Source organism: Oncorhynchus nerka, linkage group LG10 (genome assembly GCF_034236695.1).
Source record: "Oncorhynchus nerka isolate Pitt River linkage group LG10, Oner_Uvic_2.0, whole genome shotgun sequence".
Classification (NCBI taxonomy): Eukaryota; Metazoa; Chordata; class Actinopteri; order Salmoniformes; family Salmonidae; genus Oncorhynchus; species Oncorhynchus nerka.
The window spans coordinates 99,716,209-99,788,297 of record NC_088405.1 but is presented as its reverse complement, the minus strand read 5'-3'; the positions used below and the strand labels follow the sequence as shown (position 1 = coordinate 99,788,297).

General features: G+C 48.8%; 1 protein-coding gene across 1 annotated transcript; it reads left to right on the top strand.

The window, feature by feature from the left end:
* The first annotated feature begins 20,916 nt into the window (after positions 1 to 20,916).
* LOC135573740 (serine/threonine-protein kinase DCLK1-like) lies at positions 20,917 to 69,072 on the top strand. Its single transcript, XM_065023427.1, has 2 exons — positions 20,917 to 21,481; positions 68,693 to 69,072. The coding sequence occupies exons 1-2, from the start codon at positions 21,121 to 21,123 to the stop codon at positions 69,070 to 69,072; spliced, it is 741 nt and encodes a 246-aa protein (XP_064879499.1). The 5' UTR covers positions 20,917 to 21,120.
* The last annotated feature ends 3,017 nt before the right edge of the window (positions 69,073 to 72,089 follow it).

Below are 72,089 nucleotides of genomic sequence, written 5' to 3'. Positions count from 1 at the left end.
TTAAGGCTAGGTTACAGGTTAGGGGTTAAGGACAATAGGATTTTGAATGGGACTGAATAAAACCCCACCTTATCTCAGCTCACTGGTCACCATAGCAACACCCACCCATAACACGCACTCCAGCAGGTATACTTCACTGGTCACCATAGCAACACCCACCCATAACACGCACTCCAGCAGGTATACTTCACTGGTCACCATAGCAACACCCACCCGTAGCACGCGCTCCAGCAGGTGTACTTCACTGGTCACCCCCAAAGCCAGTTCCTCCTTCGGCTACCTTTCCTTCCAGTTCTCTGCTGCCAATGACTGGAATGAACTGCAAAAATCACTGAAGCTGGAGACTCACATCTCCATCAGCTGTCAGAGCAGCTCACAGATCACTGTACCATATCACTGGCAATCAAACTAGCAAAGCGTCAGTATAGAGACAAAGTAGAGTCACAATTCAACGGCTCAGACACAAGAGGTATGTGGCAGGGTCTACAGTCAATCACGGATTACAAAAAGAAAACCAGCCCAGTCAGGGACCAGGATGTCTTGCTCACAGGCAGACTAAATAACTTTTTTTTGCCCGCTTTGAGGACAATACAGTGCCACTGACACGGCCCGCAACCAAAACATGCGGACTCTCCTTCACTGCAGCCGACGTGAGGAAAACATTTAAACGTGTTAACCCTCGCAAGGCTGCAGGCCCAGACGCCATCCACAGCCGCGCCCTCAGAGCATGCGCAGACCAGCTGGCTGGTGTGTTTACGGACATATTCAATCAATCCCTATACCAGTCTGCTGTTCCCACATGCTTCAAGAGGGCCACATTGTTCCTGTTCCCAAGAAAGGTAAGGTAACTGAGCTAAACGACTACCACCCCGTAGCACTCACTTCCGTCATCATGAAGTACTTTGAGAGACTAGTCAAGGACCATATCACCTCCACCCTACCTGACACCCTAAACCCACTCCAATTTGCTTACCGCCCCAATAGGTCCACAGACGACGCAATCTCAACCACACTGCACACTGCCCTAACCCATCTGGACAAGAGGAATAACTACGTGAGAATGCTGTTCATCGACGACAGCTCAGCATTTAACACCATAGTACCCTCCAAACTCGTCACCAAGCTCGAGACCCTGGGTCTTGACCCCGCCCTGTGCAACTGGGTACTAGACTTTCTGACCGGCCGCCCCCCAGGTGGTGAGGGTAGGCAACAACAGGGAGGAGGTGAGGGCCCTCGGAGTGTGGTGTCAGGAAAATAACCTCACACTCAACGTCAACAAAACAAAGGAGATGATTGTGGACTTCAGGAAACAGCAGAGGGAACAACCCCCTATCCACATTGATGGGACAGTAGTGGAGAGGGTAGTAAGTTTTATGTTCCTCGGCGTACACATCACAGACAAACTGAAATGGTCCACCCACACAGACAGCATCGTGAAGAAGGCGCAGCAGCGCCTCTTCAACCTCAGGAGGCTGAAGAAATTCGGCTTGTCACCAAAAGCACTCACAAACTTCTACAGATGCACAATCGAGAGCATCCTGGCGGGCTGTATCACCGCCTGGTACGGCAACTGCTCCGCCCTCAACCGTAAGGCTCTCCAGAGGGTAGTGAGGTCTGCACAACGCATCACCGGGGGCAAACTACCTGCCCTCCAGGACACCTACACCACCCGATGTTACAGAAAGGCCATAAAGATCATCAAGGACATCAACCACCCGAGCCACTGCCTGTTCACCCCGCTATCATCCAGAAGGCGAGGTCAGTACAGGTGCATCAAAGCTGGGACCGAGAGACTGAAAAACAGCTTCTATCTCAAGGTCATCAGACTGTTAAACAGCCACCACTAACATTGAGTGGCTGCTGCCAACACACTGATTCAACTCCAGCCACTTTAATGATGGGAATTGATGGAAATTGATGTAAAATATATCACTATCCACTTTAAACAATGCTACTTAATTAATATAATGTTTACATACCCTACATTATTCATCTCATATGTATATGTATATACTGTACTCTATATCATCTACTGCATCTTTATGTAATACATGTATCACTAGCCACTTTAAACTATGACACTTTGTTTACATACTCATCTCATATGTATATACTGCACTCAATACCATCTACTGCATCTTGCCTATGCCGCTCTGTACCATCACTCATTCATATATCTTTATGTACATATTCTTTATCCCTTTACACTTGTGTGTATAAGGTAGTAGTTTTGGAATTGTTAGGTTAGATTACTCGTTGGTTATTACTGCATTGTCGGAACTAGAAGCACAAGCATTTCGCTACACTCGCATTAACATCTGCTAACCATGTGTATGTGACAAATACATTTGATTTTGACCTGTATATAGCCCATCTGTCAATATCCCATCCAACTACCTCATCCCCATACTGTTATTGATTTATTATTTTTTGCTTTTTTCTCTACTTGCACATTCATCTTCTGCACATCGATCACTCCAGTGTTTAATTGCTATATTGTAATTATTTCACCACTACGGCCTATTTATTAACACACCTACATAACATTCCAATAACACACCTGGATAACATTCCAATAACACACCTGCATAACATTCCAATAACACACCTGCATAACATTCCAATAACACACCTGCATAACATTCCAATAACACACCTGTATAACATTCCAATAACACACCTGCATAACATTCCAATAACATACCTGCATAACATTCCAATAACACACCTGCATAACATTCCAATAACACACCTGCATAACATTCCAATAACACACCTGCATAACATTCCAATAACACACCTGCATAACATTCCAATAACACACCTGCATAACATTCCAATAACACACCTGCATAACATTCCAATAACACACCTGCATAACATTCCAATAACACACCTGGATAACATTCCAATAACACACCTGCATAACATTCCAATAACACACCTGCATAACATTCCAATAACACACCTGGATAACATTCCAATAACACACCTGCATAACATTCCAATAACACACCTGCATAACATTCCAATAACACACCTGCATAACATTCCAATAACACACCTGGATAACATTCCAATAACACACCTGCATAACATTCCAATAACACACCTGCATAACATTCCAATAACACACCTGGATAACATTCCAATAACACACCTGCATAACATTCCAATAGCACACCTGCATAACATTGCAATAACACACCTACATAACATTCCAATAACACACCTGGATAACATTCCAATAACACACCTGCATAACATTCCATTAGCACACCTGGATAACATTCCAATAACACACCTGCATAACATTCCAATAACACACCTGCATAACATTCCAATAACACACCTAACATTCCAACATTAACCCAATAACACACCTGGATAACATTCCAATAACACACCTGCATAACATTCCAATAACACACCTGCATAACATTCCAATAACACACCTGCATAACATTCCAATAACACACCTGCATAACATTCACACCTGGATAACATTCCAATAACACACCTGCATAACATTCCAATAACACACCTACATAACATTCCAATAACACACCTGCATAACATTCCAATAACACACCTGCATAACATTCCAATAACACACCTGCATAACATTCCAATAACACACCTGGATAACATTCCAATAACACACCTGCATAACATTCCAATAACACACCTGCATAACATTCCAATAACACACCTGCATAACATTCCAATAACACACCTGCATAACATTCCAATAACACACCTGCATAACATTCCAATAACACACCTGCATAACATTCCAATAACACACCTGCATAACATTCCATTAACCATCCAATAACCATCACAAAGCCCTGACCTCAACCTTATAAAATATTTGTGGGCAGAGCTGAAAAAGCGCGTGCGTGCAAGGAGGCCAACAGACCTGACTCGTTACACCAGCTCTGTCAGGAGGAATGGGCCAAAATTCACCCAACTTATTGTGGGAAGTTTATGGAAGGCTGCCGAGACGTTTGACCCAAGTTAAATAATTTAATGTCAATTCTACAAAATACTAATTGAGTGTATGTAAACTTCTGACCCACTGGAAATGTGATGTTAGACATAAAAGCTTAAATAAATCATTCTCTCTACTATTATTCTGACATTTCAAATAAAGTGGTGATCCTAACTGACCAAAGACAGGTCGTTTTTACACTGATTAAATGTCAGGAATTGTGGAAAAACTGAGTTTAAATGTATTTCACTAAGATGTATGTAAACTTCCGACTTCAACTGTATTTACCTGAACACTGCAGACCATCAGCAGTTACGTTGATTAAAAACGAAACGTTCATAAAATCTTAAAATTATTACAATGATGTCAATTTTGTTTGTTAATGAATTAATTAATCCATTAATCGATCCATCCGTTCGTTCCCTCTCTCTATTTTCTGAAGTTCAGAGGGAAGCACACAGAAGAGGAGCCAAATTGGAGTGGAGGAAGAGGAGATGAAAGTGGAGGAAGAGGAGGAAAATAAGGAAGAGGAAGAAAGTGAAGAGGAGGAAGATGGATAAGGAAAAGGAGGATTAAGAGAAAGGAAGGGTAGGAAGAAGAGGGGGAAAAGAGGGAAGAGAAAAAAGAGAGAGAGGAAGAGAAGAAGAAAGAGGGGGATGAAGAGGAGAGGAGAGGAGAGGAGAGGAGAGGAGAGGAGAGGAGAGGAGAGGAGAGGAGAGGAGAGGAGAGGAGAGGAGAAGAGAAGAGAGGTATGGAGGAGTGGGGAGGTGAGGAGAGGAGAAGAGAGTTGAGGTATGGAGGAGTGGGGAGGGGAGGGAAGGAAGGGAGAGCTGAGGTATGGAGGAGAGGAGAGGAGAGGAGAGGTATGGAGGAGAGGAGAGGAGAGGAGAGAAGAGAAGAGAGGAGGAGAGAAGGGAGGAGAGGAGAGGAGAGGAGAGGAGAGGAGAGGAGAGGAGAGGAGAGGAGAGGAGAGGAGAGGAGAGGAGAGGAGAGGGGGAGGAGAGGTAGGAGAGAGAAGGGAGAGGAGAGGAGGAGGGAGAGGAGAGGAGAGGAGAGGAGAGGAGAGGAGAGGAGAGGAGAGGAGAGGAGAGGAGAGGAGAGGAGAGGAGAGTGGGGGAAGGGAGGGGAGGAGAGCTGAGGTATGGAGGAGTGGGAAAGGGGAGGAGAGGAGAGGAGAGGAGAGGAGAGGAGAGGAGAGGAGAGGAGAGGAGAGGAGAGGAGAGGAGAGGAGAGGAGAGGAGAGGAGAGGAGAGGAGAGGAGAGGAGAGGAGAGTGGGGAAGGGAGGGGAGGAGAGCTGAGGTATGGAGGAGTGGGAAAGGGGAGGAAAGGAGAAGAGAGTTGAGGTATTTTTTGTCCTCAAATGAAACTGGTATAGTTTTCAATTGATCAAATCAAATCAAATGTATTTATATAGCCCTTCGTACATCAGCTGATATCTCAAAGTGCTGTACAGAAACCCAGCCTAAAACCACAAACAGCAATTTAAGGATTTATGCCAATCCTTTTCAGATATGTTGTGTCTTTAATATAGAAGAACAAGTTCCCTGTGTTTTATCTCTTCCACTTGCCGTAATGCTGCAATCAGTTGGTTGTAGCTTTGGATCAAACATATTTTTGATAGATGCATATGTGAAATTCACTCATCCATTTCTATTCATAATATCATTAATAAATATAATACAGATTTAGATTATTTCCCCCCCCATTAATCAGTATATATTTTTTAGTTTAACCATAACATTTGTTGTAATATTTGTTCTATCATTTCTGGAGGATAAAACTGAAATTGTAACCAGGTTTGTTTAAGACGATACTTTAAAACTGGTTAGGGACCCTTTTTTCTTAATTTCTGCCTGTTACTCAGAAACCAGGAATGAATCCATATAATTGGTAGCATTGGATAGAAAACACCTTTACGTTTCTAAAAATGTTAACATAATATCTGAACTATAAAATAATTAATATGACGAAAATCCAAAGAAAAAACAGACATTTTTTTTGTTTGAAGTCCCAGGCTCTTATAATGGGTTCTATGTAATTCCGACTCCCAGATTGCAATTCCACTATCTTCCACTAGATGTCAACAGTCTTTAACTTGTTGACGCTACCCATCCCGGTAGTGGGATAATTATCATCAGCAACTGCTGAACAGCATAGCGCCACAGTCAAATAATATTACTAAAAAATATTCATATTCATGAAATCACAAGTGCAATATAGGAAAACACAGCTTAGCCTTTTGTTAATCCACCTGTCGCCTCAGATTTTGAAATTATGCTTCACATCGAAAGCAATCCAAGCGTTTGTGTAAGTTCATCCATAGCATAGCATTATGTACACTAAGTAGCTAGGTCACGAAAATCAGAAAAGCAATCAAAAAAATAGTTTACCTTTGATGATCTTCGGATGTTTTCACTCATGAGACTCCCAGTTACACAACAACTGTTCCTTTTGTTCCATAAAGATTATTTTTATACCCAAAATACCGACGTTTGTTTGTCGCGTTATGTTCAGAAATCCACAGGAAAGAGCGGTCACGACAACGCAGACGTATATTCCAAATAATATCTATAATGTCCTGTGACGACCCTCCCACTCTGTCTGCCGTATTCTCTCTGTTATTTCCTTATTAGGATGCTGGTGGGCGGAGTTGGGAGGGTCGTCAGCTACATGGGAAACACCTGGGCCCGGTGTCTCCCAGGATAAATACACCACTTCCCCATTCATGGAGGAGACTCTCTCCATGCAGACACCCTCTGTAGATTGTGTTGTGGTTCTTGATGGCCGTTTGTTTGTTTGTTTGTTTGCTTTGGCACCTTTCATCACCCTGCATTATCACATTCACGCATGCAAAACACTCACTTACACTACTGATTACTGATTACACACACCATTGTATATTATATTTATTTGCTTTAGGTAATAAATATATATCTTTCTACTCATTATCTCCACGTTGTCTCCCTTTGTTACGGGCTTTGAGCCGGTTCGTGACAAGTGGGGGCTCGTCCGGGATATTTGAACTATTGGTTTGGGAGACCGTGGAGGTACGTGTTTGGTTTGCATATTTTGTTTGAGTTTGATAGGCCCAGTATTGGTTGCCTTTTGTTGTTTGGTTTGTGTGCTGTGTTGGAGAGACTATAATGGTTAGTTTCCAGGCCCTGCCTAGCCTGAACTCTTGTTCTACTTTCTGTTGGGACATCAGTCTGAGGTGAGTAATCTGCTGTGTACCTCGGTGGGAGATTTGGGTAGGGTAGTGAAACTTGCTACCCGGAGCTATAGCCTTTTTCCCCTGATAGGTTTAGCGACGTGTTTCAATTTTTGGAATATGTTGGGCATGGTTAATGTTTGTTATTTTTGGGTGGTGTCTGTGGACTGAGCAGTTGTCTCGGGGGCACATCCGTGGCTTGGTGGAATTTTTCCAGCATGCTGGGGAGTTCTATTTCCTTGCCAGCGGGCTACAGTGCGTAAATTCCCACCGCAAATCTGCACGAAGACTAGGGTTGAGTTATTGTAGGTTTTGGGGAAGCTCCGTATCCATCTCTCTTCTGTGGTACTCAGGGTGATTGTAATTCTCGGGTTGTGGTCTGGTGTGCTCAGCAGAAGGGAAGAGCCAGAATTTTTTTTTTTGTGTGATTATGGCGTCTTATGTAGATAAGTTCATTCGCTCTCCATCAGAGGAATTGTTAGATTTAGGTACTAAAGAACAGCTGTTGAAGGTCGCGGAACACTACAAGGTTGAGATTAGTGATAAACGTCTAAAGAATTCTATTAGGTTGATATTGAAGGCCAATCTGATGGAGAGTGGTATTCTAGAAGTTACCACTGGGCCAGCCTCTGCTGAGGATTTGTCGTCTCCCCATAACGTTACAATGGCCATTCCATCGGTTAGTCCTAGTAGCCTTCTTTTTGAACAGCAGAAAGAACTGCTTTTGTTACAGCTGGAGCATGATCGTGAGAAGCTAAAGCATGATCGTGAGAAGCTAGAGCATGATCGTGTAAAATATGAAAAGGAATTGGCATTTAAACAAGATATGGAGCGTGCTAAAATCAAGTTGCAACAAGAACGTATAGATTTGGTTAGGGAAGGAAAGATCTCAGGGGAGAGTTTGTTTTGGGAAGGTGACCCAGATTTACCTAGGGGTAGTTCCGCTTTTGGTCGTGCCCCAGAGACATTTGATATTGTTGGGAACTTACGGTTATTGCCTCGGTTTAATGAAAGGGACCCCGAGACATTCTTTTCGTTGTTTGAGCGGGTTGCTGACGCTAGAGTTGGCCTGATTCTGACCGCACTTTAATGTTGCAGTGTGTGCTGACTGGTAAAGCGCAGGAAGCATATTCAGCTCTTAGTGTACACGATAGTGCCAGTTATGATAAAGTTAAAACAGCTGTGCTACAGATTTATGAATTGGTCCCTGAGGCTTACCGCCAACGATTTAGAACTTTAAAAAGGGATGATAACCAGACTCATGTTGAGTTTGCGACAGTTGTCTTTACAGTTTAATCGCTGGTGTTCCGCCTCTGCAGTTGTGACTTTCCAAGGGCTGTGTGATCTGATTATGTTAGAGCAATTTAAGGACACAATTCCTGATCGTATTGCCACGTATATTAATGAACAGAAAGTAAAGAATGTTGCTGAAGCTGCAGTTTTGGCAGACGAGTATGTGTTGACTCACAAAAGTGTCTTTGCAGAACCCCGTATTCGGAAAGAGTGGGGGCGTTCGGATAGATTTGGGCTTCGCTCACCGAGATACTTTGGTTCTCGGGCAGAGTTCTATTCAACTAGGGTTGAACCTAACTCCCATGGTAAAGCTGACTTTGGGCAGGAGTGTCACTACTGTCAAGGTTCAGGGCATTGGAAAAACGAATGTCCACTTCTCAGGTCAAAGGGTGCTTACGCTAAATCTAAGCCTACTGCATTAGCTGCACCTGTTCCACATCAGTTCATTCATAACTCATTTCCTCAGGCCCAGGAGAATGTGAAAGTCCATATTGATCCAGACTATTTACCTTTCATTACAGAAGGTTTTGTGTCTATGTTAGGAAGTAAAGACCTAGTGCCAGTGAAGATCCTGAGAGACACAGGTGCCTCTGAATCATTTGTGTTGGAGTCTGTGTTACCCTTTTCTGCTGAGACTGATTCGGGGAATAGTGTTCTAATTAGGGGAATAGGTTTGAACACTCTGTCAGTTCCATTGCATAAACTGATGTTGGATTGTGGGCTGGTGAAGGGTGAAGTTGTTGTGGGTGTGCGTCCTTCGTTGCCTATTGAGGGTATCGATGTTATCCTTGGGAATAACTTGGCTGGTGAGCGTGTATGGCCTGTCGTGTCTCCATCTCTAGTGGTTTCCACTAAGCCGTCATTTGTTGGGATTCCTGATGAGAGTGTACAGAGTTTCCCAGAGGTGTTCTCTGCGTGTGCAGTGACACGTTCTATGAGCCGTGGCGAACTGGTCACTGCGCCGACTAATGATAATAATACAAAGTATGTCACTGTTTTCCCTGTTATCCCGTTATCTGTAACCCGCTCAGATCTAATCAATGCGCAACGGGATGACCCCACGTTGGAAGAGTTGCGTGATCAAATTGTGCCTATAGAACAGTTGGGAGATGTCGCCCATGGCTATTTTCTCCAAGAGGATGTCCTGATGAGAAAGTGGGTGTCTCATGATAGTGTTTTTCTGGGGAGGCAATTAGTCAGGTTGTTGTACCAGTTAAGCTTCGTAAGTTGGTGTTGGAAACTTCTCACAGCGACGTGGCTGGACATATGGGGGTGAGGAAAACCTACAATCGCATATTAAGACATTTCTTTTGGCCTAGATTAAAGAGGGATGTTTCTGATTTTATCAAAACTTGTCACACCTGTCAATTAACTGGTAAGCCTAATCAAGCTATTAAACCAGTACCATTGTTTCCTATTCCTGTACTCAGCCAACCTTTTGAGTATCTGATTATTGACTGTGTGGGTCCTCTGCCTCGTTCTAAAAAGGGTAGTAGTTACCTGTTCACTGTGATGTGTCAGACCACTAGGTTTCCTGCTGCCTATCCTCTCCGATCTATCACGACTAAATCGGTGTTAAAAGCTTTGACTCAGTTTCTCTCATTGTTTGGAATCCCTAAGGTCATTCAGAGTGATCAAGGATCTAATTTTACCTCTAATCTGTTTGGTCAGGTTCTTCAACAGCTCCATATTAAACACAATTTGTCTAGCGCCTATCACGCGCAAAGTCAAGGAGCACTGGAACGTTTCCATCAAACACTAAAGTCTTTGTTGAGAGCTTATTGTACTGAGATGGATAAGGATTGGGAGGAGGGGTTGCCTTGGTTACTGTTAGCTGCTAGGGAAGTTTCACAGGAGAGCACAGGTTTCAGTCCAAATGACCTTGTGTTTGGACATAGGGTGCGTGGACTTTTATCTGTTCTCCAGGATGACTGGAAGTCTCCCGAGCCTCCTCAGTCCCTGTTATCGTATGTGTGTGATTTCCGGCGACGGCTGTATGCCGCTTGTGGAATGGCTAAAGAGAAGTTATCATCTTCACAGGAGAGGATGAAGGGCATATTTGATCGCCGAACTGAGCCTCGTCACTTTAGTCCAGGTGACCAGGTTCTTGCTCTGCTGCCAATTGTTGGTTCTCCTTTTCAAGCCAAGTTTCAAGGTCCATATACAGTGGTGCGCCAGTGCACTGAGCAAAATGATCTAGTTGCCACTCCAGAACGGAGGAAAGCACACCAGCTGTGCCATGTAAATCTGTTAAAACCCTATTATGCACGTTCCTCTGAGACTGAACAGTGGGATTCTACAGAGGACGGTAAACCTGTTCTTTTGGCTGATACCGTTGTTTCCTTGGGTTCTTGTCGTGCTAGATCTGTGCATGAGGAGGAAGATGTTCCTGGTCCTGACAATTGTATATTGCAGGGTAGATTGAAAAATTCAGAAACACTGGAAATTTTAGACAGTCTTCTCACTCACCTACCTGTTGATGGGCGGAAAGAGATAGTTGGTCTGATTCAGAGATTTCCAGGTTTGTTTTCTGATACACCTACACGTACAAACTTAATAGAACATGATATTGACATTGGAGGTGCTGACCCCATTCGTCAACGCTTCTATAGAGTTTCTTCAGAGAAACTACGTTGTCTGGATGCTGAGGTCAAGTACATGCTGGAGAGTAAGATAGCAGAGCCTTCTTTCTCCAGTTGGGCTTCTCCCTGTATCTTGGTCAGTAAACCGGATGGAACAAACCGTTTTTGTACGGACTACCGTAAGGTAACCAGTGTCACAAAACCAGATTCATTTCCTCTTCCTCGGATGGAGGACTGTGTTGATCAAGTCGGTGCAGCTAAGTTTGTGAGCAAATTTGACCTGTTAAAAGGCTATTGGCAGGTGCCACTGACGAGTAGGGCACGTGAAATCTCTGCCTTTATTACACCCTTTGGTCTGTACTCGTATTCAGTTATGAGTTTCGGTCTGCGCAATGCACCTGCCACTTTTCAGCGACTTATGAACAGGGTTGTCGCCGGTCTGACCGGGTGCGCTGTTTATTTGGAACTTAGAGACTGGTATTTTGTTCCGGGGTCCTTGTTGGTCCCCGGTTTTATGGGGGGGATGTGACGACCCTCCCACTCTGTCTGCCGTATTCTCTCTGTTATTTCCTTATTAGGATGCTGGTGGGCGGAGTTGGGAGGGTCGTCAGCTACATGGGAAACACCTGGGCCCGGTGTCTCCCAGGATAAATACACCACTTCCCCATTCATGGAGGAGACTCTCTCCATGCAGACACCCTCTGTAGATTGTGTTGTGGTTCTTGATGGCCGTTTGTTTGTTTGTTTGTTTGCTTTGGCACCTTTCATCACCCTGCATTATCACATTCACGCATGCAAAACACTCACTTACACTACTGATTACTGATTACACACACCATTGTATATTATATTTATTTGCTTTAGGTAATAAATATATATCTTTCTACTCATTATCTCCACGTTGTCTCCCTTTGTTACGGGCTTTGAGCCGGTTCGTGACAGTCCACAGAAACATGTCAAACATTTTTTATAATCAATACTCAGGTTGTTTTTAAAATATATATTCGATAATATATCAACCGAGTGTGTAGCTTTCTCAATAGTACCGAGAGGAACAATGGCTGCTTTACTCTGTAGCGCACAACTCACTCTGAGTACCCCCACCTATCCACTGACGCAATGTGATCTTTCACGCTCATTTTTTCAAAATAAAAGCTTGAAACTATGTCTATAGACTGTTGACACCATGGGGAAGCCATAGAAAAAGGAATCTGGTTGATATCCCTTTAAATGGAGGATAGGCATGCATAGGAACAGAGAGGTTTATGAGGGTATGGGTCAGGGTTTGGGTCAGGGCTTGGGTCAGGGTAAGGGTCTAGGTAGGGGTCTAGGTAGGGGTCTAGGTATGAGTCAGGGTTTGGGTTAGGGTAAGGGTCTAGGTAGGGGTCAGGGTAAGGGTCTAGGTAGGGGTCAGGGTAAGGGTCTAGGTAGGGGTCAGGGTTTGGGTCAGGGTAAGGGTCTAGGTAGGGGTCAGGGCTTGGGTCAGGGTAAGGGTCTAGATGGGGGTCAGGGTTTGGGTCAGGGTAAGGGTCTAGATGGGGGTCAGGGTTTGGGTCAGGGTAAGGGTCTAGGTGGGGGTCAGGGCTTGGGTCAGGGTTTGGGTCAGGGTAAGGGTCTAGGTAGGGGTCAGGGCTTGGGTCAGGGTAAGGGTCTAGGTAGGGGTCAGGGTTTGGGTCAGGGTTTGGGTCAGGGTAAGGGTCTAGGTAGGGGTCAGGGATTGGGTCAGGGTAAGGGTCTAGGTAGGGGTCAGGGTTTGGGTCGGGGCTTGGGTCAGGGTAAGGGTCTAGGTAGGGGTCAGGGTCAGGGTTTGGGTCAGGGTAAGGGTCTAGGTAGGGGTCAGGGTTTGGGTCGGGGCTTGGGTCAGGGTAAGGGTCTAGGTAGGGGTCAGGGTAAGGGTCTAGGTAGGGGTCAGGGTTTGGGTCAGGGCTTGGGTCAGGGTAAGGGTCTAGGTAGAGGTCAGGGTTTGGGTCAGGGCTTGGGTCAGGGTAAGGGTCTAGGTAGGGGTCAGGGTTTGGGTCGGGGCTTGGGTCAGGGTAAGGGTCTAGGTAGGGGTCAGGGTCAGGGTCTAGGTAGGGGTCAGGGTAAGGGCCAGGGTCTAGGTATGGGTCTAGGTAGGGGTATAGGTAGGGGTCAGGGTTTGGGTCAGGGTTTGGGTCAGGGTCTAGGTCTAGGTAGGGGTCAGGGTAAGGGCCAGGGTCTAGGTAGGGGTCTAGGTTGGGGTCAGGGAAGGGCCAGGGTCTAGGTAGGGGTCTAGGTAGGGGTCAGGGTTTGGGTCTAGGTAGGGGTCTAGGTAGGGGTCTAGGTAGGGGTCAGGGTAGGGGTCTAGGTAGGGGTCAGGGTATAGGTCAGGGTTTGGGTCAGGGTAAGGGTCTAGGTATGGGTCTAGGTAGGGTTCTAGGTATGGGTCTAGGTATGGGTCTAGGTAGGGGTCAGGGTTTGGGTCAGGGTATGGGTCTAGGTATGGGTCAGGGATTGGGTCAGGGTATGGGTCTAGGTATGAGTCAGGGTTTGGGTCAGGGCAAGGGTCTAGGTATGGGTCTAGGTATGGGTCTAAGTATGGGTTTAGGTAGGGGTCAGGGTTTGGGTCTAGGTATGGGTCTAGGTATGGGTCTAGGTATGGTCTAGGTCAGGGCATGGGTGTAGGTATGGGTCAGGGTATGGGTTGGGGTATGGGTCTAGGTATGGGTCAGGGTATAGGTCTAGGTATGGGTCTAGGTAGGGGTCAGGGATTGGGTCAGGGTATGGGTCAGGGTATGGGTCAGGGTATGGGTCTAGGTAGGGGTCAGGGATTGGGTCAGGGTATGGTTCATGGCTTTGGTCAGGGTATGGGTCTAGGTATAGATCAGGATATGGGTCAGGGTATTGGTCTAGGTTTGAGTAGGGGTATGGATCTAGGTATGGGTCAGGGTATGGGTCTAGGTATGGGTCTAGGTAGGGGTCAGGGTATGCGTCTACGTATAGGTATAGGTCAGGGAATGGGTCAGGGTATGGGTCGGGGTATGGGTCAGTGTATGGGTCAAGTTATGGGTCAGGGAATGGGTCAGGGTATGGGTCAGGGTATGGGTCAGGGTATGGGTCAAGTTATGGGTCAGGGCATGGGTCTAGGTATGGGTCAGGCTATGGGTCAGGGTATGGTTCATGGCTTTGGTCAGGGTATGGGTCTAGGTATAGATCAGGATATGGGTCAGGATATTGGTCTAGGTTTGAGTAGGGGTATGGATCTAGGTATGGGTCAGGGTATGGGTCAGGGTATGGGTATAGATATAGGTCAGGGAATGGGTCATGGTATGGGTCAGGCTATGGGTCAGGGTATGGGTCAGGCTATGGGTCAGGGTATGGGTCAGGGTATGGTTCATGGTTTTGGTCAGGGTATGGGTCTAGGTATAGATCAGGATATGGGTCAGGGTATGGGTCTAGGTTTGAGTAGGGGATCTTGGTATGGTTCTAGGTAAGGGTCTAGGTAGGGGTCAGGGTATAGGTCAGGGTATGGTTCTAGGTAAGGGTCTAGGTACGGGCTACAGTAGAACAGGTTGAGAGCTTCAATTTCCTTGGTGTCCACATCACCAACAAACTAACATGGTCCAAACACACTAAGACAGTGGTGAAGAGGGCACGACAAAACCTCAGGAGACTGAAAAGATTTGGCATGGGTCCTCAGATCCTCAAAAGGTTCTACAGCTGCACCATCGAGAGCATCCTGACTGGTTGCATCACTGCCTGGTACGGCAACTGCTCAGCCTCCGACCGCAAGGCACTACAGAGGGTAGTGCGTACGGCCCAGTACATCACTGGGGCCAAGCTTCCCGCCATCTAGGACCTCTGTATCAGGTGGTGTCAGAGGAAGGCCCTGAAAATGGTCAAAGACTCCAGACACCCAGGTCATAGACTGTTCTCTCTGCTACCACACGGCAAGCGGTACGGAGTGCCAAGTCTGGGTCCAAAGGCCTTCTTAACAGCTTCTACCCCCCAGGCCATAACACTCCTGAACAGCTAATCAAAGGGCTACCCAGACCAGAGAGAGAGACAATGAGAGAGAGAGAGAGAGAGAGAGAGAGAGAGGGATAGAGAGAGAGAGAGAGAGAGAGAGAGAGACAGAGAGAGAGACAGAGAGAGAGACTTAAGATGGGATGGTCAGAACAGCAACAGAAAGAGAGAGGACTTATGATGGGATGGTTAAAACAGCAACAGAAAGAGAGAGGAGTTAAGATGGGATGGTTAGAACAGCAACAGAAAGAGAGCGGAGTTAAGAAGGGATGGTTAGAACAGCAACAGAAACAAAGACAGATAGAGGAGTTAAGATGAGATGGTTAGAACAGCAACAGAAAGAGAGCGGAGTTAAGAAGGGATGGTTAGAACAGCAACAGAAACAAAGAGAGATAGAGGAGTTAAGAAGGGATGGTTAGAACAGCAACAGAAAGAAAGAGGAGTTAAGACGGGATGGTTAGAACAGCAACAGAAAGAGAGAGAGGATTTAAGCATAATAGCCTTGTAACAGCCTATCATTGACTGTGTGTAGGCTCTAATTTACTGTCAGATTGCCCCCCCTACGTCCTCCATCTCTCTCTCCATTTCTCCTCCCTCTCCTCAATCTCTCCTCCATCTCTCTCTCCATCTCTCTCTCCATCTCTCCTCCATCTATCTCTCCATCTCTCCTCCATCTCTCTCTCCATCTCTCCTCCATCTCTCTCTCCATCTCTCTCTCCATCTCTCCTCCATCTCTCTCTCCATCTCTCCTTCATCTCTCCTCCATCTCTCCTTCATCTCTCCTCCATCTCTCCTCCATCTCTCCTCCATCTCTCCTCCATCTCTCTCTCCATTTCTCCTCCATCTCTCCTCCATCTCTCCTCCATCTCTCCTCCATCTCTCTCTCCATTTCTCCTCCATCTCTCCTCCATCTCTCCTCCATCTCTCCTCCATCTCTCCTCCATCTCTCCTTCATCTCTCCTCCATCTCTCCTCCATCTCTCCTCCATCTCTCCTCCATCTCTCTCTCCATTTCTCTCTCCATTTCTCCTCCATCTCTCCTCCATCTCTCTCTCCATTTCTCCTCCATCTCTCCTCCATCTCTCCTCCATCTCTCTCTCCATTTCTCCTCCATCTCTCCTCCATCTCTCCTCCATCTCTGCTCCATCTCTCTCTCCATTTCTCCTCCATCTCTCCTCCATCTCTCTCTCCATTTCTCCTCCATCTCTCCTCCATCTCTCTCTCCAATTCTCTCCATCTCTGCTCCATCGCTCTCTCCATTTCTCCTCCATCTCTCCTCCATCTCTCCTCCATCTCTCCTCCATCTCTCTCTCCATTTCTCCTCCATCTCTCCTCCATCTCTCTCTCCATTTCTCCTCCATCTCTGCTCCATCGCTCTCTCCATTTCTCCTCCATCTCTCCTCCATCTCTCTCTCCATCTCTCTCTCCATCTCTCCTCCATCGCTCTCTCCATTTCTCCTCCATCTCTCCTCCATCTCTCTCTCCATCTCTCTCTCCATCTCTCCTCCATCTCTCCTCCATCTCTCCTCCATCTCTGCTCCATCTCTCCTCCATCTCTCTCTCCATTTCTCCTCCATCTCTCCTCCATCTCTCCTCCATCTCTCCTCCATCTCTCTCTCCATTTCTCCTCCATCTCTCCTCCATCTCTCTCTCCATTTCTCTCTCCATCTCTCCTCCATCTCTCCTCCATCTCTCCTCCATCTCTCTCTCCATTTCTCCTCCATCTCTCCTCCATCTCTCCTCCATCTCTCCTCCATTTCTCCTCCATCTCTCCTTCATCTCTCCTCCATCTCTCCTCCATCTCTCCTCCATCTCTCCTCCATCTCTCTCTCCATTTCTCTCTCCATTTCTCCTCCATCTCTCCTCCATCTCTCTCTCCATTTCTCCTCCATCTCTCCTCCATCTCTCTCTCCATTTCTCCTCCATCTCTCCTCCATCTCTCCTCCATCTCTCCTCCATCTCTGCTCCATCTCTCTCTCCATTTCTCCTCCATCTCTCCTCCATCTCTCTCTCCATTTCTCCTCCATCTCTCCTCCATCTCTCTCTCCATTTCTCCTCCATCTCTCCTCCATCTCTCTCTCCATTTCTCCTCCATCTCTGCTCCATCGCTCTCTCCATTTCTCCTCCATCTCTCCTCCATCTCTCTCTCCATTTCTCCTCCATCTCTCCTCCATCTCTCTCTCCATTTCTCCTCCATCTCTCTCTCCATCTCTCTCTCAATTTCTCCTCCATCTCTCCTCCATCTCTATCTCCATCTCTCTCTCCATCTCTCCTCCATCTCTATCTCCATCTCTCTCTCCATTTCTCCTCCATCTATCTCTCCATCTCTCCTCCATTTCTCCTCCATCTCTCCCCATCTCTCCTCCATCTCTCCTCCATCTCTCTCTCCATCTCTCCTACATTTCTCCTCCATCTCTCCTCCATCTCCCTCTCCATCTCTCCATTTCATCTCCATCTCTCTCTCCATCTCTCTCTCCATCTCTCCTCCATTTCTCATCCATCTCTCCTCCATCTCTCTCTCCATCTCTCCTCCATCTCTCTCTCCATCTCTCTCTCCGTCTCTCCTCCATCTCTCTCCATCTCTCCTCCATCTCTCCTCCATCTCTCCTCCATCTCTCTCTCCATCTCTCTCTCCATCTCTCCTCCATCTCTCTCCTTTCACTGCTTCACTGCAGCTGGGATTGAGGCAGGTCATAGTCAAATATTTAAAACAGCCCACCTCTGTCCCACCACACACACCTCCTTCCCAACACACACACCTCCTTCCCAACACACACTCCTCCTTCCCAACACACACACTCCTCCTTCACACCACACACACACACTCCTCCTTCCCAACACACACACACACTCCTCCTTCCCAACACACACACACACACACCTCCTTCCCAACACACACACTCCTCCTTCCCAACACACACACACCTCCTTCCCAACACACACACTCCTCCTTCCCAACACACACACTCCTCCTTCCCAACACACACACACCTCCTTCCCAACACACACACTCCTCCTTCCCAACACACACACTCCTCCTTCCCAACACACACACACCTCCTTCCCAACACACACACTCCTCCTTCCCAACTCACACACACCTCCTTCCCAACACACACACCTCCTTCCCAACACACACTCCTCCTTCCCAACTCACATACACCTCCTTCCCAACACACACTCCTCCTTCCCAACTCACACACTCCTCCTTCCCAACTCACACACACCTCCTTCCCAACACACACTCCTCCTTCCCAACTCACACACACCTCCTTCCCAACTCACACACACCTCCTTCCCAACACACACACCTCCTTCCCAACACACACACACCTCCTTCCCAACACACACACTCCTCCTTCCCAACACACACACCTCCTTCCCAACACACTCCTCCTTCCCAACACACACACCTCCTTCCCAACACACACACTCAATCAAATGTATTTATAAAGCCCTTTTTACATCAGCAGATCTAATCGAATCAAATTGTATTTGTCACAAGCCCTTAAACAACGATGCACTTTTCAGAAAATTGAGTTAAGAAAATATTTACTAAATAAACTAAAGTTAATAAAAGAAAATAGAAATTGTAACACAATAAAATAACAATAAGGAGGCAATATACTGGAGGTACCAGTACTGAGTCAATGTACAGGAGGCTAAATACAGAGGGTACAGGTACTGAGTCAATGTACAGGAGGCTAAATACAGGAGGTACAGGTACTGAGTCAATCTACAGAAGGCTCCTGATGTACGGGAGGCTATATACAGAGGGTACAGGTACTGAGTCAATGTACAGGAGGCTAAATACAGGAGGTACAGGTACTGAGTCAATCTACAGAAGGCTCCTGATGTACGGGAGGCTATATACAGAGGGTACAGGTATTGAGTCAATGTACAGGAGGCTAAATACAGAGGGTACAGGTACTGAGTCAATGTACAGGAGGCTAAATACAGAGGGTACAGGTACTGAGTCAATGTACAGGAGGCTAAATACAGGAGGTACAGGTACTGAGTCAATCTACAGAAGGCTCCTGATGTACGGGAGGCTATATACAGAGGGTACAGGTACTGAGTCAATGTACAGGAGGCTAAATACAGGAGGTACAGGTACTGAGTCAATCTACAGAAGGCTCCTGATGTACGGGAGGCTATATACAGAGGGTACAGGTACTGAGTCAATGTACAGGAGGCTAAATACAGAGGGTACAGGTACTGAGTCAATGTACAGGAGGCTAAATACAGAGGGTACAGGTACTGAGTCAATGTACAGGAGGCTAAATACAGAGGGTACAGGTACTGAGTCAATGTACAGGAGGCTAAATACAGAGGGTACAGGTACTGAGTCAATGTACAGGAGGCTAAATACAGAGGGTACAGGTACTGAGTCAATGTACAGGAGGCTAAATACAGAGGGTACAGGTACTGAGTCAATGTACAGGAGGCTAAATACAGAGGGTACAGGTACTGAGTCAATGTACAGGAGGCTAAATACAGAGGGTACAGGTACTGAGTCAATGTACAGGAGGCTAAATACAGAGGGTACAGGTACTGAGTCAATGTACAGGAGGCTCCCGATGTACAGGAGGCTATATACAGAGGGTACAGGTACTAAGTCAATGTACAGGAGGCTAAATACAGGAGGTACGGTACACATTCCTCCCCATCCTGCTCCAGACGTCTTTTATTGATAATGACGGAGTTAAAGCTCGAGGCTGGGGGGGGGGCATGATGCGCATGAGGGGGTTGAGCGGGTGCGGGCCATTAGCACGAGCCCGAGGTGTGCCCAGCCTCCACGCACGCACGCACTCTCTCTCTCTCTCTCACGCCCATGCACAATCAATCTCACTGGTAGTGATGGTGGTGGAGGGGAGAAGGAAAAACAAAAGTGCTGGTCTGCGCTGTTCTGTGGTAGCTGCGGTGTCTGATAACCGTCAGGAAAGAGGCAACGGTCCCGAGTCTACACTTTACTGGCTACTGTTTACTGAAACCCATTCTTCTGTTTCCTGGGGAAATACACGCAGCAAGACTGGAGGCGACAGAATCCTTAGTGAATCACGTAGGTAAGCAAACTATGAAAAACAATCATTTATTGCATCGATATAAGCAACACAAAAAAAAACACATCGCTTCTATCCATTTCGCTCTCATTTTCTATGCAGCTGTTATTTTTTAATGTAACCTTTATTAAACTAGGCAAGTCATTTAACAGCAAATTTGTAATTACAATGTCGGCCTACCGGGGGAAGTGCCTTGTTCAGGGGAAGAACAACAGATGTTAATCTTGTCAGCTCGGGGATTCGACCCAGCAACGTTTCGGGTTACTGGCCCACCGCTACCTGCCGCCATTATTAGAAGTGTGTCATTCACAAATCCGTCACTGTGGTAGAAAATCATTGTTGATTCGTTGATATGACTCTTAATGTTGATCAGTTTGTTCGAAACAGTTGAAAGTGGTCTCCGTGCACTTATTGGACAATGTGAAATCTCTACGTTGTCAATTGGACCCAATAACACAATCAAACATTTTAGATGTAATATTAATCTTGTTTATCATTCATATTTTTTTCTCTCAGTTTTTTGTATATGTTTTTGAATTGTAATCGATGAGCTTCGTAAACAATTGGATAGGTAGTGATTGTGTTCAAGCGGAGACTCCCTGCGGTATCTCTGCTCTGGTCTCTGTGCGCAGCATTTACATATTTATAAAGCAACAGAAAGCACATGGCTATCGGACTAAGACCAGTCACTAATTCCCTGCTTCCCTTGCAACCCCATGACATACCATGCCTAGCCAAGCCTACTATACATAATCTGTCATTAGCAAGTTATTTTGAGACCGCGGACACTAGTCCTGGCTAACAGAGATAGACCGCGGCTTTCTGGTCAATTGAAACTAAAATGCGTGTTGTTTGGACACAATTTTTACACATTTTATCCGGAATATCTCTCTGATTATCACGGGACATGTTTGTTTAGTTGGTTACATTTTTCGTCCTAATTATCAATTTCTTTATTTAGATAGTGTAGCTGTGCTCGTGACCTTCAGCAGTGAGATGGAGCTGGAGCATTTCGACGAGCGGGATAAATCGCAACGGAACAGCCGAAGAGGGGGCAGGCTGAACGGGGTGACCAGCCCGACACACAGCGCCCACTGCAGCCTCTACCGTTCCCGGACACTCAAGAACCTCAGCTCAGAGAAGAAGGCCAAGAAGGTCCGCTTCTACCGCAACGGGGACCGCTACTTTAACGGGATAGTGTACGCCATCTCAGTGGAGCGGTTCCGGTCGTTTGACGCGCTGCTGGCGGACCTAACCCGCACGCTGTCTGATAATGTGAATCTGCCGCAGGGCGTCAGGACCATTTACTCCGCGGACGGAACCAAAAAGATCACCAGCACCGATCAACTGTTGGAGGGTAATATTATGCTTTAATTACTTTGGAAAACTGTCTCTCTCTGTGTCTCTCTCTCTCTGTCTCTCTCTCTGCCTCTCTCTCTCTCTCTCTCTCTCTCTCTCTCTCTCTCTCTCTCTCTCTCTCTCTCTCTCTCTCTCTCTCTCTCTCTCTCTCTCTCTCTCTCTCTCTCTCTCTCTCTCTCTGTCTCGCTCTCTCTCTCTGTCTCGCTCTCTCTCTCTCTCTCTCTCGCTCTCTCTCTCTGTCTCGCTCTCTCTCTCTCTGTCTGTCTCTCTCTCTCTCTCTCTCTCTCTCTCTCTCTCTCTCTCTCTCTCTCTCTCTCTCTCTCTCTCTCTCTCTGTCTCGCTCTCTCTCTCTCTGTCTCTCTCTCTCTCTCTCTGTCTCGCTCTCTCTCTCTCTCTCTGTCTCTCTCTCTCTCTCTCTGTCTCGCTCGCTCTCTCTCTCTGTCTCTCTCTCTCTCTCTCTCTCGCTCTCTCTGTCTCTCTCTCTCTCTCTCTTGCTCTCTCTCTGTCTCGCTCTCTCTCATTGGATCTGGGTAGAGTATGGTTGATGATAAATTAGTGCCTATACACTGAGTGAACAAAACATTAAGAACACCTTTCTATTATTGAGTTGGGTTCCACAGGGATACTGGTCCATGTTGACTCTCCTAACACTTCCTACAGTTGTGTCAAGTTGGCTGGATGTTCTTTGGGTGGTGGACCATTCTTGATACACACAGGAAACTGTTGAGTGTGGAAAAACCCAGCAGCGTTGCTGTTCTTGACACAAACCACCATACCCCGTTCAAAGGCGCTTAAATATTTCATCTTGTCCATTCACCCTCTGAATGGAGCACATACACAATCCATGTCTCAATTGTCTCAAGGCTTAAATGTCCTTCTTTCACCTGTCTCCTCCTCTTCATCTTTCACCTGTCTCCTCCTCTTCATCTTTAACCTGTCTCCTCCCCTTCATCTTTCACCTGTCTCCTCCTCTTCATCTTTCACCTGTCTCCTCCTCTTCATCTTTCACCTGTCTCCTCCTCTTCATCTTTCACCTGTCTCCTCCTCTTCATCTTTCACCTGTCTCCTCCCCTTCATCTTTCACCTGTCTCCTCCTCTTCATCTTTCACCTGTCTCCTCCTCTTCATCTTTCACCTGTCTCCTCCCCTTCATCTTTCACCTGTCTCCTCCTCTTCATCTTTCACCTGTCTCCTCCTCTTCATCTTTCACCTGTCTCCTCCCCTTCATCTTTCACCTGTCTCCTCCTCTTCATCTTTCACCTGTCTCCTCCCCTTCATCTTTCACCTGTCTCCTCCTCTTTATCTTTCACCTCTCTCCTCCCCTTCATCTTTCACCTGTCTCCTCCCCTTCATCTTTCACCTGTCTCCTCCTCTTCATCTTTCACCTGTCTCCTCCCCTTCATCTTTCACCTGTCTCCTCCCCTTCATCTTTCACCTGTCTCCTCCTCTTCATCTTTCACCTGTCTCCACCCCTTCATCTTTCACCTCTCTCCTCCCCTTCATCTTTAACCTGTCTCCTCCCCTTCATCTACACTGATTGAAGTGGATTTAACAGGTGACATCAATAAGGGATCATATCTTTCACCTGGATTCACCTGGTCAGTCAGTCTATGTCATGGAAAGAGCAGGTGTTCTTAATGTTTTGTACACTCAGTGTAGACGGGTTGGTTGTTTAGCAACAAAACGGATGGGTTGGTTGTTTAGCAACAAAACGGATGGGTTGGTTGTTTAGCAACAAAACAGATGGGTTGGTTGTTTAGCAACAAAACGGATGGGTTGGTTGTTTAGCAACAAAACGGATGGGTTGGGTTGGTTTGCATTTAGATTGATACAATTCAGATACCTAGAAGATAGTCTAGGTATAAAATGACACTAATCCAACGCTTAAATGCATAGAGGAGGTGACTAGACTAGGGCCGTATCCACATTGTTATAGAGGTGACTAGACTAGGGCCGTATCCACATTGTTATAGAGGTGACTAGACTAGGGCCGTATCCACATTGTCATAGAGGAGGTGACTAGACTAGGGCCGTATCCACATTGTTATAGAGGAGACTAGACTAGGGCAGTATCCACATTGTTATAGAGGTGACTAGACTAGGGCCGTATCCACATTGTTATAGAGGTGACTAGACTAGGACCGTATCCACATTGTCATAGAGGTGGTGACTAGACTAGGGTCGTATCCACATTGTTATAGAGGAGGTGACTAGACTAGGGCCGTATCCACATTGTTATAGAGGAGACTAGACTAGGGCCGTATCCACATTGTTATAGAGGTGACTAGACTAGGGCCATATCCACATTGTTATAGAGGAGGTGACTAGACTAGGGCCGTATCCACATTGTTATAGAGGTGACTAGACTAGGGCCGTATCCACATTGTTATAGAGGAGGTGACTAGACTAGGGCCGTATCCACATTGTCATAGAGGTGACTAGACTAGGGCCGTATCCACATTGTTATAGAGGAGGTGACTAGACTAGGGCCGTATCCACATTGTCATAGAGGTGACTAGACTAGGGCCGTATCCACATTGTTATAGAGGAGGTGACTAGACTAGGGCCATATCCACATTGTTATAGAGGTGACTAGACTAGGGCCGTATCCACATTGTTATAGAGGTGACTAGACTAGGGCCGTATCCACATTGTTATAGAGGAGGTGACTAGACTAGGGCCATATCCACATTGTTATAGGGGAGGTGACTAGACTAGGGCCATATCCACATTGTTATAGAGGTGACTAGACTAGGGCCGTATCCACATTGTTATAGAGGTGACTAGACTAGGGCCGTATCCACATTGTCATAGAGGTGACTAGACTAGGGCCGTATCCACATTGTCATAGAGGTGACTAGACTAGGGCCGTATCCACATTGTCATAGAGGTGACTAGACTAGGGCCGTATCCACATTGTCATAGAGGTGACTAGACTAGGGCCGTATCCACATTGTCATAGAGGTGACTAGACTAGGGCCGTATCCACATTGTTATAGAGGAGGTGACTAGACTAGGGCCGTATCCACATTGTCATAGAGGTGACTAGACTAGGGCCGTATCCACATTGTCATAGACGTGACTAGACTAGGGCCGTATCCACATTGTTATAGAGGAGGTGACTAGACTAGGGCCGTATCCACATTGTCATAGAGGTGACTAGACTAGGGCCGTATCCACATTGTTATAGAGGAGGTGACTAGACTAGGGCCGTATCCACATTGTCATAGAGGTGACTAGACTAGGGCCGTATCCACATTGTCATAGAGGTGACTAGACTAGGGCCGTATCCACATTGTCATAGAGGTGACTAGACTAGGGCCGTATCCACATTGTTATAGAGGAGGTGACTAGACTAGGGCCGTATCCACATTGTTATAGAGGTGACTAGACTAGGGCCTTATCCACATTGTCATAGAGGTGACTAGACTAGGGCCGTATCCACATTGTCATAGAGGTGACTAGACTAGGGCCGTATCCACATTGTTATAGAGGAGGTGACTAGACTAGGGCCGTATCCACATTGTTATAGAGGTGACTAGACTAGGGCCGTATCCACATTGTTATAGAGGAGGTGACTAGACTAGGGCCGTATCCACATTGTTATAGAGGTGAGTAGACTAGGGCCATATCCACATTGTTATAGAGGAGGTGACTAGACTAGGGCCGTGTCCACATTGTCATAGAGGAGGTGACTAGACTAGGGCCGTGTCCACATTGTTATAGAGGTGACTAGACTAGGGCCGTGTCCACATTGTTATAGAGGTGACTAGACTAGGGCCGTATCCACATTGTCATAGAGGAGGTGACTAGACTAGGGCCGTATCCACATTATTATAGAGGAGGTGACTAGACTAGGGCCGTATCCACATTGTCATAGAGGTGACTAGACTAGGGCCGTATCCACATTGTTATAGAGGTGACTAGACTAGGGCCATATCCACATTGTTATAGAGGTGACTAGACTAGGGCCGTATCCACATTGTTATAGAGGAGGTGACTAGACTAGGGCCGTATCCACATTGTTATAGAGGAGGTGACTAGACTAGGGCCGTATCCACATTGTCATAGAGGTGACTAGACTAGGGCCGTATCCACATTGTTATAGAGGGGGTGACTAGACTAGGGCCGTATCCACATTGTTATAGAGGTGACTAGACTAGGGCCGTATCCACATTGTTATAGAGGAGGTGACTAGACTAGGGCCGTATCCACATTGTCATAGAGGTGACTAGACTAGGGCCGTATCCACATTGTCATAGAGGTGACTAGACTAGGGCCGTATCCACATTGTTATAGAGGAGGTGACTAGACTAGGGCCGTATCCACATTGTTATAGAGGGGGTGACTAGACTAGGGCCGTATCCATATTGTCATAGAGGTGACTAGACTAGGGCCGTATCCACATTGTTATAGAGGAGGTGACTAGACTAGGGCCGTATCCACATTGTTATAGAGGTGACTAGACTAGGGCCGTATCCACATTGTTATAGAGGAGGTGACTAGACTAGGGCCTTATCCACATTTTTATAGAGGTGACTAGACTAGGGCCGTATCCACATTGTTATAGAGGAGGTGACTAGACTAGGAGGTGATCCACATTGTCAGAGGTGACTAGACTAGGGCCGTATCCACATTGTTATAGAGGATGTGACTAGACTAGGGCCGTATCCACATTGTCATAGAGGTGACTAGACTAGGGCCGTATCCACATTGTTATAGAGGAGGTGACTAGACTAGGGCCGTATCCACATTGTTATAGAGGTGACTAGACTAGGGCCGTATCCACATTGTTATAGAGGTGACTAGACTAGGGCCGTATCCACATTGTTATAGAGGAGGTGACTAGACTAGGGCCATATCCACATTGTTATAGGGGAGGTGACTAGACTAGGGCCATATCCACATTGTTATAGAGGTGACTAGACTAGGGCCGTATCCACATTGTTATAGAGGTGACTAGACTAGGGCCGTATCCACATTGTCATAGAGGTGACTAGACTAGGGCCGTATCCACATTGTCATAGAGGTGACTAGACTAGGGCCGTATCCACATTGTCATAGAGGTGACTAGACTAGGGCCGTATCCACATTGTCATAGAGGTGACTAGACTAGGGCCGTATCCACATTGTCATAGAGGTGACTAGACTAGGGCCGTATCCACATTGTTATAGAGGAGGTGACTAGACTAGGGCCGTATCCACATTGTCATAGAGGTGACTAGACTAGGGCCGTATCCACATTGTCATAGACGTGACTAGACTAGGGCCGTATCCACATTGTTATAGAGGAGGTGACTAGACTAGGGCCGTATCCACATTGTCATAGAGGTGACTAGACTAGGGCCGTATCCACATTGTTATAGAGGAGGTGACTAGACTAGGGCCGTATCCACATTGTCATAGAGGTGACTAGACTAGGGCCGTATCCACATTGTCATAGAGGTGACTAGACTAGGGCCGTATCCACATTGTCATAGAGGTGACTAGACTAGGGCCGTATCCACATTGTTATAGAGGAGGTGACTAGACTAGGGCCGTATCCACATTGTTATAGAGGTGACTAGACTAGGGCCTTATCCACATTGTCATAGAGGTGACTAGACTAGGGCCGTATCCACATTGTCATAGAGGTGACTAGACTAGGGCCGTATCCACATTGTTATAGAGGAGGTGACTAGACTAGGGCCGTATCCACATTGTTATAGAGGTGACTAGACTAGGGCCGTATCCACATTGTTATAGAGGAGGTGACTAGACTAGGGCCGTGTCCACATTGTCATAGAGGAGGTGACTAGACTAGGGCCGTGTCCACATTGTTATAGAGGTGACTAGACTAGGGCCGTATCCACATTGTCATAGAGGAGGTGACTAGACTAGGGCCGTATCCACATTATTATAGAGGAGGTGACTAGACTAGGGCCGTATCCACATTGTCATAGAGGTGACTAGACTAGGGCCGTATCCACATTGTTATAGAGGTGACTAGACTAGGGCCATATCCACATTGTTATAGAGGTGACTAGACTAGGGCCGTATCCACATTGTTATAGAGGAGGTGACTAGACTAGGGCCGTATCCACATTGTTATAGAGGAGGTGACTAGACTAGGGCCGTATCCACATTGTCATAGAGGTGACTAGACTAGGGCCGTATCCACATTGTTATAGAGGGGGTGACTAGACTAGGGCCGTATCCACATTGTTATAGAGGTGACTAGACTAGGGCCGTATCCACATTGTTATAGAGGAGGTGACTAGACTAGGGCCGTATCCACATTGTTATAGAGGGGGTGACTAGACTAGGGCCGTATCCACATTGTCATAGAGGTGACTAGACTAGGGCCGTATCCACATTGTTATAGAGGAGGTGACTAGACTAGGGCCGTATCCACATTGTTATAGAGGGGGTGACTAGACTAGGGCCGTATCCATATTGTCATAGAGGTGAATAGACTAGGGCCGTATCCACATTGTTATAGAGGAGGTGACTAGACTAGGGCCGTATCCACATTGTTATAGAGGTGACTAGACTAGGGCCGTATCCACATTGTTATAGAGGAGGTGACTAGACTAGGGCCGTATCCACATTGTTATAGAGGTGACTAGACTAGGGCCGTATCCACATTGTTATAGAGGAGGTGACTAGACTAGGGCCGTATCCACATTGTTATAGAGGTGGTGACTAGACTAAGGCCGTATCCACATTGTTATAGAGGTGACTAGACTAGGGCCGTATCCACATTGTTATAGAGGGGGTGACTAGACTAGGGCCGTATCCACATTGTTATAGAGGAGGTGACTAGACTAGGGCCGTATCCACATTGTTATAGAGGTGAGTAGACTAGGGCCATATCCACATTGTTATAGAGGAGGTGACTAGACTAGGGCCGTGTCCACATTGTTATAGAGGTGACTAGACTAGGGCCGTGTCCACATTGTTATAGAGGTGACTAGACTAGGGCCGTATCCACATTGTCATAGAGGAGGTGACTAGACTAGGGCCTTATCCACATTGTTATAGAGGAGGTGACTAGACTAGGGCCGTATCCACATTGTTATAGAGGAGGTGACTAGACTAGGGCCGTATCCACATTATTATAGAGGAGGTGACTAGACTAGGGCCGTATCCACATTGTCATAGAGGTGACTAGACTAGGGCCGTATCCACATTGTTATAGAGGTGACTAGACTAGGGCCATATCCACATTGTTATAGAGGTGACTAGACTAGGGCCATATCCACATTGTTATAGAGGAGGTGACTAGACTAGGGCCGTATCCACATTGTTATAGAGGAGGTGACTAGACTAGGGCCGTATCCATATTGTCATAGAGGTGACTAGACTAGGGCCGTATCCACATTGTTATAGAGGAGGTGACTAGACTAGGGCCGTATCCACATTGTTATAGAGGTGACTAGACTAGGGCCGTATCCACATTGTTATAGAGGTGACTAGACTAGGGCCGTATCCACATTGTTATAGAGGTGACTAGACTAGGGCCATATCCACATTGTTATAGAGGTGACTAGACTAGGGCCATATCCACATTGTTATAGAGGAGGTGACTAGACTAGGGCCGTATCCACATTGTTATAGAGGAGGTGACTAGACTAGGGCCGTATCCACATTGTCATAGAGGTGACTAGACTAGGGCCGTATCCACATTGTTATAGAGGGGGTGACTAGACTAGGGCCGTATCCACATTGTTATAGAGGTGACTAGACTAGGGCCGTATCCACATTGTTATAGAGGAGGTGACTAGACTAGGGCCGTATCCACATTGTTATAGAGGGGGTGACTAGACTAGGGCCGTATCCACATTGTCATAGAGGTGACTAGACTAGGGCCGTATCCACATTGTTATAGAGGAGGTGACTAGACTAGGGCCGTATCCACATTGTTATAGAGGGGGTGACTAGACTAGGGCCGTATCCATATTGTCATAGAGGTGACTAGACTAGGGCCGTATCCACATTGTTATAGAGGAGGTGACTAGACTAGGGCCGTATCCACATTGTTATAGAGGTGACTAGACTAGGGCCGTATCCACATTGTTATAGAGGAGGTGACTAGACTAGGGCCGTATCCACATTGTTATAGAGGTGGTGACTAGACTAGGGCCGTATCCACATTGTTATAGAGGTGACTAGACTAGGGCCGTATCCACATTGTTATAGAGGTGACTAGACTAGGGCCGTATCCACATTGTTATAGAGGAGGTGACTAGACTAGGGCCATATCCACATTGTTATAGGGGAGGTGACTAGACTAGGGCCATATCCACATTGTTATAGAGGTGACTAGACTAGGGCCGTATCCACATTGTTATAGAGGTGACTAGACTAGGGCCGTATTCACATTGTCATAGAGGTGACTAGACTAGGGCCGTATCCACATTGTCATAGAGGTGACTAGACTAGGGCCGTATCCACATTGTCATAGAGGTGACTAGACTAGGGCCGTATCCACTTTGTCATAGAGGTGACTAGACTAGGGCCGTATCCACATTGTCATAGAGGTGACTAGACTAGGGCCGTATCCACATTGTTATAGAGGAGGTGACTAGACTAGGGCCGTATCCACATTGTCATAGAGGTGACTAGACTAGGGCCGTATCCACATTGTCATAGACGTGACTAGACTAGGGCCGTATCCACATTGTTATAGAGGAGGTGACTAGACTAGGGCCGTATCCACATTGTCATAGAGGTGACTAGACTAGGGCCGTATCCACATTGTTATAGAGGAGGTGACTAGACTAGGGCCGTATCCACATTGTCATAGAGGTGACTAGACTAGGGCCGTATCCACATTGTCATAGAGGTGACTAGACTAGGGCGTATCCACATTGTCATAGAGGTGACTAGACTAGGGCCGTATCCACATTGTTATAGAGGAGGTGACTAGACTAGGGCCGTATCCACATTGTTATAGAGGTGACTAGACTAGGGCCTTATCCACATTGTCATAGAGGTGACTAGACTAGGGCCGTATCCACATTGTCATAGAGGTGACTAGACTAGGGCCGTATCCACATTGTTATAGAGGAGGTGACTAGACTAGGGCCGTATCCACATTGTTATAGAGGTGACTAGACTAGGGCCGTATCCACATTGTTATAGAGGAGGTGACTAGACTAGGGCCGTATCCACATTGTTATAGAGGAGGTGACTAGACTAGGGCAGTATCCACATTGTTATAGAGGTGAGTAGACTAGGGCCATATCCACATTGTTATAGAGGAGGTGACTAGACTAGGGCCGTGTCCACATTGTTATAGAGGTGACTAGACTAGGGCCGTATCCACATTGTTATAGAGGTGACTAGACTAGGGCCGTATCCACATTGTCATAGAGGAGGTGACTAGACTAGGGCCGTATCCACATTATTATAGAGGAGGTGACTAGACTAGGGCCATATCCACATTGTTATAGAGGTGACTAGACTAGGGCCATATCCACATTGTTATAGAGGTGACTAGACTAGGGCCATATCCACATTGTTATAGAGGTGACTAGACTAGGGCCGTATCCACATTGTCATAGAGGTGACTAGACTAGGGCCGTATCCACATTGTCATAGAGGTGACTAGACTAGGGCCGTATCCACATTGTTACAGAGGAGGTGACTAGACTAGGGCCGTATCCACATTGTCATAGAGGTGACTAGACTAGGGCCGTATCCACATTGTTATAGAGGAGGTGACTAGACTAGGGCCGTATCCACATTGTTATAGAGGGGGTGACTAGACTAGGGCCGTATCCATATTGTCATAGAGGTGACTAGACTAGGGCCGTATCCACATTGTTATAGAGGAGGTGACTAGACTAGGGCCGTATCCACATTGTTATAGAGGTGACTAGACTAGGGCCGTATCCACATTGTTATAGAGGAGGTGACTAGACTAGGGCCGTATCCACATTGTTATAGAGGTGGTGACTAGACTAGGGCCGTATCCACATTGTTATAGAGGTGACTAGACTAGGGCCGTATCCACATTGTTATAGAGGTGACTAGACTAGGGCCGTATCCACATTGTTATAGAGGAGGTGACTAGACTAGGGCCATATCCACATTGTTATAGGGGAGGTGACTAGACTAGGGCCATATCCACATTGTTATAGAGGTGACTAGACTAGGGCCGTATCCACATTGTTATAGAGGTGACTAGACTAGGGCCGTATTCACATTGTCATAGAGGTGACTAGACTAGGGCCGTATCCACATTGTCATAGAGGTGACTAGACTAGGGCCGTATCCACATTGTCATAGAGGTGACTAGACTAGGGCCGTATCCACATTGTCATAGAGGTGACTAGACTAGGGCCGTATCCACATTGTCATAGAGGTGACTAGACTAGGGCCGTATCCACATTGTTATAGAGGAGGTGACTAGACTAGGGCCGTATCCACATTGTCATAGAGGTGACTAGACTAGGGCCGTATCCACATTGTCATAGACGTGACTAGACTAGGGCCGTATCCACATTGTTATAGAGGAGGTGACTAGACTAGGGCCGTATCCACATTGTCATAGAGGTGACTAGACTAGGGCCGTATCCACATTGTTATAGAGGAGGTGACTAGACTAGGGCCGTATCCACATTGTCATAGAGGTGACTAGACTAGGGCCGTATCCACATTGTCATAGAGGTGACTAGACTAGGGCCGTATCCACATTGTCATAGAGGTGACTAGACTAGGGCCGTATCCACATTGTTATAGAGGAGGTGACTAGACTAGGGCCGTATCCACATTGTTATAGAGGTGACTAGACTAGGGCCTTATCCACATTGTCATAGAGGTGACTAGACTAGGGCCGTATCCACATTGTCATAGAGGTGACTAGACTAGGGCCGTATCCACATTGTTATAGAGGAGGTGACTAGACTAGGGCCGTATCCACATTGTTATAGAGGTGACAAGACTAGGGCCGTATCCACATTGTTATAGAGGAGGTGACTAGACTAGGGCCGTATCCACATTGTTATAGAGGAGGTGACTAGACTAGGGCAGTATCCACATTGTTATAGAGGTGAGTAGACTAGGGCCATATCCACATTGTTATAGAGGAGGTGACTAGACTAGGGCCGTGTCCACATTGTTATAGAGGTGACTAGACTAGGGCCGTGTCCACATTGTTATAGAGGTGACTAGACTAGGGCCGTATCCACATTGTCATAGAGGAGGTGACTAGACTAGGGCCTTATCCACATTATTATAGAGGAGGTGACTAGACTAGGGCCATATCCACATTGTTATAGAGGTGACTAGACTAGGGCCGTATCCACATTGTCATAGAGGTGACTAGACTAGGGCCGTATCCACATTGTCATAGAGGTGACTAGACTAGGGCCGTATCCACATTGTTATAGAGGAGGTGACTAGACTAGGGCCGTATCCACATTGTCATAGAGGTGACTAGACTAGGGCCGAATCCACATTGTCATAGACGTGACTAGACTAGGGCCGTATCCACATTGTTATAGAGGAGGTGACTAGACTAGGGCCGTATCCACATTGTCATAGAGGTGACTAGACTAGGGCCGTATCCACATTGTTATAGAGGAGGTGACTAGACTAGGGCCGTATCCACATTGTCATAGAGGTGACTAGACTAGGGCCGTATCCACATTGTCATAGAGGTGACTAGACTAGGGCCGTATCCACATTGTCATAGAGGTGACTAGACTAGGGCCGTATCCACATTGTTATAGAGGAGGTGACTAGACTAGGGCCGTATCCACATTGTTATAGAGGTGACTAGACTAGGGCCTTATCCACATTGTCATAGAGGTGACTAGACTAGGGCCGTATCCACATTGTCATAGAGGTGACTAGACTAGGGCCGTATCCACATTGTTATAGAGGAGGTGACTAGACTAGGGCCGTATCCACATTGTCATAGAGGTGACTAGACTAGGGCCGTATCCACATTGTTATAGAGGAGGTGACTAGACTAGGGCCGTATCCACATTGTCATAGAGGTGACTAGACTAGGGCCGTATCCACATTGTCATAGAGGTGACTAGACTAGGGCCGTATCCACATTGTCATAGAGGTGACTAGACTAGGGCCGTATCCACATTGTTATAGAGGAGGTGACTAGACTAGGGCCGTATCCACATTGTTATAGAGGTGACTAGACTAGGGCCTTATCCACATTGTCATAGAGGTGACTAGACTAGGGCCGTATCCACATTGTCATAGAGGTGACTAGACTAGGGCCGTATCCACATTGTTATAGAGGAGGTGACTAGACTAGGGCCGTATCCACATTGTTATAGAGGTGACAAGACTAGGGCCGTATCCACATTGTTATAGAGGAGGTGACTAGACTAGGGCCGTATCCACATTGTTATAGAGGAGGTGACTAGACTAGGGCAGTATCCACATTGTTATAGAGGTGAGTAGACTAGGGCCATATCCACATTGTTATAGAGGAGGTGACTAGACTAGGGCCGTGTCCACATTGTTATAGAGGTGACTAGACTAGGGCCGTGTCCACATTGTTATAGAGGTGACTAGACTAGGGCCGTATCCACATTGTCATAGAGGAGGTGACTAGACTAGGGCCTTATCCACATTATTATAGAGGAGGTGACTAGACTAGGGCCGTATCCACATTGTCATAGAGGTGACTAGACTAGGGCCGTATCCACATTGTCATAGAGGTGACTAGACTAGGGCCGTATCCACATTGTTATAGAGGAGGTGACTAGACTAGGGCCGTATCCACATTGTCATAGAGGTGACTAGACTAGGGCCGAATCCACATTGTCATAGACGTGACTAGACTAGGGCCGTATCCACATTGTTATAGAGGAGGTGACTAGACTAGGGCCGTATCCACATTGTCATAGAGGTGACTAGACTAGGGCCGTATCCACATTGTTATAGAGGAGGTGACTAGACTAGGGCCGTATCCACATTGTCATAGAGGTGACTAGACTAGGGCCGTATCCACATTGTCATAGAGGTGACTAGACTAGGGCCGTATCCACATTGTCATAGAGGTGACTAGACTAGGGCCGTATCCACATTGTTATAGAGGAGGTGACTAGACTAGGGCCGTATCCACATTGTTATAGAGGTGACTAGACTAGGGCCTTATCCACATTGTCATAGAGGTGACTAGACTAGGGCCGTATCCACATTGTCATAGAGGTGACTAGACTAGGGCCGTATCCACATTGTTATAGAGGAGGTGACTAGACTAGGGCCGTATCCACATTGTTATAGAGGTGACTAGACTAGGGCCGTATCCACATTGTTATAGAGGAGGTGACTAGACTAGGGCCGTATCCACATTGTTATAGAGGAGGTGACTAGACTAGGGCAGTATCCACATTGTTATAGAGGTGAGTAGACTAGGGCCATATCCACATTGTTATAGAGGAGGTGACTAGACTAGGGCCGTGTCCACATTGTTATAGAGGTGACTAGACTAGGGCCGTGTCCACATTGTTATAGAGGTGACTAGACTAGGGCCGTATCCACATTGTCATAGAGGAGGTGACTAGACTAGGGCCGTATCCACATTATTATAGAGGAGGTGACTAGACTAGGGCCATATCCACATTGTTATAGAGGTGACTAGACTAGGGCCATATCCACATTGTTATAGAGGTGACTAGACTAGGGCCATATCCACATTGTTATAGAGGTGACTAGACTAGGGCCGTAGACTCCACATTGTCATAGAGGTGACAGACTTGTTGTCATAGAGGTGACTAGACTAGGGCCGTATCCACATTGTTATAGAGGAGGTGACTAGACTAGGGCCGTATCCACATTGTTATAGAGGGGTGACTAGACTAGGGCCGTATCCATATTGTCATAGAGGTGACTAGACTAGGGCCGTATCCACATTGTTATAGAGGAGGTGACTAGACTAGGGCCGTATCCACATTGTTATAGAGGTGACTAGACTAGGGCCGTATCCACATTGTTATAGAGGAGGTGACTAGACTAGGGCCGTATCCACATTGTTATAGAGGTGGTGACTAGACTAGGGCCGTATCCACATTGTTATAGAGGTGACTAGACTAGGGCCGTATCCACATTGTTATAGAGGTGACTAGACTAGGGCCGTATCCACATTGTTATAGAGGAGGTGACTAGACTAGGGCCATATCCACATTGTTATAGGGAGGTGACTAGACTAGGGCCATATCCACATTGTTATAGAGGTGACTAGACTAGGGCCGTATCCACATTGTTATAGAGGTGACTAGACTAGGGCCGTATTCACATTGTCATAGAGGTGACTAGACTAGGGCCGTATCCACATTGTCATAGAGGTGACTAGACTAGGGCCGTATCCACATTGTCATAGAGGTGACTAGACTAGGGCCGTATCCACTTTGTCATAGAGGTGACTAGACTAGGGCCGTATCCACATTGTCATAGAGGTGACTAGACTAGGGCCGTATCCACATTGTTATAGAGGAGGTGACTAGACTAGGGCCGTATCCACATTGTCATAGAGGTGACTAGACTAGGGCCGTATCCACATTGTCATAGAGGTGACTAGACTAGGGCCGTATCCACATTGTTATAGAGGAGGTGACTAGACTAGGGCCGTATCCACATTGTCATAGAGGTGACTAGACTAGGGCCGTATCCACATTGTTATAGAGGAGGTGACTAGACTAGGGCCGTATCCACATTGTCATAGAGGTGACTAGACTAGGGCCGTATCCACATTGTCATAGAGGTGACTAGACTAGGGCCGTATCCACATTGTCATAGAGGTGACTAGACTAGGGCCGTATCCACATTGTTATAGAGGAGGTGACTAGACTAGGGCCGTATCCACATTGTTATAGAGGTGACTAGACTAGGGCCTTATCCACATTGTCATAGAGGTGACTAGACTAGGGCCGTATCCACATTGTCATAGAGGTGACTAGACTAGGGCCGTATCCACATTGTTATAGAGGAGGTGACTAGACTAGGGCCGTATCCACATTGTTATAGAGGTGACTAGACTAGGGCCGTATCCACATTGTTATAGAGGAGGTGACTAGACTAGGGCCGTATCCACATTGTTATAGAGGAGGTGACTAGACTAGGGCAGTATCCACATTGTTATAGAGGTGAGTAGACTAGGGCCATATCCACATTGTTATAGAGGAGGTGACTAGACTAGGGCCGTGTCCACATTGTTATAGAGGTGACTAGACTAGGGCCGTATCCACATTGTTATAGAGGTGACTAGACTAGGGCCGTATCCACATTGTCATAGAGGAGGTGACTAGACTAGGGCCGTATCCACATTGTCATAGAGGAGGTGACTAGACTAGGGCCATATCCACATTGTTATAGAGGTGGTGACTAGACTAGGGCCATATCCACATTGTTATAGAGGTGACTAGACTAGGGCCATATCCACATTGTTATAGAGGTGACTAGACTAGGGCCGTATCCACATTGTCATAGAGGTGACTAGACTAGGGCCGTATCCACATTGTCATAGAGGTGACTAGACTAGGGCCGTATCCACATTGTTACAGAGGAGGTGACTAGACTAGGGCCGTATCCACATTGTCATAGAGGTGACTAGACTAGGGCCGTATCCACATTGTTATAGAGGAGGTGACTAGACTAGGGCCGTATCCACATTGTTATAGAGGGGGTGACTAGACTAGGGCCGTATCCATATTGTCATAGAGGTGACTAGACTAGGGCCGTATCCACATTGTTATAGAGGAGGTGACTAGACTAGGGCCGTATCCACATTGTTATAGAGGTGACTAGACTAGGGCCGTATCCACATTGTTATAGAGGTGACTAGACTAGGGCCGTATCCACATTGTTATAGAGGAGGTGACTAGACTAGGGCCGTATCCACATTGTCATAGAGGTGACTAGACTAGGGCCGTATCCACATTGTTATAGAGGTGACTAGACTAGGGCCGTATCCACATTGTTATAGAGGAGGTGACTAGACTAGGGCCATATCCACATTGTTATAGAGGTGACTAGACTAGGGCCATATCCACATTGTTATAGAGGTGACTAGACTAGAGGACTAGGGCCGTATCCACATTGTCATAGAGGTGACTAGACTAGGGCCGTATCCACATTGTTATAGAGGAGGTGACTAGACTAGGGCCGTATCCACATTGTCATAGAGGTGACTAGACTAGGGCCGAATCCACATTGTCATAGACGTGACTAGACTAGGGCCGTATCCACATTGTTATAGAGGAGGTGACTAGACTAGGGCCGTATCCACATTGTCATAGAGGTGACTAGACTAGGGCATCCACATTGTTATAGAGGAGGTGACTAGACTAGGGCCGTATCCACATTGTCATAGAGGTGACTAGACTAGGGCCGTATCCACATTGTCATAGAGGTGACTAGACTAGGGCCGTATCCACATTGTCATAGAGGTGACTAGACTAGGGCCGTATCCACATTGTTATAGAGGAGGTGACTAGACTAGGGCCGTATCCACATTGTTATAGAGGTGACTAGACTAGGGCCTTATCCACATTGTCATAGAGGTGACTAGACTAGGGCCGTATCCACATTGTCATAGAGGTGACTAGACTAGGGCCGTATCCACATTGTTATAGAGGAGGTGACTAGACTAGGGCCGTATCCACATTGTTATAGAGGTGACTAGACTAGGGCCGTATCCACATTGTTATAGAGGAGGTGACTAGACTAGGGCCGTATCCACATTGTTATAGAGGAGGTGACTAGACTAGGGCAGTATCCACATTGTTATAGAGGTGAGTAGACTAGGGCCATATCCACATTGTTATAGAGGAGGTGACTAGACTAGGGCCGTGTCCACATTGTTATAGAGGTGACTAGACTAGGGCCGTGTCCACATTGTTATAGAGGTGACTAGACTAGGGCCGTATCCACATTGTCATAGAGGAGGTGACTAGACTAGGGCCGTATCCACATTATTATAGAGGAGGTGACTAGACTAGGGCCATATCCACATTGTTATAGAGGTGACTAGACTAGGGCCATATCCACATTGTTATAGAGGTGACTAGACTAGGGCCATATCCACATTGTTATAGAGGTGACTAGACTAGGGCCGTATCCACATTGTCATAGAGGTGACTAGACTAGGGCCGTATCCACATTGTCATAGAGGTGACTAGACTAGGGCCGTATCCACATTGTTATAGAGGAGGTGACTAGACTAGGGCCGTATCCACATTGTCATAGAGGTGACTAGACTAGGGCCGAATCCACATTGTCATAGACGTGACTAGACTAGGGCCGTATCCACATTGTTATAGAGGAGGTGACTAGACTAGGGCCGTATCCACATTGTCATAGAGGTGACTAGACTAGGGCCGTATCCACATTGTTATAGAGGAGGTGACTAGACTAGGGCCGTATCCACATTGTCATAGAGGTGACTAGACTAGGGCCGTATCCACATTGTCATAGAGGTGACTAGACTAGGGCCGTATCCACATTGTCATAGAGGTGACTAGACTAGGGCCGTATCCACATTGTTATAGAGGAGGTGACTAGACTAGGGCCGTATCCACATTGTTATAGAGGTGACTAGACTAGGGCCTTATCCACATTGTCATAGAGGTGACTAGACTAGGGCCGTATCCACATTGTCATAGAGGTGACTAGACTAGGGCCGTATCCACATTGTTATAGAGGAGGTGACTAGACTAGGGCCGTATCCACATTGTTATAGAGGTGACTAGACTAGGGCCGTATCCACATTGTTATAGAGGAGGTGACTAGACTAGGGCCGTATCCACATTGTTATAGAGGAGGTGACTAGACTAGGGCAGTATCCACATTGTTATAGAGGTGAGTAGACTAGGGCCATATCCACATTGTTATAGAGGAGGTGACTAGACTAGGGCCGTGTCCACATTGTTATAGAGGTGACTAGACTAGGGCCGTGTCCACATTGTTATAGAGGTGACTAGACTAGGGCCGTATCCACATTGTCATAGAGGAGGTGACTAGACTAGGGCCGTATCCACATTATTATAGAGGAGGTGACTAGACTAGGGCCATATCCACATTGTTATAGAGGTGACTAGACTAGGGCCATATCCACATTGTTATAGAGGTGACTAGACTAGGGCCATATCCACATTGTTATAGAGGTGACTAGACTAGGGCCGTATCCACATTGTCATAGAGGTGACTAGACTAGGGCCGTATCCACATTGTCATAGAGGTGACTAGACTAGGGCCGTATCCACATTGTTATAGAGGAGGTGACTAGACTAGGGCCGTATCCACATTGTTATAGAGATGACTAGACTAGGGCCTTATCCACATTGTCATAGAGGTGACTAGACTAGGGCCGTATCCACATTGTCATAGAGGTGACTAGACTAGGGCCGTATCCACATTGTTATAGAGGAGGTGACTAGACTAGGGCCGTATCCACATTGTTATAGAGGTGACTAGACTAGGGCCGTATCCACATTGTTATAGAGGAGGTGACTAGACTAGGGCCGTATCCACATGGTTATAGAGGTGACTAGACTAGGGCCTTATCCACATTGTCATAGAGGTGACTAGACTAGGGCCGTATCCACATTGTCATAGAGGTGACTAGACTAGGGCCGTATCCACATTGTTATAGAGGAGGTGACTAGACTAGGGCCGTATCCACATTGTTATAGAGGTGACTAGACTAGGGCCGTATCCACATTGTTATAGAGGAGGTGACTAGACTAGGGCCGTATCCACATTGTTATAGAGGTGACTAGACTAGGGCCGTATCCACATTGTTATAGAGGTGACTAGACTAGGGCCGTATCCACATTGTTATAGAGGAGGTGACTAGACTAGGGCCGTATCCACATTGTTATAGAGGAGGTGACTAGACTAGGGCCGTATCCACATTGTTATAGAGGTGACTAGACTAGGGCCGTATCCACATTGTTATAGAGGTGACTAGACTAGGGCCGAATCCACATTGTTATAGAGGTGACTAGACTAGGGCCGTATCCACATTGTCATAGAGGTGACTAGACTAGGGCCGTATCCACATTGTCATAGAGGTGACTAGACTAGGGCCGTATCCACATTGTTATAGAGGTGACTAGACTAGGGCCGTATCCACATTGTTATAGAGGAGGTGACTAGACTAGGGCCGTATCCACATTGTTATAGAGGAGGTGACTAGACTAGGGCCGTATCCACATTGTTATAGAGGGGGTGACTAGACTAGGGCCGTATCCACATTGTCATAGAGGTGACTAGACTAGGGCCGTATCCACATTGTTATAGAGGAGGTGACTAGACTAGGGCCGTATCCACATTGTTATAGAGGTGACTAGACTAGGGCCGTATCCACATTGTTATAGAGGAGGTGACTAGACTAGGGCCGTATCCACATTGTTATAGAGGAGGTGACTAGACTAGGGCCGTATCCACATTGTTATAGAGGAGGTGACTAGACTAGGGCCGTATCCACATTGTTATAGAGGAGGTGACTAGACTAGGGCCGTATCCACATTGTCATAGAGGTGACTAGACTAGGGCCGTATCCACATTGTTATAGAGGGGGTGACTAGACTAGGGCCGTATCCACATTGTTATAGAGGTGACTAGACTAGGGCCGTATCCACATTGTTATAGAGGAGGTGACTAGACTAGGGCCGTATCCACATTGTTATAGAGGGGGTGACTAGACTAGGGCCGTATCCACATTGTCATAGAGGTGACTAGACTAGGGCCGTATCCACATTGTTATAGAGGTGACTAGACTAGGGCCGTATCCACATTGTTATAGAGGAGGTGACTAGACTAGGGCCGTATCCACATTGTTATAGAGGGGGTGACTAGACTAGGGCCATATCCACATTGTTATAGAGGAGGTGACTAGACCAGGGCCGTATCCACATTGGTATAGAGGTGACTAGACTAGGGCCGTATCCACATTGTCATAGAGGTGACTAGACTAGGGCCGTATCCACATTGTTATAGAGGTGACTAGACTAGGGCCGTATCCACATTGTCATAGAGGTGACTAGACTAGGGCCGTATCCACATTGTTATAGAGGTGACTAGACTAGGGCCGTATCCACATTGTCATAGAGGTGACTAGACTAGGGCCGTATCCACATTGTTATAGAGGAGGTGACTAGACTAGGGCCGTATCCACATTGTTATAGAGGTGACTAGACTAGGGCCGTATCCACATTGTTATAGAGGAGGTGACTAGACTAGGGCCGTATCCACATTGTTATAGAGGAGGTGACTAGACTAGGGCCGTATCCACATTGTTATAGAGGAGGTGACTAGACTAGGGCCGTATCCACATTGTCATAGAGGTGACTAGACTAGGGCCGTATCCACATTGTTATAGAGGGGGTGACTAGACTAGGGCCGTATCCACATTGTTATAGAGGTGACTAGACTAGGGCCGTATCCACATTGTTATAGAGGAGGTGACTAGACTAGGGCCGTATCCACATTGTTATAGAGGGGGTGACTAGACTAGGGCCGTATCCACATTGTCATAGAGGTGACTAGACTAGGGCCGTATCCACATTGTTATAGAGGTGACTAGACTAGGGCCGTATCCACATTGTTATAGAGGAGGTGACTAGACTAGGGCCGTATCCACATTGTTATAGAGGGGGTGACTAGACTAGGGCCATATCCACATTGTTATAGAGGAGGTGACTAGACCAGGGCCGTATCCACATTGGTATAGAGGTGACTAGACTAGGGCCGTATCCACATTGTCATAGAGGTGACTAGACTAGGGCCGTATCCACATTGTTATAGAGGTGACTAGACTAGGGCCGTATCCACATTGTCATAGAGGTGACTAGACTAGGGCCGTATCCACATTGTTATAGAGGTGACTAGACTAGGGCCGTATCCACATTGTCATAGAGGTGACTAGACTAGGGCCGTATCCACATTGTCATGGAGGGGGTGACTAGACTAGGGCCGTATCCACATTGTTATAGAGGTGACTAGACTAGGGTCGTATCCACATTGTTATAGAGGTGACTAGACTAGGGCCGTATCCACATTGTTATAGAGGTGACTAGACTAGGGTCGTATCCACATTGTTATAGAGGAGGTGACTAGACTAGGGCCGTATCCACATTGTTATAGAGGAGGTGACTAGACTAGGGCCTTATCCACATTGTTATAGAGGTGACTAGACTAGGGCCGTATCCACATTGTTATAGAGGTGACTAGACTAGGGTCGTATCCACATTGTTATAGAGGTGACTAGACTAGGGCCATATCCACATTGTTATAGAGGTGACTAGACTAGGGCCGTATCCACATTGTTATAGAGGTGACTAGACTAGGGTCGTATCCACATTGTTATAGAGGAGGTGACTAGACTAGGGCCGTGTCCACATTGTTATAGAGGAGGTGACTAGACTAGGGCCGTATCCACATTGTCATAGAGGAGGTGACTAGACTAGGGTCGTATCCACATTGTTATAGAGGAGGTGACTAGACTAGGGCCGTATCCACATTGTCATAGAGGAGGTGACTAGACTAGGGCCGTATCCACATTGTTATAGAGGAGGTGACTAGACTAGGGCCGTATCCACATTGTTATAGAGGAGGTGACTAGACTAGGGCCGTATCCACATTGTTATAGAGGAGGTGACTAGACTAGGGCCGTATCCACATTGTTATAGAGGAGGTGACTAGACTAGGGCCGTATCCACATTGTTATAGAGGAGGTGACTAGACTAGGGCCGTATCCACATTGTTATAGTGGTGACTAGACTAGGGCCGTATCCACATTGTTATCGAGGAGGTGACTAGACTAGGGCCGTATCCACATTGTCATAGAGGAGGTGACTAGACTAGGGCCATATCCACATTGTTATAGAGGAGGTGACTAGACTAGGGCCGTATCCACATTGTTATAGAGGAGGTGACTAGACTAGGGCCGTATCCACATTGTTATAGAGGAGGTGACTAGACTAGGGCCGTATCCACATTGTTATAGAGGAGGTGACTAGACTAGGGCCGTATCCACATTGTTATAGAGGAGGTGACTAGACTAGGGCCGTATCCACATTGTTATAGTGGTGACTAGACTAGGGCCGTATCCACATTGTTATCGAGGAGGTGACTAGACTAGGGCCGTATCCACATTGTCATAGAGGAGGTGACTAGACTAGGGCCATATCCACATTGTTATAGAGGTGACTAGACTAGGGCCGTATCCACATTGTTATAGAGGTGACTAGACTAGGGTCGTATCCACATTGTTATAGAGGTGACTAGACTAGGGCCATATCCACATTGTTATAGAGGTGACTAGACTAGGGCCGTATCCACATTGTTATAGAGGTGACTAGACTAGGGTCGTATCCACATTGTTATAGAGGAGGTGACTAGACTAGGGCCGTGTCCACATTGTTATAGAGGAGGTGACTAGACTAGGGCCGTATCCACATTGTCATAGAGGAGGTGACTAGACTAGGGTCGTATCCACATTGTTATAGAGGAGGTGACTAGACTAGGGCCGTATCCACATTGTCATAGAGGAGGTGACTAGACTAGGGCCGTATCCACATTGTTATAGAGGAGGTGACTAGACTAGGGCCGTATCCACATTGTTATAGAGGAGGTGACTAGACTAGGGCCGTATCCACATTGTTATAGAGGAGGTGACTAGACTAGGGCCGTATCCACATTGTTATAGAGGAGGTGACTAGACTAGGGCCGTATCCACATTGTTATAGAGGAGGTGACTAGACTAGGGCCGTATCCACATTGTTATAGTGGTGACTAGACTAGGGCCGTATCCACATTGTTATCGAGGAGGTGACTAGACTAGGGCCGTATCCACATTGTCATAGAGGAGGTGACTAGACTAGGGCCATATCCACATTGTTATAGAGGAGGTGACTAGACTAGGGCCGTATCCACATTGTTATAGAGGAGGTGACTAGACTAGGGCCGTATCCACATTGTTATAGAGGAGGTGACTAGACTAGGGCCGTATCCACATTGTTATAGTGGTGACTAGACTAGGGCCGTATCCACATTGTTATCGAGGAGGTGACTAGACTAGGGCCGTATCCACATTGTCATAGAGGAGGTGACTAGACTAGGGCCATATCCACATTGTTATAGAGGTGACTAGACTAGGGCCGTATCCACATTGTTATAGAGGTGACTAGACTAGGGCCGTATCCACATTGTTATAGAGGTGACTAGACTAGGGCCGTATCCACATTGTTATAGAGGTGACTAGACTAGGGCCGTATCCACATTGTTATAGAGGTGACTAGACTAGGGCCGTATCCACATTGTCATAGAGGAGGTGACTAGACTAGGGCCGTATCCACATTGTTATAGAGGAGGTGACTAGACTAGGGCCGTATCCACATTGTTATAGAGGAGGTGACTATACTAGGGCCGTATGTACATTGTTATAGAGGTGACTAGACTAGGGCCGTATCCACATTTTTATAGAGGAGGTGACTAGACTAGGGCCGTATCCACATTGTCATAGAGGTGACTAGACTAGGGCCGTATCCACATTGTTATAGAGGTGACTAGACTAGGGCCATATCCACATTGTTATAGAGGAGGTGACTAGACTAGGGCTGTATCCACATTGTTATAGAGGTGACTAGACTAGGGCCGTATCCACATTGTTATAGAGGTGACTAGACTAGGGCCGTATCCACATTGTCATAGAGGTGACTAGACTAGGGCCGTATCCACATTGTCATAGAGGTGACTAGACTAGGGCCGTATCCACATTGTTATAGAGGAGGTGACTAGACTAGGGCCGTATCCACATTGTTATAGAGGTGGTGACTAGACTAGGGCCGTATCCACATTGTTATAGAGATGACTAGACTAGGGCCGTATCCACATTGTTATAGAGGGGGTGACTAGACTAGGGCCATATCCACATTGTTATAGAGGAGGTGACTAGACCAGGGCCGTATCCACATTGGTATAGAGGTGACTAGACTAGGGCCGTATCCACATTGTCATAGAGGTGACTAGACTAGGGCCGTATCCACATTGTCATAGAGGTGACTAGACTAGGGCCATATCCACATTGTTATAGAGGAGGTGACTAGACTAGGGCCATATCCACAATGTTATAGAGGAGGTGACTAAACTAGGGCCGTATCCACATTGTTATAGAGGAGGTGACTAGACTAGGGCCGTATCCACATTGTTATAGAGGAGGTGACTAGACTAGGGCCGTATCCACATTGTTATAGAGGAGGTGACTAGACTAGGGCCTTATCCACATTGTTATAGAGGTGACTAGACTAGGGCCTTATCCACATTGTTATAGACGTGACTAGACTAGGGCCGTATCCACATTGTCATAGAGGTGACTAGACTAGGGCCGTATCCACATTGTCATAGAGGTGACTAGACTAGGGCCGTATCCACATTGTTATAGAGGGGGTGACTAGACTAGGGCCGTATCCACATTGTTATAGAGGTGACTAGACTAGGGCCGTATCCACATTGTTATAGAGGAGGTGACTAGACTAGGGCCGTATCCACATTGTCATAGAGGTGACTAGACTAGGGCCATATCCACATTGTTATAGAGGAGGTGACTAGACTAGGGCCATATCCACATTGTTATAGAGGAGGTGACTAGACTAGGGCCGTATCCACATTGTTATATCGGGGGTGACTAGACTAGGGCCGTATCCACATTGTCATAGAGGTGACTAGACTAGGGCCGTATCCACATTGTTATAGAGGAGGTGACTAGACTAGGGCCGTATCTACATTGTTATAGAGGTGACTAGACTAGGGCCGTATCCACATTGTTATAGAGGAGGTGACTAGACTAGGGCCGTATCCACATTGTTATAGAGGAGGTGACTAGACTAGGGCCGTATCCACATTGTTATAGAGGAGGTGACTAGACTAGGGCCGTATCCACATTGTTATAGAGGATGTGACTAGACTAGGGCCGTATCCACATTGTTATAGAGGAGTTGACTAGACTAGGGCCGTATCCACATTGTCATAGAGGTGACTAGACTAGGGCCGTATCCACATTGTTATAGAGGGGGTGACTAGACTAGGGCCGTATCCACATTGTTATAGAGGTGACTAGACTAGGGCCGTATCCACATTGTTATAGAGGAGGTGACTAGACTAGGGCCGTATCCACATTGTCATAGAGGTGACTAGACTAGGGCCGTATCCACATTGTTATAGAGGGGTGACTAGACTAGGGCCGTATCCACATTGTCATAGAGGTGACTAGACTAGGGCCGTATCCACATTGTTATAGAGGGGGTGACTAGACTAGGGCCATATCCACATTGTTATAGAGGAGGTGACTAGACCAGGGCCGTATCCACATTGGTATAGAGGTGACTAGACTAGGGCCGTATCCACATTGTCATAGAGGTGACTAGACTAGGGCCGTATCCACATTGTTATAGAGGTGACTAGACTAGGGCCGTATCCACATTGTCATAGAGGTGACTAGACTAGGGCCGTATCCACATTGTCATAGAGGTGACTAGACTAGGGCCGTATCCACATTGTCATAGAGGTGACTAGACTAGGGCCGTATCCACATTGTCATAGAGGTGACTAGACTAGGGCCGTATCCACATTGTCATGGAGGGGGTGACTAGACTAGGGCCGTATCCACATTGTTATAGAGGAGGTGACTAGACTAGGGCCGTATCCACATTGTCATAGAGGTGACTAGACTAGGGCCATATCCACATTGTTATAGAGGAGGTGACTAGACTAGGGCCATATCCACATTGTTATAGAGGAGGTGACTAGACTAGGGCCGTATCCACATTGTTATACAGGTGACTAGACTAAGGCCGTATCCACATTGTCATAGAGGTGACTAGACTAGGGCCGTATCCACATTGTCATAGAGGAGGTGACTAGACTAGGGCCATATCCACATTGTTATAGAGGAGGTGACTAAACTAGGGCCGTATCCACATTGTTATAGAGGAGGTGACTAGACTAGGGCCGTATCCACATTGTTATAGAGGAGGTGACTAGACTAGGGCCGTATCCACATTGTTATAGAGGAGGTGACTAGACTAGGGCCGTATCCACATTGTTATAGAGGAGGTGACTAGACTAGGGCCTTATCCACATTGTTATAGAGGTGACTAGACTAGGGCCGTATCCACATTGTCATAGAGGTGACTGACTAGACTAGGGCCGTATCCACATTGTTATAGAGGAGGTGACTAGACTAGGGCCGTATCCACATTGTCATAGAGGAGGTGACTAGACTAGGGCCGTATCCACATTGTTATAGAGGTGACTAGACTAGGGCCGTATCCACATTGTCATAGAGGAGGTGACTAGACTAGGGCCGTATCCACATTGTCATAGAGGAGGTGACTAGACTAGGGCCGTATCCACATTGTTATAGTGGTGACTAGACTAGGGCCGTATCCACATTGTTATCGAGGAAGTGACTAGACTAGGGCCGTATCCACATTGTCATAGAGGAGGTGACTAGACTAGGGCCGTATCCACATTGTCATAGAGGTGACTAGACTAGGGCCGTATCCACATTGTTATAGAGGAGGTGACTAGACTAGGGCCGTATCCACATTGTTATAGAGGTGACTAGACTAGGGCCGTATCCACATTGTCATAGAGGTGACTAGACTAGGGCCGTATCCACATTGTTATAGAGGAGGTGACTAGACTAGGGCCGTATCCACATTGTCATAGAGGTGACTAGACTAGGGCCGTATCCACATTGTTATAGAGGTGACTAGACTAGGGCCGTATCCACATTGTCATAGAGGAGGTGACTAGACTAGGGCCGTATCCACATTGTCATAGAGGTGACTAGACTAGGGCCGTATCCACATTGTTATAGAGGGGGTGACTAGACTAGGGCCGTATCCACATTGTTATAGAGGTGACTAGACTAGGGCCGTATCCACATTGTTATAGAGGAGGTGACTAGACTAGGGCCGTATCCACATTGTCATAGAGGTGACTAGACTAGGGCCATATCCACATTGTTATAGAGGAGGTGACTAGACTAGGGCCATATCCACATTGTTATAGAGGAGGTGACTAGACTAGGGCCGTATCCACATTGTTATATCGGGGGTGACTAGACTAGGGCCGTATCCACATTGTCATAGAGGTGACTAGACTAGGGCCGTATCCACATTGTTATAGAGGAGGTGACTAGACTAGGGCCGTATCTACATTGTTATAGAGGTGACTAGACTAGGGCCGTATCCACATTGTTATAGAGGAGGTGACTAGACTAGGGCCGTATCCACATTGTTATAGAGGAGGTGACTAGACTAGGGCCGTATCCACATTGTTATAGAGGAGGTGACTAGACTAGGGCCGTATCCACATTGTTATAGAGGATGTGACTAGACTAGGGCCGTATCCACATTGTTATAGAGGAGTTGACTAGACTAGGGCCGTATCCACATTGTCATAGAGGTGACTAGACTAGGGCCGTATCCACATTGTTATAGAGGGGGTGACTAGACTAGGGCCGTATCCACATTGTTATAGAGGTGACTAGACTAGGGCCGTATCCACATTGTTATAGAGGAGGTGACTAGACTAGGGCCGTATCCACATTGTCATAGAGGTGACTAGACTAGGGCCGTATCCACATTGTTATAGAGGGGGTGACTAGACTAGGGCCGTATCCACATTGTCATAGAGGTGACTAGACTAGGGCCGTATCCACATTGTTATAGAGGGGGTGACTAGACTAGGGCCATATCCACATTGTTATAGAGGAGGTGACTAGACCAGGGCCGTATCCACATTGGTATAGAGGTGACTAGACTAGGGCCGTATCCACATTGTCATAGAGGTGACTAGACTAGGGCCGTATCCACATTGTTATAGAGGTGACTAGACTAGGGCCGTATCCACATTGTCATAGAGGTGACTAGACTAGGGCCGTATCCACATTGTCATAGAGGTGACTAGACTAGGGCCGTATCCACATTGTCATAGAGGTGACTAGACTAGGGCCGTATCCACATTGTCATAGAGGTGACTAGACTAGGGCCGTATCCACATTGTCATGGAGGGGGTGACTAGACTAGGGCCGTATCCACATTGTTATAGAGGAGGTGACTAGACTAGGGCCGTATCCACATTGTCATAGAGGTGACTAGACTAGGGCCATATCCACATTGTTATAGAGGAGGTGACTAGACTAGGGCCATATCCACATTGTTATAGAGGAGGTGACTAGACTAGGGCCGTATCCACATTGTTATACAGGTGACTAGACTAAGGCCGTATCCACATTGTCATAGAGGTGACTAGACTAGGGCCGTATCCACATTGTCATAGAGGAGGTGACTAGACTAGGGCCATATCCACATTGTTATAGAGGAGGTGACTAAACTAGGGCCGTATCCACATTGTTATAGAGGAGGTGACTAGACTAGGGCCGTATCCACATTGTTATAGAGGAGGTGACTAGACTAGGGCCGTATCCACATTGTTATAGAGGAGGTGACTAGACTAGGGCCGTATCCACATTGTTATAGAGGAGGTGACTAGACTAGGGCCTTATCCACATTGTTATAGAGGTGACTAGACTAGGGCCGTATCCACATTGTCATAGAGGTGACTAGACTAGGGCCGTATCCACATTGTTATAGAGGAGGTGACTAGACTAGGGCCGTATCCACATTGTCATAGAGGAGGTGACTAGACTAGGGCCGTATCCACATTGTTATAGAGGTGACTAGACTAGGGCCGTATCCACATTGTCATAGAGGAGGTGACTAGACTAGGGCCGTATCCACATTGTCATAGAGGAGGTGACTAGACTAGGGCCGTATCCACATTGTTATAGTGGTGACTAGACTAGGGCCGTATCCACATTGTTATCGAGGAAGTGACTAGACTAGGGCCGTATCCACATTGTCATAGAGGAGGTGACTAGACTAGGGCCGTATCCACATTGTCATAGAGGTGACTAGACTAGGGCCGTATCCACATTGTTATAGAGGAGGTGACTAGACTAGGGCCGTATCCACATTGTTATAGAGGTGACTAGACTAGGGCCGTATCCACATTGTCATAGAGGTGACTAGACTAGGGCCGTATCCACATTGTTATAGAGGAGGTGACTAGACTAGGGCCGTATCCACATTGTCATAGAGGTGACTAGACTAGGGCCGTATCCACATTGTTATAGAGGTGACTAGACTAGGGCCGTATCCACATTGTCATAGAGGAGGTGACTAGACTAGGGCCGTATCCACATTGTTATAGAGGAGGTGACTAGACTAGGGCCGTATCCACATTGTTATAGAGGAGGTGACTAGACTAGGGCCGTATCCACATTGTTATAGAGGTGACTAGACTAGGGCCGTATCCACATTGTTATAGTGGTGACTAGACTAGGGCCGTATCCACATTGTTATCGAGGAGGTGACTAGACTAGGGCCGTATCCACATTGTCATAGAGGAGGTGACTAGACTAGGGCCGTATCCACATTGTTATAGAGGTGACTAGACTAGGGCCGTGTCCACATTGTTATAGAGGTGACTAGACTAGGGCCGTATCCACATTGTCATAGAGGTGACTAGACTAGGGCCGTATCCACATTGTTATAGAGGAGGTGACTAGACTAGGGCCGTATCCACATTGTTATAGAGGTGACTAGACTAGGGCCGTGTCCACATTGTTATAGAGGTGACTAGACTAGGGCCGTATCCACATTGTTATAGAGGTGACTAGACTAGGGCCGTATCCACATTGTTATAGAGGAGGTGACTAGACTAGGGCCGTATCCACATTGTTATAGAGGAGGTGACTAGACTAGGGCCGTATCCACATTGTTATAGAGGAGGTGACTAGACTAGGGCCGTATCCACATTGTTATAGAGGAGGTGACTAGACTAGGGCCATATCCACATGGTCATAGAGGTGACTAGACTAGGGCCGTATCCACATTGTCATAGAGGAGGTGACTAGACTAGGGCCGTATCCACATTGTTATAGAGGAGGTGACTAGACTAGGGCCATATCCACATGGTCATAGAGGTGACTAGACTAGGGCCGTATCCACATTGTCATAGAGGAGGTGACTAGACTAGGGCCGTATCCACATTGTTATAGAGGAGGTGACTAGACTAGGGCCGTATCCACATTGTTATAGAGGTGACTAAGACTAGGGCCGTATCCACATTGTCATAGAGGCGGGCTGGTTTTCTTTTTGTAATCCGTGATTGACTGTAGACCCTGCCACATACCTCTCGTGTCTGACCTGTTGAATTGCGACTCCACTTTGTCTCTATACTGACGTTTTGCTTGTTTGATTGCCTTACGGAGGGAATAACTACACTGTTTGTATAATGCCATGTTTCCAGTCGCCTTGCTGTGATTAAATGTGGTAGTAAGTGCTTTTAGTTTTTTCACAAATGAATCCATGGTTTCTGGTTAGGGAAGGTTTTAATAGTCACAGTGGGTACAACATCTCCTATACACTTCCTTATAAACTCGCTCACCGAGTCAGTATACGTCAATGTTGTTCTCTGAGGAACATGTTCCAGTCTACATGATCGGAGCAATCTTGAAGCACGGAATCCGATTAATCAGACCAGCATGGGTGTTTCCTGTTTTAGTTTCTGCCTATTGGAAGATACAAGATGGAGTCATGGTTGAATTTTCCAAAAGGAGGTCGGGGATAGGGCCTTATATGCCTCACAGAAGTTACAGCAGAAATGGTTGAGCGTGTTACTCACTCGTGTACTGCAATCGGTATGCTGATAGAATTTAGGTAGCCTTGTTCTCAGATTAGCTTTGTTAAAATCCCCAGCTACAATAAATGCCGCCTCAAGATATATTGTTTCTAGTTTACATAAAGTCCAGTGAAGTTCTTTGGTGGCCGTCTTGGTATCTGCTGCGGGGGGGATATACACTGCTGTGACAATAACTGAAGAGAATTCTCTTGGGAGATAATACGTCGGCATTTGATTGTGAGGAATTCTAGGTCAGGTGAACAAAAGGACTTGAGTTCCTGTATGTTGTTACAATTACACCATGAGTCGTTAATCATGAATAATAAGGTTTTCTGGGCTAACAATGTAAGAAATAATATATAAATAAAACAAGATACTGCACAGTTTCCTAAGGACTAGAAGCGAAGATGCCATCTCTATCGTTGCCATCTTGGAAATCTTCTTCTTGGTCACCTCCCTGACCAAGGCCCTTCTCCCCCGATTACTCAGTTTGTCCGAGCGGCCAGCTCTAGGAAGAGTCTTGGTGGTTCTAAACTACTTCCATTTAAGAATGATGGAGGACACTGCCTTCTTGGGGACCTTCAATGCTGCAGACATTTTTTGGTACCCTTCCCCAGATCTGTGACTCGACACAATCCTGTCTCTGAGCTCTTCGGACAATTCCTTCGACGTCATGGCTTGGTTTTTGCTCTGACATGTACTGTCAACTGTGGGACCTTATATAGACAGATGTGTGCCTTTCCTAATCATGTACAACCAATTGAAAATACTACAGGTGAACTCCGATCAAGTTGTAGAAACATCTCAGGGGTGATCAATGGAAACAGGATGCAACTGAGCTCAATTTCGAGTCTCATAGCAAAGGATCTGAATAATTATGTATTTCTGTTTTTTTTTTATTTAATACAGTTGCAAAAATAAAATAAAAACCTGTTAGCTTTCTCATTATGGAGTGTGTGGAGATTTCTTATGATTTTTATTTATTTAATCAATTTTAGAATAAGACTGTAACGTAACAAAATGTTGAAAAAGTCAAGGGGTCAGAATACATTGTACCTTCACACCAACCTTGTGCCATACCGGGATATTCGGTAATACCGTTACCGAACAGAAGGGGCGCTATGTTCAAACCCTATTGTGCCTCTGTAATCCAAAGGTTAGCACTGCTAACAACTACATGTAAAAAGCACATAGAGAATGTTAACTAAATGCTAGTGAGCGCAATGCAAAAACATATTATACAGTCTCTGCCCTAAACTATTTGTAGGACAGACATCCTAGCTCATAAAGTTATATAAATAACTGAAGAATGCTGCATGCTCCAAACAAATATTAGCCAGCAAGGCTCTTGATCCAAAAGGGGATTCTCTACCATGCGAAACATGATTTTGGAAGACGCTAACCACTTAGCTAGGTAGCTAACTACCTACTAAGTTAGCAAACCAAATGCACAACGGCAGAGCATTTAGCACGTGTTAGACAGTTAACTTAATAGTTATGAGATATCTAGCTGGCAAATATTTAGTTGTGAATTCCGTACTGTAACTAGATCACCAGAAGCATGCTGGACAATAGAGAGAGACTCACAAGGCTCCGGTCTCTGTGACTGGGGACCACCAGGAGCATGCTGGACAACAAGGCTCCGGTCCCTGTGACTGGGGACCACCAGGAGCATGCTGGACAACAAGGCTCCGGTCCCTGTGACTGGGGACCACCAGGAGCATGCTGGACAACAAGGCTCCGGTCCCTGTGACTGGGGACCACCAGGAGCATGCTGGACAACAAGGCTCTGGTCCCTGTGACTGGGGACCACCAGGAGCATGCTGGACAACAAGGCTCCGGTCCCTGTGACTGGGGACCACCAGGAGCATGCTGGACAACAAGGCTCCGGTCCCTGTGACTGGGGACCACCAGGAGCATGCTGGACAACAAGGCTCCGGTCCCTGTGACGGGGGACCACCAGGAAGCTTCATAATGAAATAATGATGTGAAAGATGAACTGAAGAAGGTATATGTCACACCCTGACCATAGTTTGCTTTGTATGTTTCTATGTTTTGGTTGGTCAGGGTGTGATCTGAGTGGGCATTCTATGTTGGATGTCTTGTTTGTCTATTTCTATGTCTGGCCTGATATGGTTCTCAATCAGAGGCAGGTGTTAGTCATTGTCTCTGATTGGGAACCATATTTAGGTAGCCTGGGTTTCACTGTGTGTTTGTGGGTGATTGTTCCTGTCTCTGTGTTTTGCACCAGATAGGGCTGTTTTTGGTTTTCCACGTTTATTGTTATTGTTCGTGTTTATCTTTTGTTATTAAACATGAATCAAAGAAACCACGCTGCATTTTGGTCCGCCTCTACTTCACCTAATAACGTATTGATTAATAATGTATTGATTAATAATGTATTGATTAATAATGTATTGATTAATAACGTATTGATTAATAACGTATTGATTAATAATGTATTGATTAATAATGTATTGATTAATAACGTATTGATTAATGACGTATTGATTAATGACGTATTGATTAATAACGTATTGATTAATAACGTATTGATTAATAATGTATTGATTAATGACGTATTGATTAATAACGTATTGAATAATAACGTATTGATTAATAACGTATTGATTAATGACGTATTGATTAATAACGTATTGATTAATAACGTATTGATTAATAATGTATTGATTAATGACGTATTGATTAATAACGTATTGAATAATAACGTATTGATTAATAATGTATTGATTAATAACGTATTGAATAATAACGTATTGATTAATAACGTATTGATTAATAACGTATTGATTAATAATGTATTGATTAATGACGTATTGATTAATAACGTATTGATTAATAACGTGCACGTTGACTGCAGGTATTCACTTAAAAAGTAGCTCCCCTTCTCCCTGTCTCTCTCCCCTTCTCCCTGTCTCTCTCCCCCATCTCCCCTTCTCCCTGTCTCTCTCCCCCATCTCCCTGTCTCTCTCCCCCATCTCCCCTTCTCCCTGTCTCTCTCCCCATCTCCCCTTCTCCCTGTCTCTCTCCCCATCTCTCTCCCCCTCTCCTTCTCCCTGTCTCTCTCCCCCATCTCCCCTTCTCCCTGTCTCTCTCCCCGCTCCTTCTCCCTGTCTCTCTCCCCCATCTCTCTCCCCTCTTCCTTCTCCTGTCTCTCTCCCCATCTCCCCTTCTCCCTGTCTCTCTCCCCCGCTCCTTCTCCCTGTCTCTCTCCCCTTCTCCCTGTCTCTCTGTCTCTCTCCCCTCCCCTTCTCCCTGTCTCTCTCTCCCATCTCCCTGTCTCTCTCCCCCATCTCCCCTTCTCCTGTCTCTCTCCCCCATCTCCCTGTCTCTCTCCCCATCTCCCCTTCTCCCTGTCTCTCTCCCCCATCTCTCTCCCCTCTCCTTCTCCCTGTCTCTCTCCCCCATCTCCCCTTCTCCCTGTCTCTCTCCCCCGCTCCTTCTCCCTGTCTCTCTCCCCTTCTCCCTGTCTCTCTGTCTCTCTCCCCCTCCCCTTCTCCCTGTCTCTCTCCCCCATCTCACTGTCTCTCTCCCCATCTCCCCTTCTCCCTGTCTCTCTCCCCCATCTCCCTGTCTCTCTCCCCATCTCCCCTTCTCCCTGTCTCTCTCCCCCATCTCACTGTCTCTCTCCCCATCTCACTGTCTCTCTCCCCATCTCACTGTCTCTCTCCCCCATCTCCCCTTCTCCCTGTCTCTCTCCCCCATCTCCCGTTCTCCCTGTCTCTCTCCCCCATCTCCCCTTCTCTCTGTCTCTCTTCCCCATCTCCTGTCTCTCTCCCCATCTCCCCTTCTCCCTGTCTCTCTCCCCCATCTCTCTCCCCCTCTCCTTCTCCCTGTCTCTCTCCCCCATCTCCCCTTCTCCCTGTCTCTCTCCCCCGCTCCTTCTCCCTGTCTCTCTCCCCTTCTCCCTGTCTCTCTGTCTCTCTCCCCTCCCCTTCTCCCTGTCTCTCTCCCCCATCTCACTGTCTCTCTCCCCATCTCCCCTTCTCCCTGTCTCTCTCCCCCATCTCCCTGTCTCTCTCCCCATCTCCCCTTCTCCCTGTCTCTCTCCCCCATCTCACTGTCTCTCTCCCCATCTCACTGTCTCTCTCCCCCATCTCACTGTCTCTCTCCCCCATCTCCCCTTCTCCCTGTCTCTCTCCCCATCTCCCGTTCTCCCTGTCTCTCTCCCCCATCTCCCCTTCTATCTGTCTCTCTTCCCCATCTCCTGTCTCTCTCCCCCATCTCCCCTTCTCCCTGTCTCTCTCCCCCATCTCTCTCCCCCTCTCCTTCTCCCTGTCTCTCTCCCCCATCTCCCCTTCTCCCTGTCTCTCTCCCCCGCTCCTTCTCCCTGTCTCTCTCCCCTTCTCCCTGTCTCTCTGTCTCTCTCCCCTCCCCTTCTCCCTGTCTCTCTCTCCCATCTCCCTGTCTCTCTCCCCCATCTCCCCTTCTCCCTGTCTCTCTCCCCCCATCTCCCTGTCTCTCTCCCCATCTCCCCTTCTCCCTGTCTCTCTCCCCATCTCTCTCCCCTCTCCTTCTCCCTGTCTCTCTCCCCCATCTCCCCTTCTCCCTGTCTCTCTCCCCCGCTCCTTCTCCTGTCTCTCTCCCCTTCTCCCTGTCTCTCTGTCTCTCTCCCCCTCCCCTTCTCCCTGTCTCTCTCCCCCATCTCACTGTCTCTCTCCCCATCTCCCCTTCTCCCTGTCTCTCTCCCCCATCTCCCTGTCTCTCTCCCCATCTCCCCTTCTCCCTGTCTCTCTCCCCCATCTCACTGTCTCTCTCCCCCATCTCACTGTCTCTCTCCCCCATCTCACTGTCTCTCTCCCCCATCTCCCCTTCTCCCTGTCTCTCTCCCCCATCTCCCGTTCTCCTGTCTCTCTCCCCATCTCCCTTCTCTCTGTCTCTCTTCCCCATCTCCCTGTCTCTCTCCCCCATCTCCCCTTCTCCCTGTCTCTCTCCCCCATCTCTCTCCCCCTCTCCTTCTCCCTGTCTCTCTCTCCCCATCTCCCCTTCTCCCTGTCTCTCTCCCCCATCTCCTTCTCCCTGTCTCTCTCCCCTTCTCCCTGTCTCTCTGTCTCTCTCCCCTCCCCTTCTCCCTGTCTCTCTCCCCCATCTCACTGTCTCTCTCCCCCATCTCCCCTTCTCCCTGTCTCTCTCCCCCATCTCCCTGTCTCTCTCCCCATCTCCCCTTCTCCCTGTCTCTCTCCCCCATCTCACTGTCTCTCTCCCCCATCTCACTGTCTCTCTCCCCCATCTCACTGTCAAATCAAATCAAATCAAATTTATTTATATAGCCCTTCGTACATCAGCTGATATCTCAAAGTGCTGTACAGAAACCCAGCCTAAAACCCCAAACAGCAAACAATGCAGGTGTAAAAGCACGGTGGCTAGGAAAAACTCCCTAGAAAGGCCAAAACCTAGGAAGAAACCTAGAGAGGAACCAGGCTATGTGGGGTGGCCAGTCCTCTTCTGGCTGTGCCGGGTAGAGATTATAACAGAACATGACCAAGATGTTAAAATGTTCATAAATGACCAGCATGGTCGAATAATAATAAGGCAGAACAGTTGAAACTGGAGCAGCAGCACAGTCAGGTGGACTGGGGACAGCAAGGAGTCATCATGTCAGGTAGTCCTGGGGCACGGTCCTAGGGCTCAGGTCCTCCGAGAGAGAGAGAAAGAAAGAGAGAATTAGAGAGAGCATATGTGGGGTGGCCAGTCCTCTTCTGGCTGTGCCGGGTGGAGATTATAACAGAACGTGGCCAAGATGTTCAAATGTTCATAAATGACCAGCATGGTTGAATAATAGTAAGGCAGAACAGTTGAAACTGGAGCAGCAGCATGGCCAGGTGGACTGGGGACAGCAAGGAGTCATCATGTCAGGTAGTCCTGGGACATGGTCCTAGGGCCCAGGCCAGTTGAAACTGGAGCAGCAGCATGGCCAGGTGGACTGGGGACAGCAAGGAGTCATCATGTCAGGTAGTCCTGGGGCATGGTCCTAGGGCTCAGGTCCTCCGAGAGAGAGAAAGAAAGAGAGAAGGAGAGAATTAGAGAACGCACACTTAGATTCACACAGGACACCGAATAGGACAGGAGAAGTACTCCAGATATAACAAACTGACCCTAGCCCCCGACACATAAACTAATGCAGCATAAATACTGGAGGCTGAGACAGGAGGGGTCAGGAGACACTGTGGCCCCATCCGAGGACACCCCGGACAGGGCCAAACAGGAAGGATATAACCCCACCCACTTTGCCAAAGCACAGCCCCCACACCACTAGAGGGATATCTTCAACCACCAACTTACCATCCTGAGACAAGGCCGAGTATAGCCCACAAAGATCTCCGCCACGGCACAACCCAAGGGGGGCGCCAACCCAGACAGGCCGACCACAACAGTGAATCAACCCACCCAGGTGACGCACCCCCCAGGGACGGCATGAGAGAGCCCCAGTAAGCCAGTGACTCAGCCCCGTAACAGGGTAGAGGCAGAGAATCCCAGTGGAAAGAGGGGAATCGGCCAGGCAGAGACAGCAAGGGCGGTTCGTTGCTCCAGAGCCTTTCCGTTCACCTTCCCACTCCTGGGCCAGACTACACTCAATCATATGACCCACTGAAGAGATGAGTCTTCAGTAAAGACTTAAAGGTTGAGACCGAGTTTGCGTCTCTGACATGGGTAGGCAGACCGTTCCATAAAAATGGAGCTCTATAGGAGAAAGCCCTGCCTCCAGCTGTTTGCTTAGAAATTCTAGGGACAATTAGGAGGCCTGCGTCTTGTGACCGTAGCGTACGTGTAGGTATGTACGGCAGGACCAAATCAGAGAGATAGGTAGGAGCAAGCCCATGTAATGCTTTGTAGGTTAGCAGTAAAACCTTGAAATCAGCCCTTGCTTTGACAGGAAGCCAGTGTAGAGGCTAGCACTGGAGTAATATGATCAAATTTTTTGGTTCTAGTCAGGATTCTAGCAGCCGTATTCAGCACTAACTGAAGTTTATTTAGTGCTTTATCCGGGTAGCCGGAAAATAGAGCATTGCAGTAGTCTAACCTAGAAGTGACAAAAGCATGGATTAATTTTTCTGCATCATTTTTGGACAGAAAGTTTCTGATTTTTGCAATGTTACGTAGATGGAAAAAAGCTGTCCTCGAAATGGTCTTGATATGTTCTTCAAAAGAGAGATCAGGGTCCAGAGTAACGCCGAGGTCCTTCACAGTTTTATTTGAGACGACTGTACAACCATTAAGATTAATTGTCAGATTCAACAGAAGATCTCTTTGTTTCTTGGGACCTAGAACAAGCATCTCTGTTTTGTCCGAGTTTAATAGTAGAAAGTTTGCAGCCATCCACTTCCTTATGTCTGAAACACATGCTTCTAGCGAGGGCAATTTTGGGGCTTCACCATGTTTCATTGAAATGTACAGCTGTGTGTCATCCGCATAGCAGTGAAAGTTTACATTATGTTTTCGAATAACATCCCCAAGAGGTAAAATATATAGTGAAAACAATAGTGGTCCTAAAACAGAACCTTGAGGAACACCGAAATTTACTGTCTCTCTCCCCCATCTCCCCTTCTCCCTGTCTCTCTCCCCCATCTCCCGTTCTCCCTGTCTCTCTCCCCCATCTCCCCTTCTCTCTGTCTCTCTTCCCCATCTCCCTGTCTCTCTCCCCTTCTCTCTGTCTCTCTCCCCCATCTCACTGTCTCTCTCCCCAATCTCCCCTTCTCCCTGTCTCTCTCCCCCTCTCCTTCTCCCCGTCTCTCTCCCCTTCTCCCTGTCTCTCTCCCCATCTCCCTTTCTCCCTGTCTCTCTCCCCCTCTCCTTCTCCCTGTCTCTCTCCCCATCTCCCCTTCTCCCTGTCTCTCTCCCCCTCTCCTTCTCCCCGTCTCTCTCCCCTTCTCCCTGTCTCTCTCCCCCATCTCCCCTTCTCCCTGTCTCTCTCCCCTCCCCTTCTCCCTGTCTCTCTCCCCCTCTCCTTCTCCCTGTCTCTCTCCCCTCTCCTCCTGTCTCTCTCCCCATCTCCTGTCTCTCTCCACCATCTCCCCTTCTCCTGTCTCTCTCCCCCATCTCCCCTTCTCCTGTCTCTCTCCCCTTCTCCCTGTCTCTCTCCCCCATCTCCCTTCTCCTGTCTCTCTCCCCCCATCTCCCTGTCTCTCTCCCCCCATCTCCCCTTCTCCCTGTCTCTCTCCCCTTCTCCCTGTCTCTCTCCCCATCTCCCCTTCTCCCTGTCTCTCTCCCCCATCTCCATTTCTCTCTCCCCATATCCCCTTCTCCCTGTCTTTCTCCCCTTCTCCCTGTCTCTCTCCCCCATCTCCCTTCTCCCTGTCTCTCTCCCCATCTCCCCTTCTCCCTGTCTCTCTCCCCCATCTCCCCTTCTCCCTGTCTCTCTCCCCCATCTCCCCCTTCTCCCTGTCTCTCTCCCCATCTCCCCTTCTCCTGTCTCTCTCCCCATCTCCCCTTCTCCCTGTCTCTCTCCCCCATCTCCCCTTCTCCCTGTCTCTCTCCCCATCTCCCCTTCTCCCTGTCTCTCTCCCCATCTCCCCTTCTCCCTGTCTCTCTCCCCCATCTCCCCTTCTCCCTGTCTCTCTCCCCTTCTCCCTGTCTCTCTCCCCCCATCTCCCCTTCTCCTGTCTCTCTCCCCTTCTCCTGTCTCTCTCCCCCATCTCCCCTTCTCTCTGTCTCTCTCCCCTTCTCCCTGTCTCTCTCCCCCATCTCCCCTTCTCCTGTCTCTCTCCCCCATCTCCCCTTCTCCTGTCTCTCTCCCCTTCTCCTGTCTCTCTCCCCATCTCCCCTTCTCCCTGTCTCTCTCCCCTTCTCCCTGTCTCTCTCCCCTTCTCCCTGTCTCTCTCCCCATCTCCCCTTCTCCCTGTCTCTCTCCCCCATCTCCCCTTCTCCTGTCTCTCTCCCCATCTCCCCTTCTCCCTGTCTCTCTCCCCCATCTCCCCTTCTCCCTGTCTCTCTCCCCATCTCCCCTTCTCCTGTCTCTCTCCCCCATCTCCCTTCTCCCTGTCTCTCTCCCCCATCTCCCCTTCTCCTGTCTCTCTCCCCCATCTCCCCTTCTCCCTGTCTCTCTCCCCCATCTCCCCTTCTCCCTGTCTCTCTCCCCCATCTCCCCTTCTCCCTGTCTCTCTCCCCATCTCACCTTCTCCCTGTCTCTCTCCCCCATCTCCCCTTCTCCCTGTCTCTCTCCCCTTCTCCTGTCTCTCTCCCCCATCTCCCCTTCTCCCTGTCTCTCTCCCCTTCTCCCTGTCTCTCTCCCCCATCTCCCCTTCTCCTGTCTCTCTCCCCTTCTCCCTGTCTCTCTCCCCCATCTACCCTTCTCCCTGTCTCTCTCCCCCCATCTCCCCTTCTCCTGTCTCTCTCCCCATCTCCCCTTCTCCCTGTCTCTCTCCCCTTCTCCCTGTCTCTCTCCCCATCTCCCCTTCTCCCTGTCTCTCTCCCCTTCTCCCTGTCTCTCTCCCCCATCTCCCCTTCTCCTGTCTCTCTCCCCCATCTCCCCCTCTCCCTGTCTCTCTCCCCCATCTCCCCTTCTCCTGTCTCTCTCCCCATCTCCCCTTCTCCCTGTCTCTCTCCCCATCTCCCCTTCTCCCTGTCTCTCTCCCCATCTCCCCTTCTCCTGTCTCTCTCCCCATCTCCTGTCTCTCTCCCCATCTCCCCTTCTCCCCGTCTCTCTCCCCCCATCTCCCTGTCTCTCTCCCCATCTCCCCTTCTCCCTGTCTCTCTCCCCATCTCCCCTTCTCCCTGTCTCTCTCCCCATCTCCCCTTCTCCCTGTCTCTCTCCCCATCTCCCTTCTCCTGTCTCTCTCCCCTTCTCCTGTCTCTCTCCCCCTCTCCCCTTCTCCCTGTCTCTCTCCCCCATCTCCCCATCTCCTGTCTCTCTCCCCCATCTCCTGTCTCTCTCCCCCATCTCCCCTTCTCCCTGTCTCTCTCCCCCATCTTCCTGTCTCTCTCCCCCATCTCCCCTTCTCCCTGTCTCTCTCCCCCATCTCTCTCCCCCTCTCCTTCTCCCTGTCTCTCTCCCCCATCTCCCCTTCTCCCTGTCTCTCTCCCCGCTCCTTCTCCCTGTCTCTCTCCCCTTCTCCTGTCTCTCTGTCTCTCTCCCCCTCCCCTTCTCCCTGTCTCTCTCCCCCATCTCACTGTCTCTCTCCCCCATCTCCCCTTCTCCCTGTCTCTCTCCCCCATCTCCCCTTCTCCTGTCTCTCTCCCCCAACTCACTGTCTCTCTCCCCCATCTCACTGACTCTCTCCCCCATCTCACTGTCTCTCTCCCCATCTCCCCTTCTCCCTGTCTCTCTCCCCCATCTCCCGTTCTCCTGTCTCTCTCCCCCATCTCCCCTTCTCTCTGTCTCTCTTCCCCATCTCCTGTCTCTCTCCCCCATCTCCCCTTCTCCCTGTCTCTCTCCCCCATCTCCCCTTCTCTCTGTCTCTCTCCCCCATCTCACTGTCTCTCTCCCCAATCTCCCCTTCTCCCTGTCTCTCTCCCCCTCTCCTTCTCCCCGTCTCTCTCCCCTTCTCCCTGTCTCTCTCCCCCATCTCCCTTTCTCCCTGTCTCTCTCCCCCTCTCCTTCTCCTGTCTCTCTCCCCATCTCACTGTCTCTCTCCCCCATCTCCCCTTCTCCCTGTCTCTCTCCCCTCTCCTTCTCCCCGTCTCTCCCCTTCTCCCTGTCTCTCTCCCCCATCTCCCCTTCTCCCTGTCTCTCTCCCCTCCCCTTCTCCTGTCTCTCTCCCCCTCTCCTTCTCCCTGTCTCTCTCCCCCTCTCCTCCTGTCTCTCTCCCCATCTCCCTGTCTCTCTCCCCATCTCCCCTTCTCCTGTCTCTCTCCCCCATCTCCCCTTCTCCCTGTCTCTCTCCCGTTCTCCCTGTCTCTCTCCCCCATCTCCCCTTCTCCCTGTCTCTCTCCCCCATCTCCCTGTCTCTCTCCCCCATCTCTCCTTCTCCCTGTCTCTCTCCCCTTCTCCCTGTCTCTCTCCCCCATCTCCCCTTCTCCCTGTCTCTCTCCCCCATCTCCATTTCTCTCTCCCCCATATCCCCTTCTCCCTGTCTTTCTCCCCTTCTCCTGTCTCTCTCCCCCATCTCCTTCTCCCTGTCTCTCTCCCCATCTCCCCTTCTCCCTGTCTCTCTCCCCCCATCTCCCCTTCTCCTGTCTCTCTCCCCCATCTCCCATTCTCCTGTCTCTCTCCCCATCTCCCCTTCTCCCTGTCTCTCTCCCCCATCTCCCCTTCTCCCTGTCTCTCTCCCCATCTCCCCTTCTCCCTGTCTCTCTCCCCCATCTTCCCTTCTCCCTGTCTCTCTCCCCATCTCCCCTTCTCCCTGTCTCTCTCCCCATCTCCCCTTCTCCCTGTCTCTGTCCCCTTCTCCCTGTCTCTCTCCCCATCTCCCCTTCTCCCTGTCTCTCTCCCCTTCTCCCTGTCTCTCTCCCCATCTCCCTTCTCCTGTCTCTCTCCCCTTCTCCTGTCTCTCTCCCCCATCTCCCCTTCTCCCTGTCTCTCTCCCCCATCTCCCCTTCTCCCTGTCTCTCTCCCCATCTCCCTTCTCCTGTCTCTCTCACCATCTCCCTTCTCCTGTCTCTCTCCCCATCTCCCCTTCTCCTGTCTCTCTCCCCCATCTCCCCTTCTCCCTGTCTCTCTCCCCCATCTCCCCTTCTCCTGTCTCTCTCCCCATCTCCCCTTCTCCTGTCTCTCTCCCCATCTCCCCTTCTCCCTGTCTCTCTCCCCTTCTCCCTGTCTCTCTCCCCCATCTCCCCTTCTCCTGTCTCTCTCCCCTTCTCCTGTCTCTCTCCCCATCTCCCCTTCTCCTGTCTCTCTCCCCTTCTCCCTGTCTCTCTCCCCATCTCCCCTTCTCCTGTCTCTCTCCCCCATCTCCCCTTCTCCCTGTCTCTCTCCCCATCTCCCCTTCTCCCTGTCTCTCTCCCTTCTCCCTGTCTCTCTCCCCATCTCCCCTTCTCCCTGTCTCTCTCCCCTTCTCCTGTCTCTCTCCCCATCTCCCCTTCTCCTGTCTCTCTCCCCATCTCCCCTTCTCCCTGTCTCTCTCCCCCATCTCCCTTCTCCCTGTCTCTCTCCCCATCTCCCTTCTCCTGTCTCTCTCCCACATCTCCCCTTCTCCCTGTCTCTCTCCCCATCTCCCCTTCTCCCTGTCTCTCTCCCCCATCTCCCTGTCTCTCTCCCCATCTCCCCTTCTCCCCGTCTCTCTCCCCATCTCCCTGTCTCTCTCCCCATCTCCCCTTCTCCTGTCTCTCTCCCCATCTCCCCTTCTCCCTGTCTCTCTCCCCATCTCCCTTTCTCCCTGTCTCTCTCCCCATCTCCTTCTCCTGTCTCTCTCCCCTTCTCCCTGTCTCTCTCCCCATCTCCCCTTCTCCTGTCTCTCTCCCCCCATCTCACTGTCTCTCTCCCCATCTCACTGTCTCTCTCCCCCATCTCCTGTCTCTCTCCCCATCTCCCCTTCTCCTGTCTCTCTCCCCCATCTCCCCTTCTCTCTGTCTCTCTCCCCATCTCACTGTCTCTCTCCCCAATCTCCCCTTCTCCCTGTCTCTCTCCCCTCTCCTTCTCCCCGTCTCTCTCCCCTTCTCCCTGTCTCTCTCCCCCATCTCCCTTTCTCCCTGTCTCTCTCCCCCTCTCCTTCTCCCTGTCTCTCTCCCCATCTCACTGTCTCTCTCCCCATCTCCCCTTCTCCCTGTCTCTCTCCCCCTCTCCTTCTCCCCGTCTCTCTCCCTTCTCCCTGTCTCTCTCCCCCATCTCCCCTTCTCCCTGTCTCTCTCCCCTCCCCTTCTCCTGTCTCTCTCCCCCTCTCCTTCTCCTGTCTCTCTCCCCCTCTCCTCCCTGTCTCTCTCCCCATCTCCCTGTCTCTCTCCCCCATCTCCCCTTCTCCCTGTCTCTCTCCCCATCTCCCCTTCTCCCTGTCTCTCCCGTTCTCCCTGTCTCTCTCCCCATCTCCCCTTCTCCCTGTCTCTCTCCCCCATCTCCTGTCTCTCTCCCCATCTCTCCTTCTCCCTGTCTCTCTCCCCTTCTCCTGTCTCTCTCCCCATCTCCCCTTCTCCCTGTCTCTCTCCCCCATCTCCATTTCTCTCTCCCCATATCCCCTTCTCCCTGTCTTTCTCCCCTTCTCCTGTCTCTCTCCCCCATCTCCCTTCTCCTGTCTCTCTCCCCATCTCCCCTTCTCCCTGTCTCTCTCCCCCATCTCCCCTTCTCCTGTCTCTCTCCCCCCATCTCCCATTCTCCCTGTCTCTCTCCCCCATCTCCCCTTCTCCCTGTCTCTCTCCCCATCTCCCCTTCTCCTGTCTCTCTCCCCATCTCCCCTTCTCCTGTCTCTCTCCCCCATCTTCCCTTCTCCTGTCTCTCTCCCCATCTCCCCTTCTCCCTGTCTCTCTCCCCCATCTCCCCTTCTCCTGTCTCTCTCCCCTTCTCCTGTCTCTCTCCCCCATCTCCCCTTCTCCCTGTCTCTCTCCCCTTCTCCCTGTCTCTCTCCCCCATCTCCCCTTCTCCCTGTCTCTCTCCCCTTCTCCCTGTCTCTCTCCCCCATCTCCCCTTCTCCCTGTCTCTCTCCCCCATCTCCCCTTCTCCTGTCTCTCTCCCCATCTCCCCTTCTCCCTGTCTCTCTCACCATCTCCCCTTCTCCCTGTCTCTCTCCCCCATCTCCCCTTCTCCTGTCTCTCTCCCCATCTCCCCTTCTCCCTGTCTCTCTCCCCCATCTCCCCTTCTCCCTGTCTCTCTCCCCATCTCCCCTTCTCCCTGTCTCTCTCCCCCCATCTCCCCTTCTCCCTGTCTCTCTCCCCTTCTCCCTGTCTCTCTCCCCCATCTCCCCTTCTCCCTGTCTCTCTCCCCTTCTCCCTGTCTCTCTCCCCCATCTCCCCTTCTCCCTGTCTCTCTCCCCTTCTCCTGTCTCTCTCCCCCATCTCCCCTTCTCCCTGTCTCTCTCCCCCCATCTCCCCTTCTCCCTGTCTCTCTCCCCATCTCCCCTTCTCCTGTCTCTCTCCCCTTCTCCCTGTCTCTCTCCCCCATCTCCCCTTCTCCTGTCTCTCTCCCCTTCTCCCTGTCTCTCTCCCCCATCTCCCCTTCTCCCTGTCTCTCTCCCCCATCTCCCCTTCTCCCTGTCTCTCTCCCCCATCTCCCCTTCTCCCTGTCTCTCTCCCCATCTCCCCTTCTCCCTGTCTCTCTCCCACATCTCCCCTTCTCCTGTCTCTCTCCCCATCTCCCTTCTCCCTGTCTCTCTCCCCCATCTCCCTGTCTCTCTCCCCCATCTCCCCTTCTCCCCGTCTCTCTCCCCCCATCTCCTGTCTCTCTCCCCCATCTCCCCTTCTCCTGTCTCTCTCCCCATCTCCCTTCTCCTGTCTCTCTCCCCCATCTCCTTTCTCCCTGTCTCTCTCCCCATCTCCCTTCTCCCTGTCTCTCTCCCCTTCTCCCTGTCTCTCTCCCCCTCTCCCCTTCTCCCTGTCTCTCTCCCCCATCTCCCCATCTCCCTGTCTCTCTCCCCCATCTCCCTGTCTCTCTCCCCCATCTCCCCTTCTCCTGTCTCTCTCCCCATCTCCCCTTCTCCCTGTCTCTCTCCCCATCTCCCCTTCTCCCTGTCTCTCTCCCCCATCTCCCCTTCTCCCTGTCTCTCTCCCCATCTCCCCTTCTCCCTGTCTCTCTCCCCCCATCTCCCCTTCTCCTGTCTCTCTCCCCCATCTCCCCTTCTCCCTGTCTCTCTCCCCATCTCCCCCATCTCCCTGTCTCTCTCCCCCATCTCCCTTCTCCTGTCTCTCTCCCCTTCTCCCTGTCTCTCTCCCCTTCTCCCTGTCTCTCTTCCCATCTCCCCTTCTCCTGTCTCTCTCCCCCATCTCCCCTTCTCCCTGTCTCTCTCCCCCATCTCCCCTTCTCCCTGTCTCTCTCCCCCATCTCCCCTTCTCCCTGTCTCTCTCCCCCATCTCCCCTTCTCCTGTCTCTCTCCCCTTCTCCCCTTCTCCCTGTCTCTCTCCCCTTCTCCTGTCTCTCTCCTCCATCTCCCCTTCTCCTGTCTCTCTCCCCTTCTCCCTGTCTCTCTCCCCATCTCCTGTCTCTCTCCCCCATCTCCCCTTCTCCTGTCTCTCTCCCCATCTCCCCTTCTCCCTGTCTCTCTCCCCCATCTCCCCTTCTCCCTGTCTCTCTCCCCATCTCCCCTTCTCCTGTCTCTCTCCCCATCTCCCCTTCTCCTGTCTCTCTCCCCTTCTCCTGTCTCTCTTCCCATCTCCCCTTCTCCCTGTCTCTCTCCCCCATCTCCCCTTCTCCCTGTCTCTCTCCCCCTTCTCCCTGTCTCTCTCCTCCATCTCCCCTTCTCCCTGTCTCTCTCCCCTTCTCCCTGTCTCTCTCCCCCATCTCCTGTCTCTCTCCCCCATCTCCCCTTCTCCCTGTCTCTCTCCTCCATCTCCCCTTCTCCCTGTCTCTCTCCCCTTCTCCCTGTCTCTCTCCCCCATCTCCCTTTCTCCCTGTCTCTCTCCCCATCTCCCTTCTCCCTGTCTCTCTCCCCTTCTCCTGTCTCTCTCCCCCTCTCCCCTTCTCCCTGTCTCTCTCCCCCATCTCCCCATCTCCTGTCTCTCTCCCCATCTCCCTGTCTCTCTCCCCCATCTCCCCTTCTCCTGTCTCTCTCCCCCATCTCCCCTTCTCCTGTCTCTCTCCCCATCTCCCCTTCTCCTGTCTCTCTCCCCCATCTCCCCTTCTCCCTGTCTCTCTCCCCCATCTCCCCTTCTCCCTGTCTCTCTCCCCATCTCCCCTTCTCCTGTCTCTCTCCCCATCTCCCCTTCTCCTGTCTCTCTCCCCATCTCCCCCATCTCCTGTCTCTCTCCCCCATCTCCCCTTCTCCCTGTCTCTCTCCCCTTCTCCTGTCTCTCTCCCCCTTCTCCTGTCTCTCTTCCCATCTCCCCTTCTCCCTGTCTCTCTCCCCCATCTCCCCTTCTCCTGTCTCTCTCCCCCATCTCCCCTTCTCCTGTCTCTCTCCCCCATCTCCCCTTCTCCCTGTCTCTCTCCCCCATCTCCCCTTCTCCTGTCTCTCTCCCCCTTCTCCCCTTCTCCCTGTCTCTCTCCCCTTCTCCTGTCTCTCTCCTCCATCTCCCCTTCTCCCTGTCTCTCTCCCCTTCTCCCTGTCTCTCTCCCCATCTCCCTGTCTCTCTCCCCATCTCCCCTTCTCCTGTCTCTCTCCCCATCTCCCCTTCTCCCTGTCTCTCTCCCCCATCTCCCCTTCTCCCTGTCTCTCTCCCCCATCTCCCCTTCTCCTGTCTCTCTCCCCTTCTCCTGTCTCTCTTCCCATCTCCCCTTCTCCTGTCTCTCTCCCCCATCTCCCCTTCTCCCTGTCTCTCTCCCCCTTCTCCCTGTCTCTCTCCTCCATCTCCCCTTCTCCCTGTCTCTCTCCCCTTCTCCCTGTCTCTCTCCCCCATCTCCCTGTCTCTCTCCCCCATCTCCCCTTCTCCCTGTCTCTCTCCTCCATCTCCCCTTCTCCCTGTCTCTCTCCCCTTCTCCCTGTCTCTCTCCCCCATCTCTCTCCCCCATCTCCCCTTCTCAGGCGAGAGCTACGTGTGCGGCTCCATTGAGGTCTTCAAGAAGCTCGACTACACCAAGAACATCAACCCCAACTGGTCTGTGAACATCAAAGCTTCGTCTGGGGCGGCCGCCCGCGGGCCCCTTTCTCTGGGCAGCTCCAAGGCCGGACCGCCAGACACCCGGGACCAGGGGGTGAAGGATTTCATCCGGCCCAAGCTGGTGACGGTGGTGCGGAGCGGGGTGAAGCCCAGGAAGGCTGTACGGATTCTGCTCAATAAGAAGACGGCCCATTCATACGAACAGGTCCTCACCGACATCACGGAGGCCGTCAAACTGGACTCTGGGGTGGTGAAGAAGATCTATACACTGGATGGAAAACAGGTGAGCGATGGAGAGAGATAATGGGAGAGGGGAGAAAGAGAGAATGGGAGAGGGGAGAAACAGAGAATGGGAGAGGGGAGAAAGAGAGAATGGGAGAGGGGAAAAGAGAGAATGGGAGAGGGAGAAAGAGAGAATGGGAGAGGGAGAAACAGAGAATGGGAGAGGGGAGAAAGAGAATGGGAGAGGGGAAAGAGAGAATGGGAGAGGGAGAAAGAAGAATGGGAGAAGGGAGAAAGAGAGAATGGGAGAGGGAGAAAGAGAGAATGGGAGAGGGAGAAAACAGAGAATGGGAGAGGGGAGAAAGAAAGAGAATGGGAGAGGGGAAAGAGAGAATAGGAGAGAGAAAGAGAGAATGGGAGAGAGGGAGAAAAGAGAGAATGGGAGAGGGGGTAAAGAGAGAATGGGAGAGGGAGAAAAGAAGAATGGGAGAGGGGAGAAACAGAAAGAATTTGGAGAGGGGAGAAACAGAGAATGGGAGAGGGGAGAAAGAGAAGAATGGGAGAGAGGAGAAAAAGAGAGAATAGGAGAGAGGAGAAAGAGAGAATGGGAGAGAGGAGAAAGAGAGAATGGGAGAGGGAGAAAGAAAGAATGGGAGAGGGGGGAAGAGAGAATGGGAGAGAGGAGAAAGAGAGAATGGGAGAGAGGAGAAAGAGAGAATAGGAGAGAGGAGAAAGAGAGAATAGGAGAGAGAAAGAGAGAATGGGAGAGAGGAGAAAGAGAGAATGGGAGAGGGGAGAAAGAGAAATGGGAGAGGGAGAAAGAGAGAATGGGAGAGGGGGAAAGAGAGAATGGGAGAGAGGAGAAAGAGAGAATGGGAGAGAGGGAGAAAGAGAGAATGGGAGAGGGGAGAAAGAGAGAATGGGAGAGGGGAGAAACAGAGAATGGGAGAGGGGAGAAAGAGAGAATGGGAGAGGGGGGGAAAGAGAGAATAGGAGAGAGAAAGAGAGAATGGGAGAGAGGAGAAAGAGAGAATGGGAGAGGGGGAAAGAGAGAATGGGAGAGGGGAGAAAGAGAGAATGGGAGAGGGGAGAAACAGAGAATTTGGAGAGGGGAGAAACAGAGAATGGGAGAGGGGAGAAAGAGAGAATGGGAGAGAGGAGAAAAGAGAATGGGAGAGAGGAGAAAGAGAGAATAGGAGAGAGGAGAAAGAGAGAATGGGAGAGGGGGAAAGAGAGAATGGGAGAGAGGAGAAAGAGAGAATGGGAGAGAGGAGAAAGAGAGAATGGGAGAGAGGAGAAAGAGAGAATGGGAGAGGGAGAAAGAGAGAATGGGAGAGAGGAGAAAGAGAGAATGGGAGAGGGGAGAAAGAGAGAATGGGAGAGGGGAGAAAGAGAGAATGGGAAAGGGGAGAAAGAGAGAATGGGAGAGAGGAGAAAGAGAGAATGGGAGAGGGGAGAAAGAGAAGAAATGGGAGAGGGAAGAAAGGAGAGGGGAGAGGGAGAAAGAGGAGAGGAGAGAAAGGGAGAGGGAGAAAGAGAGAATGGGAAAGGGGAGAAAGAGAGAATGGGAGAGGGAGAAAGAGAGAATGGGAGAGGGGAGAAAGAGAGAATGGGAGAGGGAAGAAAGGGAGAGGGGAGAGGGGAGAAAGAGAGAATGGGAGAGGGGAGAAAGAGAGAATGGGAGAGGGGAGAAAGAGAGAATGGGAGAGGGGAGAAAGAGGGAGAGGAGAGAAAGGGAGAGAGAGCGAATTGGAGAGGGGAGAGGGCAGAGAGTAGTTGTAGTTGTGTTGCTATAGAAAGGAACCAACAGAAGGAGGTCCTGCCTCATACAGTATGCTGCTGGTTAGTCTCTGGTATGGATTCATACAGTATGCTGCTAGTTAGTCTCTGTCTGGTATGGATTCATACAGTATGCTGCTGGTTAGTCTCTGGTATGGATTCATACAGTATGCTGCTGGTTAGTCTCTGGTATGGATTCATACAGTATGCTGCTGGTTAGTCTCTGTCTGGTATGGATTCATACAGTATGCTGCTGGTTAGTCTCTGTCTGGTATGGATTCATACAGTATGCTGCTGGTTAGTCTCTGGTATGGATTCATACAGTATGCTGCTGGTTAGTCTCTGGTATGGATTCATACAGTATACTGCTGGTTAGTCTCTGGTATGGATTCATACAGTATGCTGCTGGTTAGTCTCTGGTATGGATTCATACAGTATACTGCTGGTTAGTCTCTGGTATGGATTCATACAGTATGCTGCTGGTTAGTCTCTGGTATGGATTCATACAGTATGCTGCTGGTTAGTCTCTGTCTGGTATGGATTCATACAGTATGCTGCTGGTTAGTCTCTGGTATGGATTCATACAGTATGCTGCTGGTTAGTCTCTGGTATGGATTCATACAGTATGCTGCTGGTTGGTCTCTGGTATGGATTCATACAGTATGCTGCTGGTTAGTCTCTGTCTGGTATGGATTCATACAGTATGCTGCTGGTTAGTCTCTGTCTGGTATGGATTCATACAGTATACTGCTGGTTAGTCTCTGTCTGGTATGGATTCATACAGTATGCTGCTGGTTAGTCTCTGTCTGGTATGGATTCATACAGTATACTGCTGGTTAGTCTCTGTCTGGTATGGATTCATACAGTATGCTGCTGGTTAGTCTCTGTCTGGTATGGATTCATACAGTATGCTGCTGGTTAGTCTCTGTCTGGTATGGATTCATACAGTATGCTGCTGGTTTGTCTCTGTCTGGTATGGATTCATACAGTATGCTGCTGGTTAGTCTCTGGTATGGATTCATACAGTATGCTGCTGGTTAGTCTCTGGTATGGATTCATACAGTATGCTGCTGGTTAGTCTCTGTCTGGTATGGATTCATACAGTATGCTGCTGGTTAGTCTCTGTCTGGTATGGATTCATACAGTATGCTGCTGGTTAGTCTCTGGTATGGATTCATACAGTATGCTGCTGGTTAGTCTCTGTCTGGTATGGATTCATACAGTATGCTGCTGGTTGGTCTCTGGTATGGATTCATACAGTATGCTGCTGGTTAGTCTCTGTCTGGTATGGATTCATACAGTATGCTGCTGGTTAGTCTC

Coding starts and splice junctions, on each gene's coding strand:
- LOC135573740 (XM_065023427.1), top strand. CDS start 21,121: ATGGAGCTGGAGCATTTCGACGAGCGGGATAAATCGCAACGGAACAGC. Junction 21,482..68,692: donor CACCGATCAACTGTTGGAGG/GTAATATTATGC, acceptor TCCCCTTCTCAG/GCGAGAGCTACGTGTGCGGC.